This window comes from Mercenaria mercenaria, chromosome 5 (genome assembly GCF_021730395.1).
Source record: "Mercenaria mercenaria strain notata chromosome 5, MADL_Memer_1, whole genome shotgun sequence".
Lineage (NCBI taxonomy): Eukaryota > Metazoa > Mollusca > Bivalvia > Venerida > Veneridae > Mercenaria > Mercenaria mercenaria.
Window position 1 is genome coordinate 93,518,845 of NC_069365.1, and position 72,089 is coordinate 93,590,933.

The 72,089-nt window shown below is 34.9% G+C and overlaps 3 protein-coding genes across 3 annotated transcripts; 1 reads left to right on the forward strand and 2 right to left on the reverse strand.

Moving 5' to 3' along the window:
* The first annotated feature begins 19,033 nt into the window (after positions 1 to 19,033).
* Positions 19,034 to 23,988, forward strand: LOC123557974 (uncharacterized). The gene is made up of 7 exons (XM_053544352.1): positions 19,034 to 19,152; positions 19,691 to 19,865; positions 20,360 to 20,443; positions 20,990 to 21,061; positions 21,811 to 21,999; positions 22,303 to 22,407; positions 23,405 to 23,988. Exons 2-7 carry the CDS (start codon positions 19,857 to 19,859, stop codon positions 23,693 to 23,695), a joined length of 750 nt encoding a protein of 249 aa, XP_053400327.1. The 5' UTR covers positions 19,034 to 19,152; positions 19,691 to 19,856; the 3' UTR covers positions 23,696 to 23,988.
* Positions 23,989 to 30,407: 6,419 nt separating this feature from the next.
* On the reverse strand, positions 30,408 to 33,800 carry LOC123557970 (collagen alpha-1(XII) chain-like). The gene is made up of 5 exons (XM_045349807.2): positions 33,652 to 33,800; positions 33,073 to 33,219; positions 32,130 to 32,190; positions 31,250 to 31,343; positions 30,408 to 30,514 (listed from the first exon to the last, which is right to left on the reverse strand). Exons 1-5 carry the CDS (start codon positions 33,798 to 33,800, stop codon positions 30,408 to 30,410), a joined length of 558 nt encoding a protein of 185 aa, XP_045205742.2.
* Positions 33,745 to 59,535, reverse strand: LOC123557972 (collagen alpha-1(XII) chain-like). Its single transcript, XM_053544779.1, has 14 exons — positions 59,499 to 59,535; positions 57,189 to 57,323; positions 55,362 to 55,605; positions 54,494 to 54,640; positions 53,756 to 53,816; positions 53,104 to 53,197; positions 49,888 to 49,959; positions 49,494 to 49,580; positions 48,752 to 49,205; positions 37,625 to 37,707; positions 36,075 to 36,341; positions 35,690 to 35,820; positions 35,282 to 35,441; positions 33,745 to 33,895 (listed from the first exon to the last, which is right to left on the reverse strand). Exons 1-14 carry the CDS (start codon positions 59,533 to 59,535, stop codon positions 33,816 to 33,818), a joined length of 2,052 nt encoding a protein of 683 aa, XP_053400754.1. The 3' UTR covers positions 33,745 to 33,815.
* Positions 59,536 to 72,089: the final 12,554 nt, after the last annotated feature.

A 72,089-nucleotide genomic window follows, 5' to 3' on the forward strand; every position in this document is an offset into this window, starting at 1 on the left:
GGTGCAATTCGGACCAGTACTTGCAGACGAGATTATGCTTAAGTAGCTAGTAGACCATGATTGTCCTAGCTCGTTCACCTGAGTTTCACAGCCTGCTTGAACATTTTTGTTAGAGGGTCATGGAAAGAACATGTGTGCGGAATTATTTTGAAATAGGGCATTGATTTCCGACAGAAAGATTTAAAAATTTTCCCCTTTAATATGGTAATGACACTGTATGATTTTTTGGGGGAGAGTGGAGATTGAAGTGGGCGAATAATTATTTAGGAATCTAAGACACAATATCAAGAAATAATATTTTTCTTCTTTTTGAGGGGATGGGATGGAGTGGGTGGGTAATGTGGGGTGGGGTTATGGAATGAGGGGGCATTGTCAAAAAACACAAAAAACTAAAAGTAATAAAGATATTGGGTGGATTGAGTTGGGGTGTGTTTGCGGGTTGAAGCAATTTGGTAGAGGGTCACCCAAGGAACATTTGTGTGAGAATAGCGGTTTCAGAGAAGATTTACCAATATTTCTATAATGCCATATATGGACAACTATCCCCGACTACTGGAGGTCATGCTTTTAAACGAAACAGAATGATTTGAAGAATTTTTTTTATAACCGTCAATGAAAGAAGATTCGGCGCGATGTCCTGACTTTACGACTATAATGAAAAATTATGTTACTTTTTAATTCTATTGGACCTATTGGCTTTGACAAGTCATACTTCTATAGCTTGGCTGTTTCTGGTAGGATGGCAGTAATTGAATTTGTTGTCAATGTTTTTAATTACCTTCAAGCTAGTAAATAGGCAGACCTAATAATTATGGACTTTAGCAAAGCGTTTGACAAAGTCGATCACAATCGTTTGGTCTGCAAGCTATTTCAATTAGGTAAAAAACATCCATTTGGATTAAATCTTTCCTTTAAATACGAACACCAAAGGACTTCAATCAGATTGCCACCTGTGGTATCAGGGGTACCCCAAGGTTATGTCCTTAGGCCTTGCCTTTTCTTAACATAGCAGTCACCTGCCAGACGTACTTAAACGCACCGTAAGACTCGTTGTTGATGATAAAGTAATTTATATCACTATAAATATCATTCATGATTGTGAGACTCACTAGCAGTACCTCCATAAATTAGAGCTTTGGAAAAAGGCCCGGTCAATGGATTTTAATTCTGATAATGCGAAGTGATTAGGGTTTATAAAAAAGAAATAATAAACATTGCTTTTCGCTATAAGCTACATATCCATGAATTTAAGCTATAAAAATGTTTAATATTTAGGCGAACCAGCAGTGTGAGATCACAAACAAGGCAAACAAGACCCTAGAATACATGAAAAGAAATGATTAAATATTAAATGTACAAATTAAGAAACTCCGTATAAAACATATGTTCATCCATAATTGGAATATTGCTCAACTGTTTGGTATTCATGGCAACAATCTCTAACATATGAAATTGAAAGAGTACGAAAGGCTGCCGCCAGATATGTTCAAATAAACTATGACTGTAGATGAAGCATCACAATAATGTTAATTGCACTTAACGTTAGAAACAAGGAGAAATTTCACACTCCTAATTTTTTATATAAAATCTATCATTCCATTGTTGTTCTTTTGTAGATCACCAGTACCGGCTGGACTCTAAGGACCATCACTTTTATATTCCCTCCCCTCGCACCCATTATCACAAGAACTCATTTTTTCCAAAAACCATTAGACTCTGGAACAACCTACCACATCATGTTAAAACTATTGCTACTCTTAATGAGTCCAGGAGTGGCCTAGATTACTGATGTTCAAACCTGAAATATTTGTTTTATCATCTTTTAACCTGTAACTTGTAATATAATAGTACATGACTTTAATATTGCACACTAATTTGTGTTTTCAATAAAGGCTTAATCATCAAAGTGTCGACCATACAGTCGCCTCCTAGTCACATCTAGTCAGTCATTGACTGTGGGGACTATGTAGTTCTGGCTACCATAACTTAACTGACGCTGTTTTTATTTTCTGATAGTCGCTTCCGTTAAGTTATGACGAAACCCCATTTGTATAACTAACCAGTATCAAACCGCAACATCTCGCACAGTCTCTCGTGAGAAACTAATTATTTCATGCAACAGTCCAGAGCACGTGGTTATTTTTGAAAATCAGTGCCAATATTTTATCTATTTATGAATTTAATTTAATCATAATCATAAGCATTTTTAATAAAATCCATAAAACAACATACAAGTTCTCAGAAAATTTCAATAAATAATTCTATACCGCCTATTGGTTTTTCGAAATGAAGAGTACCCTGATCAGGTGACAACTGCAATGACGGACAAAATATTGCAGACAAGGGTACGGATTATGTGTTCAAATTATGTTGCATGGATTATTTATGCCAGGAAAATGGATTAGAAATATTGTAAAGTAAAAGGTGAATCCATTGAATTTGATGAAATTATAGCGTGACAGACTTCTGGTACGATTCCTGGTAAGGTTTCAGTACGTTCGGGATTCGTTTGAGCTCAGAGATCCGTAACAGCATATAAACATCTCTGAGCTGATTTCCTTTAGCTAGGGACTACTGTGCAGATGTAGACAAATTAATTGTTCGTACGTGACCGTAAAACGAGCCACGCTTAATGATTGTTCGTACGGGACCGTACAAAGAGCCACGCTAAATCTATTTTAAGAAACAAAACAACAACATGTCTAGCACATTCGTATCGCATTTTCTTGTAAACTGCCTTTCCTTTTATTGAACAACAGGCTTAATTTGATAACATTAATGTTTTGTTTGTAGAAATGGCATAGAAAAGCAAAATAATTGACGTAAATTTCTGCATTTATCCGCCGTCTTTACACAAAATCCTATCACGGCCAATCAGCCATTATTGTTTTCGACGTATTTAAATTTTTGTCACGTGACACTGTCTTCGTTGGTTTGCGGAATTTGGTGAAGCCTGGCGAGTTAATTACTGACCAGCTGGTCATTAAATATTCCATGGTTCTATATCCATTCCTATCTCAACAATATTTGGCCATCCAAGTCTAACTAACGGGCGAATTGTTCTACAAATCTACAAAGTTATTTGCTTTATTTTAACGGTGATTTTAAACAGGATTATAACTTTAATCATTTGCTACTTCCATTGCAGGACATTCTACAAGCCATAAACAAGGATCATCAAATTCAAGAAAATGTTCTACAGAATGCCGAGGTTCAGAAATACATCGAGAAATGTTTTCACTTATGCTGGCTGGCACAATATCCGCCGATGGTAATAGATTTTGAAGCGAAGGAATGAAAAGCATTTGACTTCGAGGCGTTTTGAGACATACACTAACAGGGGGCCTAAAATTGTCCGCGTTGTCTGGGCAAAGGGGATGCTGAAGGCACAAAACAACATTGCGTCATTGTCTTAGAGTAAAAATAACATGCAGATACATAGCATCTTCTACAAAAATAAATATTATTACAAACCGGAATAGTATATCTAGCCATTGGATGCTTTAACCATGCAACCTGTATGTGTACCTCTGAGACTTTTTAAGTAAATAGGATACACATGTATATCACGGCTTCTGTAGCATGTTTGTATTAACATATCATGTTGTTATTTGGTCAGTATATCTTGCCCTTTTTGCATTTTGTATATGTCACTGTGGAAAACAGAAGCAAGTTTTCAAGGGAGCAAAAATTACTGATTGCATAATACATTTTATACTGAATTTTATGAACAAAGCGTAGATATTATTACTCTTTAAGATGTTTTGTATATAGTTACACAATTTGTTTTACAGAACAAAAAATATGAACATAGCATATTTGAAAAAGATATTGAAATACTACAAAATCCTACCCAATACTTGAGGGGATGGGATGGAGTGGGTGGGTAATGTGGGGTGGGGTTATGGAATGAGGGGGCATTGTAAAAAAACACAAGAAACTAAAAGTAATAAAGATACTATAGGAATATGTAAGTAACAAACGGAAATATAGACTCGGACTTGAATACACTGATGACTGCTAAACTGGGGTTTAAAGGACATAATAAACTTTTCTTGCTTATACCGAATGGTTCGAATTCGAACACTTTCAATGCCGGGTTGATAATCAAATATTTAGTAATGATACCCAGTTAATTTCTGGTTCCCACCGTTCATTTTCTCAGCTTTTGTTTTAAAATTGTTTATGTATGATTTATGTTTTTATATTAACATATACAATGTATATGAATCTTCATACAGAACCTTTGAATGGTCTCCGTCTTTGGAACGGGAGTTGAAGGTTGAAACCCCACTGGAAACCGTTCTGCTGTGGCCGGTTGTTGAGTCTCCAACTAATTAAAGAATGATTGCCAGTTGCCTTCTTTCCTCGTGCCTGGCACAAAAGGTTATAATCGAGAAGAGCAAAGTGTCTCATAATTCTTTTTAGACGAGGTGACACTAAAACAGACAAACGCAAAATAAGTTTTATCACTATAATACGTATTGTTTTGCCGCAATAAAGAAGATTTTGATCGCACAATTTTCACCTACTTTAGTTTAGAAAGGCCACACATGAATGAGCGCGAAACTATTGTCACTGGATATATATAGGCCTAGATAATGCATTTTTATTCTATATTGTTTTATACTAATCATGTATGTATACCAGATTTTAATAAACAAATGAATACTGAAATATTATATTATAGTTTGTACTCACACTATCGTGTAATAATCAATTAATGACGCGTAACAAATCAAATAATATTGATGGCGTATAGGTAGTTATGATTGTCAGGATACTGGTTATATGACCCAGGGTAAGTGCCTGCGCCTTTAGTATCTTGAAAAATGGTTTGGGTCCAATCGCAAAGGTGACTATGTCTTAGACTAGCTGACAAATTATGTAGAATGTCCTTTGTTAAAACGTAGAGCTGGTGAGACCAAATATCTCGTATATAGAATTTTCCTTTGGCTATCTTGCCTAAATGATTCGTGTACCAATGATTCCTAAATGATTTCTTATTATGAGCTAGACAATTTCAGGGATCAGGCAAATCACTAAATGTTTCAAACTAACAATCTTCAATTGAAAATGATTAGCTCAAACTCCTATAGGCTGGGGACTCTATACTTGACTGGTCTTTTTGTTGAAGTTCCCGTCAGACAATGTCTTTGAATCAACAACATACGAGTCCTATCGCATAGATGCTCGGCCTCTGTCCTCTCAAACTCTATATGATTGCCCTGACTCCTGGATGCTCAGCGCCTATATGCTATCATATATAGCATTCAACTACCATATAGGTATATCCCCGATTCCTTGGCTGTACTTCGCCAGTAATGCTGAACCGTCTATAAGCTGGAACTCTCTTACTATCTCAGTAGATTACCAAACTCTGGATCTCTGTCTCAGCTTCCCGATGCTCAGCCTATCGTCTATACTATTCAACTACCCTTAAGGTAAAACCTTTATGCGCTGGCCCTATAGCTCGAAACCGGGTTGAAATTCTACAACACTTCTTTAGTCTACAAACTTCCAAAGTCTTCTTTTTAATAATTTATCCGCCCTGACATGGTAACTGCAATAGTCTCCTTATCAAGTTACTGGGATAAATTATTAGTTGAATCCTCGATGTGTCTTCGACCGCTTGATGCCGAATGAGCTTTCTGTCATCCATCTTCCTATTTATACCCCAGCAGACGTGCTATTTTTAGAACTTGTTTCTGATTGGTCCAAATTTAAACATAACGTTTTACAACGAGTACTTGCTCTATCAAATATCTGGTTCCCTTTAACGTTTGTATATGACATAATGTGCGAAGCCGGGACCCAGCCATCCACATAATAAACCCGAATCAGCCACAAATGACCCAAATTCTATTATTTACAGCAATTCAACCATAATTATAGCAATCATAAAATGGAAAGGGAGTCAAGCACTATCTGTGCTTAATGTGTTACGATTGATTTCAACTCATATATATTTGAAGATTGAATACTGCTTAAGCCGGTGCTAGGGGGCGTGGGCAGTGTTGCATTTTCCATTACTGCTCATGAACAGACTCAATCAAACCGAGTCTGCAATTTTCACTGTTTGCCTTGATCTCGATGCTTCCGAGGGATCTACTTTCCAGATTTTATTTACGTTATCAATATATTAAACATACAAATTATTCTGACAATGATACACATCCTGAAAGCAGAGAAATAGTACAAAGAACTGTGCTTTAGCAATAAAAAAATGCTAGACTAGCATTTAAAATGCTTCGCTACTGCAGAAAGAAATGATCATGTAAGGGAAAAATATGTTTATATATATCTGTTCCCAGAGTTATTACTTACAAAATTGGTATGACCTACATATTAGTGGATAAGAAGAAAGACATACAAACTAAGCCAAATTTACTATGTCTTTTTCTGTTACAATATATCTGGCAAAACATTATGTACGAAAGGCCATTGGTGAAAAAGAAAATAAACAGAACTTTGACCAAAAGGCATACAAGGCATACAGACACTAAATAGAAAAATGGCGCGAAAAAAAAATGGTAGTCGCATAATGGCGGATACAAATAATCCTCAGTTTTTTTGCTCTGTAGAGCTATTTTCCTTATTTTCTTTGCATTTTTTGTTTGCTAAAATCACATGACAGATCTATGCTTGAAATGTAGGTAGTATTTCATAATGAAATAACAAGAAGACAAAATTGTTCATGGAAACTTAGATTATACACCACCAGTATAATTTGGTGTCTCATTTTTTAGCTGATTTTGCAGTTTGTGTGTTGGACTCAAATTAATTTTCTTGCATCAAACATGACCCCCACTTTTCTTTTGATTTTTAGTTAGCACTGACAATATTCTTCAAGAAAATATAAGTTACAGACATTTAAAATGGGTCCTGATGTGTGTTGCGGTCATTGGAAATAGGTCAATTTTATACAGAATAAAGAACAAGAACTATTTAGTGTGTTATAACCACAACCATCTTAGAGAAAATTGCTAGCTGTTCAAAGCTGTATATTGTATTCACTGCGTTCCATATTACACCTCCGTCGCGTTAACCTCAAAAGATTAAATCAGTCAATTTTGGTCTCGCAGGTACGTTTTTGTTATCAAAGCCAGATTTAGTTTCTCAAGGTGTATAAGATATTAATGATTTTACAATCTATGGGATATTGACACGCACGACTTAAACACTTCTAAAAATCAATCAAGTTGAACACCATCTTATAAGATCTAATTTTAGTAATTCTGTTTCAGATATAAGCCTAAAAGAAATTTATACTTATGGTAGCATAACTCTTTGTCCAAAAAAAAAATAGCAGGAATACTATTATTATGAAAATGAAATCCTGAGTAACTCCACCAGCGAAAATCTAAACTATATTAAGCGCTTAGTGAACACAAATAAGAGTAAATTATGGCATGTGATAGTTTTTGACAAATCCGTTTCTTTAGCAAAATAATATTAACTACTTTTAAATGGAAATTGAGAAACTTCTATTTTCATATCTTGTGTTTTATAAATAAGTTTGTCTTTTGCAACAGCCAATAGACATTTTTTATTCATTACATAATAAAGTTTTTTTCCTTCTACGTCGTCATGTTTAAGTAAATTATTATACGGTAATTGAAATAGAATTTTTTTTTTTGATTTGAACAGTATTAATAAACTAGTGTGGATTTTTTTCTTAATCTTTATTATAAATAGAAAAATGATATATCGGTTGAAATAATACATGAGTTTTGAATTTAAACTTGTCTTGGTAATTAGTATTTTCGTTTTTACGACTTATCAATGGTTATTTGTTTTAAATTTCATCATTAATCAAGTCACAATCATGGCCTTGTATAACACGAGTACATAAAATGAAAAATATTAGCCCAACTTGAAAAAAAAATCAAAATAGAGTTAGTTATACATCTGTTCAATAAAACAAAAATAAAAAGAACTACATGTTTGTAGTTTTATATGACAGATAAGTAGTGTGTAAATCACGTTATGTATATTATATTTTGTAAATTTAATTAAAATCAAATGTCGATGGTTATTATATATTCTGTTGCAAAAGAAAGTGTGCACTTAGGTTTCGTCAGTTTATGTATATTGTTTCGTCCAAAAGTATTTTATTTTTGGTACCTAAATTTAGGGAATTTATGACCAATTTGATATGCATCGGTTGTTCTCAAAATTTTGTCATTTAAGGGGATTCTTAGCTATTCAAAGACCACAAGGGTTAAAAACAAAAGTTGCAAATCTCTCTCTTATCAGATTATCTAAAAATGTCTGCCTGTATTTCGAATTAGTTTTCATTTCTAAAAGACATTTTTGTTTCAATATCGTGTGTGACCACCTCTACTATTGATGCAAGCATTGATACGTTCGCGCGTGGACCTAACGTAACGTTTAATGACGACACGAGTAATGTTATTCCATTCTTGGGTATGAGCGTTTTGAAGATCATTCAGGTTGTTTATACCGCCTCTCGACCTGACCCTGCGACCAATCTCGTCCCGAATATGCTCAATAGGGTTCATATCTGGTGAGAGGACAGGCCTGGAAAACATGTTGACGTAAGTGACGGTGTCACCCCGAGGAAGCATTGTTAATGCTTCAATTCGCTGACTTTCACTTAGTCGTGACAATTTATTACAGCACAGAATTGAAATCTAATATGTTTTTCCTTTCACCAAAGGCATAAGGAAAGTGACAAAACATGTTTTTATAGACATGTACATTTTCCATTGGCAGCACATGCAAATCGTACAAAAGGACGCTATCGCTTGTAACCTTAAATACACCATGTTTTTATCATACGATTTTCAGAAAAATGATAGTACATGCTTCGAGCATAGTATGTTGAAAATTTGAGATCGATACGTTTTTTAAAACTGGAGATATTCAAATTTAAAAAGTGCACACATGTTTTTGCAACAGAGTGTACTTTTCATGGAAAACCCTGCCTTTTCACTTCCTTGTTTAGATTTAGACTGTGTAAAAAAAGGTAAGATTATTATTAAGTCAACATGTTTTTAATTGTTTTGACATAACACAACATACATAGATACTAAATCTACTTAAAGGAAGTCCTATACCAACGAAGACGTTTTTCGTGTTTTAAATCCGTGAGATATATATTACACAGAAGAGATATGATTGCGTTGTCGTTCAAACACCACTTGATATACATACTTAAATATACCGGTGAATAATAGGTCAGATATGGCCTTCTTGTGTATGTTTCACTCAGACTTTGAAATGATCAAATTTCGTATGGGAAATTAAGATTTAATAAAATATGTTTCGTACCACGTCTCAAGAAAGAAAGTATGAGTTAAACTGTTAATTACAACATTATCCTAATGTATATGGAAAAAAGGGACCACTTTCACAATCTTGTTAATTGTATTTAGAGATATTGGCGAATAGGCTGTCCAGAATTATCACAAGCATTTTAATAGATATACTTAGATGACTTCATCTTTGCCAGCAATGTTTGAATTACAACAAAAGTCTATTTTTGAATCGCCCTGCCTAGCAAACGTGTAGGCGAAAACTATGACTAGCCTATTGGTTTTTACTTTTCAATGAATTCATATGTGCTAATTCATCCCATGTTTGATTCCTGGTAAAATGGTGATTTACTTTCTGTTTTTCTACCCGCGAAGATGTGTATAAAAATCAAGTTCTCTAAAAACCCTGTTTCAACATTGTAGTCTCCCCTTGGTGAACTGTTGAGACATTGAAATATTCCTGCGCTTTTGCTGACTTAGCCTTGAACAGGCTCAAACAAACTGAGCCTGCAACATTTTCGTTTTGTCATGTTGAGCGACCTGTGGAGTTTCCACTTTTGCTATTTTAGTGCTTACCAGTTTTCTTCAGCAATAGAAAAAGAAATAAAAATAGCTTGGACCAAGATTAGGAATATCAAGTTGCATGACTCTCTTCTAGCAACAAATACTGCAAACGGCATTGTCTCAGATAAGCTAGATGACATTAAAGCCTTTATCTTAGCGTTTTGCCTATAAACACTTCGTCCATCTTTGCAAGAAATTTTTACCACTGTGCCAAAGTAATTATAAGAAAAAATAGCATATAAAACACTTTGGCGCTCTTTGTTCATTACCGAACCATTAGTAACAGAATTTTTAAATGCCCCTCGTAATTCTTTTTATACGGCCGTTTTGAAACAAAGAACAGGCGTATTATGTGTCTGTCCGTCCGTCCTTCATACTTGTGTCCGGAGCATTATTCAAAAACCATTCACGGTATTGACTTTAAACTTAGCGTATTGGTAGATGACGATGAGACAATATGTAAAGCATATGAATCTGGTCGGCAGGTCAAAGGTCAAGGTCACAAATATAACTCATAGGTCATATTTGACCCTTATATTTCATGAGTCCGGGGTACAACTTAATAACGATTCATGATATTGACTTTAAACTTGGCATACAGGTAGGTGGTGATAAGTCAATGTGCAAAAACATAAACTAGGTCGGTAGGTCAAAAGTCAATGTCACAAATGGAGCTGAAAGTTCAAATATGTCCTTCATATGCCTGGGGCATCACATAATAAACATTCAATGTATTGACTTCAGTCTTGGCATATATGTTAGTGGCAATGGAACAATTAGCAGAGTGCATGGACAAAGACTGTAGTCACAGCAATGTCAAATTTGTCCGTCAAATTTTGTATCCATTACCATTCAAGGTATTGACTTCAAACGTGATATACAGGTAGGTAGTAATGACACATGAACTTGGTCTGTATGTCATAGGTTATGGTCACAACTTGAGTTCGGATCTGTCCTTTGTTGCTGTTAGCTCACCTGTCACGTAGTGACAAGGTGAGCTTTGTGATCGCCCGTTCGTCCATAATTTCTTGTGAACACGATAGAGACCGCATTTTGCAATTAATTTTCATCAAACTTGCACACAACTTAAATTGGCATAATATCTCGGGCCCTTTTAAAAACTGACCAGATCCCATCATGGGTTTAGAGCTATGGCCCCTTAAATGGTCACAATTTGCTAGTTTGGCTTGTGAACACGATAGAGACCACAGTTTGCAATCGATTTTTATCAAACTTGCACACAACTTGTATTGGCAAAATATCTCGCTTCCTTTTTAAAACTGGTCAGATCCCATCATTGGGTTCTAGAGTTTTGGCCCAATAAAAGGCCAAATTTTGCAATTTTGGCGTTTGCAGCCATATAGAGACTTCATTTATGGTTTGATTTGATTTAAAGTTGCAAAATATCTTTACCATCAATATATCTTAGATTTCATGATAAATTCGTCAGATCCAATCATAGGTTCCGGAGTTACGGCCCCTGATTGACCTCTAAAAGAGCCAAAATTTGTTAATGTTTACCTTCTTAACACAATAGATGTTTATCTTGGTGATCTCTAGGTCAAGTTTGAAACCGGGCTATGTAGGGTCAAAAACTAGGTCAGCAGGTCAAATAAACGGAAAAGCTTGTTAACACCCTAGAGGCCACATTTATGATCCTTTCTTCAGGAAACTTTGTCAGAATGATTATCTTGATAATTTCTATGCCAGGTTTAAAAACTGGATTATATGGGTTCAACCACTAGGTCTAAGCTTATTTACAATCTAGAGGCCACATTTATAATCCTATCTTCGTGAAGCTTGGTCAGAATGTTTATCTTGATGATTCATAGACCAAGTTTGTCACTAGGTTATGTTGGGTCAAAACCTGGGTCATCCGCTCAAATCAAAGGAAAAGCTTGTTAACACTCTAGAGGTCATATGTTTGACCCTATCCTCATGAAACCTAATCAGAATGTTTATCTTGATGATTCATAGGTCAAGTTCGAAACTGGGTCATGTAGGGTCAAAAACTATTCATGAAAATTTGTCAAAGTGTTTATCTTGATGATCTCAAGGCCAAGTTTAACAGATGAGCGATATAGGATCGTCATGACCCTCTTGTTTTTATTGTGTCCAGAGCACAACTTAAGAACTACTCAAGATGTTGACTAAACTTGGAATACAGTTGGGTGGTGATAAGATGATTTCAGGAGTGCAGCAATCCACATTTCTCCCCCACTCACGACTTCCTCCTCGTACCCCCCCCCCCCCCCCCCCCCCCCCAAAGAAAAAAAAGCTTTAGAATTCGAGCACATGAACTAAGGTGATAGGTCACAGGTTACAGCAATGTCAAATGTTTCCAAAGCATAGCCATTCAAGGCATTGCCTTTGAACTTAGCATGTAGGTAGGTGGCAATGAGACGATGTGTAGAGCGCATGAACTTGATCATAACGTCAACAGTTAACCATATTATAACTATGAAGTGAAGTAATTTAACATGAAATATAAGAATAGAATATGATTGGCAAATGCAAGAACTGTCACCAGTCTAAAAGCGAATCTACACGAATAAAATTCATGAGTTACGGATAAGGTAACACACCAAAATGAAATACATTTGCAGCAAACTTTTGCCTGTTCTCTTTCATCTGTTCTGGTATAGATCACATATAAGACATCAACTATGACGCGATGTCAGCTTCTATTTGAGAATATTTTAAAGCCGCGCCGTAAGATTCACTTACGGTAATTATTTTTTTGGCGATAGAAATTGCATAGCTTACCAGAGCAAGGGAAAGTTCGACAGTCTCATGACGGCATCTTGCTTATTGCTATAAAAGTTCAAAAGAAGATACATTTTTTGTAGGGATAATACACGTTTTTTTGTAATACACAAAACAAACGTGTATTGTCGCTATTCTTGCATAAAAATATATTTCACGGCGATTTATGTATTGTTTTCACACATGATGACTTGACGATTCCGGTACATTTTTTATTTACCATTCCAGTTGTTCTTGGAAACGGTAAACATGTTTTAAATATCCGTATCCAGGGCCCGGAAATAAACAACGCTATCAGAAGCACCTCCTGAAGGTTTTTAAGCGATTTTTTATCTCTCATTATTACAAACATAAAATTACCAATAATTGTTCATATCATTTCACAATTTGGTGGACTCGATCACAATTTCAAGAATAATAACTTTGCATTCGAGTTATACTGAGTACAGACACGCAGTTGGAGTACGGATAAGTACGAACGTAGTGTCAAGTTTCCAAGCTGTTTATATAAATTCTTCGAGAAATTAGATAAAAACATACCGACTGATACTTAACAAAATCATAAATATAATACCTAAAAACGAACAATAGCACAAGTTACACGCGATACTTATTTATTCACAGTTATTTACAATAGCTGAACAGACGCTTTGTAAAGGGAGTGAACTCTAAGAGAAGCTAGGGCGTACATTGATGGGGGCAGTACGTTTGGGGTTGGAAACAGATACAGCTAAACACACTATGGATTACATTGTATTTATAATGCTACAAGATGAGGTTGTTAAGGAAGAAACAAGACGCAGATGCCAAATATCAGTGTGCGTAAAAATACATACATATATCCCTGGCAAAGCATTTCAAAAATAAAAATCGGGTATTAACAGCACGTGAATTGCCTTGTTTGCACACGATTTTTCTCCCGTTAATACATGGGCGGATCCAGTGAAAAAAGTAGTTTTTATGCAAGAATGTATTATAAAACTCTGACGGGATACGGTGCACAGGGAATTTTGATCTTCTAAAATCACAGGGGTAATTAATGTTTATCAATGGTTTCAGTTTCAATCATTACCAAATTATTTTTACCCATTTCCCTGCCAAAAAAAAAAAAAAAAAAAAAAAAAAAAAAAAAAACAATCAAAAGTTTAGAGAGGCTTTCTCCTTTCTTTGGATATGCGATTATAAACCTTTTGGTGGTAAAAGTTATAAAAGGCAGATGTTTTGGCTGCTTTAAATGTCTGTATATTAACGATACTGACTACTCACTTAAGGCAATGCTGATATTTTAAACATCATTAATGAGAAGACGTAATAATCTGGGAAATCTAGATATCAGGCTTTTAGTGGTATTCGCTTTGAGACTGTATAGATTTGAAAGTGAAATGAGGACGTGAGAATGTGTTATGTAGTAGGTATATTTCAATCGGATAATCCTCAAAGGAATGCACTGTTAAAAAGGAATAACAACGTTTAATTTTCTCATATGTCATGTCTTTTCCATCGCTGCCTTGAGGTATATAAGTTAACTATCATCCATTTATAATTATATATATGAAACCAAAAAATACCATAAAACCTTCATCATATTTCCATTATTAGAGACTTACAAGAGACTGTTTCATTCCCTTATGTAAGCCACGACCCTAATAATATTCCATTTTTACTCTAATATATTTGTTTTCTTGGGTATATATGGTCTATAATGTGGTTAGATGACACAATGAGATGTAACACAATCAGTATGTGGAAGGTGATGAAGACCACGCATTTTCATGTATAAATTATATCATGTCTTATAAACACAAGTTCAAATTACATTTTATTCTGTATTTTCACTTTCCATATTTGAAATTACAGTTTGACCTTCAACCTGCTTGCGGCAAGTGTTTCTGCCTTTGCGACCATTGCAGACCAAGATCGGCCTGCACATCCGTGCAATCTGATCATGGTCTGCACTGTTCGCTATTCAGTCAGTAAATTTTCAGTGACCACCCCTTTGAATAATAGTTGGTACTGCCAAAATCGAATGACGGACCGGTCCATTTTAGAAATTTAGCAGGGTAAAGGTTAAAAATTAATATTTCAATCCAATCTATAGTGAGCTTCTTTGGGAGCATAAAAGTGTCCGTCCTTCTTAAAAGCGTTTGAATGTTGATTTTCCCATTTTGTTAGAAATCATTTTATTTTGTTTCCACATAGATCTAATCTTTGTCCAGGTGTTCAGTTACGAAACGATATTCATGACTGACCGTTGTGTTTTTTTTCTCACCAAATTATACACGAGCTTTCTCGGTCTCCCTCAGCATTGTGCGAATTATCCCACGTACTGGTTACCTCATACTCTTGCTTAAGGGAGTCTTCTTGTGAGTTTATTTTACCAGACTTTATCGAATGAAAAAACGTAAATGAGAAAGCTCATTACGGGGGTATATAAAGAGATTGTTATACAAATAGTCGCCAACTGATCTAAACATTATAGTTTAGAAAACCGTCTCCACCAAAAAAGCAGGTTTTCCTCCTCATTAGATACATTACGAATGTGACTGATAGCATACCTAAAGACAAGTAAAAATGAGAAAAAGTAAATAATTAAGATTGTGTCTGTATGATCCTAACTTAAACACATACAATCGTATTTTATTTACGATTACTAAAGGCATCTGAAAGGATAAAGCAATTCAGTAACCTTTTCCCCCATATTCACATGTTATTTATCGACAAAAAAATCTAACTGTCAACACTATAGCTAATCATATTTGTAATTATATGAAACAGTAGTACTAAATAGGTAATCAAGCAGCACTTCCGGACTAGTCGGATAACGGCGGAAGAAAAAATCCTTATTGTTTTTCCAATGAAAGTGGCATTTTTATGTTTATTGTTGACCAATACTTGACATTTTGGTAGCATTTTCAATTTTTTTTTCATTTATAGACATGCAAACAAACCTTATTACTCATATTATACATCGAGGGAGTCTTCTTATTTATTTTACAAGATTCAGGTATGAAGTATTTGTTATAGTAAAGATCTCCGAGAGGGGTAATTCGATCTTTACAAAAATACCTTTCAGAATGTAAATTTTAAAGTGAAAAGTGTGTTTTCCCATTGTAAAAATCGAGCAAAATCACAATTTCAAAAATATTTTATCAGACATTTTACAAAAGTTTTGAAAGGAAATATTGCTTTTATGTTATCTAAAATATCCTGAATGATTTATATCCATCAAGAAATTAAACCGAAATGTAACTTTTTTGATCCGTGTTCAATGGCAAATACCTCACAAAGTCGTTTTTTATGATAAAAAGTAGGTTGGTCTACGTTGAATTACACTAAACAAGCCATTTTCAAAGACTGGCCTTTTTATATAAACCCTCATCTTAGTATTGTTTATCATCATCAACCTTATAATTATATATCATGAAATTGTTTAACAAGCGTAACTCTGCTGGTCATAATGCAGTACAACAAGCCTATGACCAGTATGTTTACCTCCCTTTACCTAGTACTCCAGTTACTAAACTGGTCATTAGAGAATAATTTCAAATTGAAACATGTTCTTAAATGCCATATTTTATCTTCTTAAACTTCGCATAATTATTACACAAAAAAAAGAGGTTGTGTTTTTGTTTTTGTCTTTAATATTTGTTTTAAGCATTATAGCAAAAAGTAATTTTATTACTTTGAAGTAAATCCTTATTGAAGTTGCTATAGATTTTAATATACAGGTATTCCTCCAAGATTTCCATTTATTTCTAGATAACCTTTCAATGCAGATTTCAAGTAGAAGTATCATAGAAACAATAATTTGATAAACTTAGTCTGTAATATATACAAAACGTTCGGCATTCGGAAAGGTTGCTTACCGTCCTGTTTTATGCCCCATGCAAACAGTAAAGACAACAAAGTTTTTCTGAAATATTTAAAATATTAAATATTATATTATATTTGAAAATTCTTTTATGTGATTAATTTGATTAATATAATAATTAATCCAATTTCACATTTTCATTGTTAATGTAGATGGAGGATAAAGGCTCACATCAGTCATTAGACAATGTGACACAACTTTGTCGGGATTTAATATGGCTAGAAACCGAAGCCGTTGTAAAGACAGAGGCAACAAGGGTAAGAGACAAGCTTCATCAAGTAAGGGAGAACTATCGAAAGACTGTAAATATACCCAAAAATTTAAAGGAAAGTAATAAATCAATGATTGACTGGAATGAGGATCTGTTGTCCTTCTGCAAAGCCAACAGGGTCAGCAAATATGTTACATATCCATCTTCCAACTTTGTTGTGTTTTTTTTATCATGTGTTACAAATTAAACCCATATAGTGCGTGTCAGGCTTTTAATGGTCAAAGTAGATCCAAGGTGCCTCTCTGGGCATTATACAAGGTGGATTGTACAAACGAACTAGATTAAGTCCTCATATGACGATATGACAGGACTTTGAATAAAAGAGTTGAGGATCAAGTCACTTTGCATTGACACAAAAGACACGTGCACGTGTATGTTTTTATCAAATGTACACGATTCCTGCACTTAAATATCTTTTACCAGGAAGATCTAATACATATCAGTTGTTCCAGCTTTTACAAAGTATTGTTTCTGAAAATTAAAACGCTCACTTTATACCCAGGTCACAAGCACGCTACGAGCTCCGCACGAGTAGGTTTTCAGTCAAATTTTGGCTAACTCGTATGGCGTCCGTACGGACATCGTTGACTCATACGAGCGTCGTACAGATTTTGTGAGCTCGAAGAGGACTCGGAAACTCGGTGAAAATGTTTCACCGAGCTCCCGAGGTCTCTACGAGCTCGTAGAGATTTTCGAAGTCGGGCGCAGCTCGCAAGAGCCCCGCGCGGGAACCGTACGGGCCTCGGAAGAGCTCGTACGAGCATCGCACGATGTCCATGCGGATTTCGAAAACTGCGAGAGTTGCCGATGCTCGCACAGGTATCGCAGGGCGGTCGCACGATCACTATCTCCGTATTGGCTCTGTACGACTTCCTTGGTGATTCACTGTGGTATAAAAACAGGACCCTGTACGAGCGCCGTACGAGTCAACGGGAATCATACAAGGTAAGGCCGGGCTTCTTGCGATTTCCGTACGACTAGTCTGCGATGTCCGTACGAAAATCCTACGATTGAAAATGGAAATCTTACAGACGCCGCCGAACTGATTTGTTCTTGTCGCATGGACACCGTGTGGACATTGTGTGACACCGTACGATTGCCGTGTAAGCGCCGTACAAACCCACGAGCAGTCTGCGGGCTTCTTGCGAGTTCCACACGACTTGTCTGCGATGTCCATACGGATATCATACGATTGCATCGTCTAAAGATCGTATGGGGGCGTAGGTACTGTGACCAGACACTACAATTGTACTGAGACCGTAAGGATTCTAAAATTGGTGGACTCGAACGATTGTTTAAGCCGCAGGGACATCGTACGGTTTTGTGACCAAGGCATTACATAGCAGTTTAATAGTATTGTATAACTTTGTACGGATCCTGGAGTATGTGCATATGACTTTTGCGTGCAGATCGACTGAAATAAATATCGCCGCTACGATATATCGTGCATATATCTGTTATTACACTGGCTCATAAGCCATCAAATTGCGTACAGTTATATCGCATACTAATAATGTTTTGTCATGTATGACTGAAAAAAATATTGATGTACCAATCTCTTATCTATTACGAATACTTACCAAAACTGTTGTAGAGGAAATATCATATGGAAGACAGAACACTGAAGTTGGAAGGCAGAGACTGGAAGATCAAAGGATTATTGCACAATATGAAGACGAAGTGGAGAAACTTCGTAAGGAACTGAAAGAAGCAACTGAAGCAAAAGAGCACGCATTGAATAGGTCAATAGTCTGCTTACATTTATAGGACATTCGTTCTTAAATCAGAAGAATTAAACTACTTTTATGATATTTACTGTTTCCAATTAAAAATCATCATTCATATTGTATGGAAAGTCTTATACTTTATGCGTTATTAGTGTTTGAAATTATTTTTGTCCAATGTCATTACAGTATTTTATTTTGGTAAATCAAAATTTACTTCCAGCCGTTTATTAACCGTAAAAAAATTAAATTGGTCTGAGGAGGCGGCGAATGTTTACTAATAGACACTAACCTACACATAATTAAACTAAAGAATGTAACTTTTAACTATTTATATAAACATATGATATTCTACGAGTTTGATCTGAGCAATAATATGTTGTACCGGGCAAGGAACTATGGAACCGAAACTGTTTTCCTAAAAATATTTAAAAAAAATATATATATATAAAACTAAAGCCGATAACTATTTAAAGGTTGCATTTATCCACCGATATATTTAGCGCTTTATTTGAATAAACTTGAATTTGTAATTAAATTTACTAGATTACAATTACAGTTTGACAGTCAATATTTGCATTCAGTAAGGGGCCAAGCCTTCCATAATTATGATATACAAATTTAGTAGTCGGTTAGCTTTATATCATGAAATATCAACTAAAGTCATATAGCTAGGTATTGTTTAATGTCATTCGAAGTTTTCTACATTGTATTTAAAAACGATATTAAGATATACATTTCAAGATTGATGCCCCCTTAATTCAGCTCTGAGAAGTATTTTAAAGTGGTTTTTTCTTCACAAAGTCAAATTAGACCAATATCGAAGTTATTTGCCCCTCACTGCTGTAGGTTCGGAACCTCGCGTGGGATGTAGAGTTTATTCATGTGAGGAAGCTGCCTGGATGGTTCTACCCAGCTACCTGCCCATGCCTGCAATAATGTCCAAAGTAGCACCTGGAGTCATTCTCCACTATCAAAAACTGAAATATGACCATAAATTATGGCCTGTAATAGTAAAGGTGTAACGTTAAACCCAACCTCCCAAAAAATCTAGGAAATTTAATGTCTTCACAGCAACAGCCTCAAACATAATCTGGTTCCCTGCACTTCAAAAGTGGCAGGGGACCTTTCTGACACAAACATTAGTGTCTTATCTGATATTCCTGTCATTTAACAGACTGAGCGAACTTAAGTCCAATCTTTTGAAATTTAGAAACCCAGTTGTAACCGATTTGAGCGACGAGAACCGACCTACAAAACTTGGAGAGAATTTCAGAGAGCTGTTTGACAACGAATGGACAGATGCGTTTGAATTTTTGACTGAAGAGAACGACGGAACCCACCGCGAAGATGAAGAGGCAATTGATATACTATATGGAATGTTGAAGGTAGAATATATGCTAGTATTTTGTTTGAAAAAGCACAGAAACAGTTAAACAGTGACTTTGTAAAGTTTTAATGCAGAAATAAAATTAACCAGTTAAATAGCTTCCGAGTGTCCGAATAGACATTTGGATTCAGCTTTTAATATGAAATCTTTGGCCTTTGACTGCCTCTGAAATGAAAGGAAGAGGAAATCATCACACACCATGATATAATGCCATATTTTAATATTTAATTCCACTAAGTAAATTTTCTGTATTCAGTATCAAGCAGCTTGTCAATATTCCACCGCAGTGTGGCCCAGAAAGTTTTTGATGCTAGGGGCGTGTTGGTCGGTGTTGAGTCCGAGCGGTCAAAACCAAGTTCGCTATACGTTTGCTTGATTGCAATCTATTGTTACGAGGCATCGTACAGATTGATTATCAGTAGCTTTTTGGTGACTACAAGCTTATTTACTACAAGCATATTTATATAATTATTTAAAGGTCTTTATTTTCAGCGTTGCAATGAGTTATGTTCTGAAGCGCTTCGAGAGCAGCAAACGTCACTTGCGCAACTAGTGTCTAATCCTGCGTATTTTAAGGTAGACCTAAATCATGTTGTTTTCGAGGGTTGTCCCAATAAATCGTAGACACTGTGAATAAATCATTTTTCTTGACGTCCGATTACAATTATTTCACTCACACTGATTTATATAAAAACTGAGTTTTTATTACGGTTCGATACATGTACACATGTGGTGAAACCCATGCGTGGCAACAATGTAGTAGTTGTCAGTATTGTTGTATTGTCTGGTCCTTTGGGATCATAGAGTCCATTCAATAGATCTGTAATAGAGTTCCGCTTAAGACGGTGCTAGGGGGTGTGGGAGGTGTTGCACATTTTATAACCTCTCTTGAACAGACTCAATCAAACCCAGTCTGCTGTTATTCTTTTTTGGTTGCATTCTATGTTTCCAAGGGATCTTTTTACAGATTTTATTATTTTATTTGATTGTTGAACAAGTTCTATAACTTATTTTAATAATTCTTGATACAATATTCCTGATGGTAGCCGTCGCTGAGTTTTTACTATATTTTCATTGTCAGAAGACAACAATTTCCAATTCTTATTGAATTTCCATTTTCAGAAGAAACCTATTCTTAGCCTGTGCCGATCTAAACCTGCAGTGCCACTGACGAAAACCGTAAATGCTACACAGGTAACAGTACAATCTCTGTATGAAGAGAATCCATTGATTCAGCAAGTATGCATGCAGTTTGAATGTATAAGTACAGGGACTATCGGTATAAAATGCCCCAATTATTTTTGATGAGATATGTCTCAACTCCCTGAATACTTCATTCCAAACTTTGAATTGCTTCATTGCTTAGTTATATTTGCACTAATTCTTCTCAAAGAGTTATATTTGTTTTTAGTTTTTTTTATATCTATTTTGAATTAGTAGTAAAACAAATACATAACAAATTTACTTTTAAACACCGAACATGCAAAGTGAGCACATTTAAGTACATTAACCTTTAGCCTGCTAAATTTCTATAATGGACTGGTCCATCATATAATTTGGGCAGTACCATTTATCATTTGAAGGGGTGTTTACTGAAAATTTACTGACTGAATAGCGAACAGTGCAGACCATGATCAGACTGCACGGATGTGCAGGCTGATCTTGGTCTGCACTGGTCGCAAAGGCAGAATCAATTGCCGCCAGCAGGCTAAAGGTTAACATCCCTCCGAACAGTTACCCGGCTCTCCTCTTGCAATGAACATGGCCTGCTTAGACTTATGGCTGTGTCGATGACTAAATGTATTAAGTAAACAACCTAACCATTCAACAATGAAAAGCCTCCAGGTCATTCGTACCAAATTATCTATTTTGCTTTTTAAAAACTGTTGAATTGTCTTAAAAATAACATTCTTACCATGCCATTTACCTCCACACAATTCAAGGCCCAATTTGCCAAACCTTTACCAGCTGAGAGTCTAAGTACTTGTGATCAAGTACCTGGTCGCCGAAGACAGCTGGGTAAACAAGGAGAAAGTAAAGAGACAGCTGGTAATGGAAACAAACAACCTGGTAACCATAAGTCGGGAAAGATGTCAGACGTCGAACAAATGACTGACGCAACCAAACCAAACGTAAGACAATTTATCTAAACCTTTGTAAAACTTTCGTCGTTTGAGACAAAAGATAAAAAATGTTGTTTTTTTTAGACAAATGATTACAGTATAATGAAAACAGACTTCTGTTTTTATCTCTTTCATGAAATTGTCACTGGAAGACCTTTCCTTCAAGTTGATCGAACTTGTGGCCCTGGATTAACGGTTCAAAGCTTTGTCTTTTAAAATTGTGAGGTTCATATGCAACATCAATGTTAGATTATATAGTATGTGAGGCTCAGACTGGTTCAAAATTACTGTGACTTTTACTCTCACGTTCAGGCTGGTGAGACTGATGGCCCAGTCATTAGTGCAGAAGTTGAAGTACCAATCAAAGTGTTCTCCAAAAGCGTAGCGGCTGAAGTTCTCAAACATGTTGCAGTTTCGGTAAGTTTTAATAGTAGGGATAAGATGTTTTTAATTATTTCATTTTTAGCACTTCTTATTTTTAAATCTGTGAGAAATATTTATAATAAAAAGAATTTCATTACTTGAGGGAATTCGTTTTTATTTGATACAATAAAATTTCTTTAAAATGGAATTTTCAACAGGGGTGAACATTATTGATACACGAATGCCATGCAGGCCCGGTTCTAGGGCCGGGCCAAGGGGTGACGGTGCCCTCCCTCCTCCTTCCCCCACCCCCAGTTGGCTTAGAAGTGACCTGTACTCATTAAAGTTGCACTCAACTATTTTGGCAAAGGAATAATATTTTCTCAAAATTTAGATAAAAAAATGCACCAGAGTCCAACATTTCATACCTTTATTTCAAAGATTTCCAGACGGAGACCCACTGATCCTGAGCTCAAAAACATACATTTTCAATTTGATATTTTGCTATATCTGTCATGTTGCATAAAATGTGTACTGACAGTATATTTATGACATTTATAACACATTAGGAAAATAAATTGTTGGTGAATAACATATTTGAATTTGATCAAAATCGAGTAAAGTATATTTCATTTTATTCATTTTTGAATTCTACTACTGTTTTGTGTAAAATTCACAAAGATACAAATGAATATTATATATTTTAGGGTACAGAAATGTAGATATTGAGTTGTCATTGATAGATGGCCAATGATAAAACCACGTTTAGATTTATTTCTAATATATGGAAGGATAAATAAGTAATTTCAATTTTGACAATTTGACTTTTGAACCGGATTGAGGCCGTGAAAAATAAAACGCTCTGTTTTGTTGAACTATTAATTGATTCTATAGTATTTATGACAGTACTTTTCTAAACACTTGCGAAATTTCATGACTGTACTGGTACATGTAAATGGAAAGATATTGCCGAATTTAGACGTTGTGTTAGGTGTATTTTTAATGTGATATTAACTATCAATAATAACAGCTTATATTGTTTCAATTTCAGGATATTTTACCAGCTATAAGCAATGACAAACAATATCAAGATGTATTGCGAAATGCCGGGGTCCAGAAATACCTCGAGAAGTGCTTCCACTTGTGCTGGCTGATGCAGGCACAATACCCGCCAATGTTGATGGATTTTGAAACGAAGCCTGGAATGCCATTTAACACCAACGTGTTTGAGACGTACGCTAAGAGGGGCCCTAAAACCGTCCGCGTCGTCTGGCCCCCAGTTTACTTACACAAAGATGGGCCTCTTGTCTGTAAGGGTTATGCTGAAGGCACAAAACAATGATCTTGTCTGTTTTATACAGAAATTTAACAATACTGACAAAAACGGGAATATACTAAAGAATATATTTATCGTATTTAATCTATAAATCTGAGAACCTCACATAATATTATTAATTACTTTATTAGTCTCCCTTATGTGTGAGATATACTGACTTTGTCAATTCTGCTTGACTGTCTCAGTGTCGGTTTGTCGATATATCACAAATATTTATCTGTCCTTTTGGTGTGATTCCTTTTGCGCAACTGTGCATGTTGAGTAAATTAATGATTTAATTAATTAATCTGCATTACTTCTGCTATACTTATACGTTTTTGTTTTCACCATATTAACTGGAAAAGTCAGTAGTGAGCATTGTGGTGCATACTTTGTACTTCTCTTTAGTTTGTACTTAAGCTTCTACCATAATCTCAATTTGAATTTCTTTTTTATGTTTGAAAAAAACATTTTGTACCTAGTCTTATGTGCAAATTATTTGCATGTTTAGTTTTTATGAAGTGATATACATTAGAAATATTTCACAGATATAGGGCGTCTAGAGTACTTTCTTCTATACTGTTTATTTTTGACGATCCAAATATAAAATATCAATCATTCTAAGACGTCTTTAATAATGTAAATTTTATTAACCTAATATAGTATGTAAAAAATCGAATAAATTCACTATATCGAAAGGGTATTTTTACATGCAAATGTTGCTTTCATGCTACAAAGATTAAAGTCAAAATTAAATCTTCACATTCTTTGGAATAAACAAAATGGCTGAGTAGACCAAATCAAAATCGTTTTATGAAAAAAAATTCAAAACTAATCAAAATATATTAAAAATTTAAAAAGTTCCTATTATGCAACCCTCAGAGTTCTTTTGAACTAAAATTAACAGTACTGCCTTATGTCTAAAGAGCAATAAAAAAAAAACCTTGTTTGTGGATCAAACATTAATTCTCTTATCCTATATATTTTTAAATAAAGAGATTTCTGGCAGAGTCACAGGGAACTTAACAGTTTCTATTAAAATGAGGGTTCTGTCCGAAATAATATTTAAAAAAAAAAACGAAAATGAAAGATGTTGTTGGCAGGTGGTGGGGAAGGGGTGCATTTTTGCATTGTTATAAGCAGCGCAGTAGTAAATTAGGCATGTATTTTCCATTATAACCGCTTTGTTCTGACTTATATTTGATTGAACATAACATTCCCTTTCCAAATGTAGAACATGTGTACTAAGAATATTAGTATAATTATGTTTATTAGGGACGAAGAGTTCATGAAATATGCTGAGAAGTGGAGGTTAATATATGGGGAAGTTTATGTCGTCTGCTTTTATGCTGTCATAATAACAAAACATATGTTACTTTGTAGATTTTTGGTTCCATTTTATTCAATAAACCAGCAGTTTTGTCTTCCAGATTCTGACATTAAAATAATATGAATTAAGGCACCGCCTTGCATGGGGGTTTATCTTTTATATATCCACTTACAAAGAAATATTCAACACTCAAAAGAAAGTGAAACTTTGCTCTTACAGCGAAGTTTACATTCAGTGTCATCATACCTCTTACAGCGAATATCATACTTTGCAAAATTTACGGGAAGCTTTGACGATGACGTCATTCACCGCGTTCTCGCACTGGCTTTTGGATTTTTGTTTGTTTGTTTACACTCCACGCAGAAACATGAGGGCATTTACACTTCCTTACTGTTTTAAAAGTGTTTTTCAGTTGCATGTACAGTTTTCATTACGAAAATGAAGTAAAAGTATCATGTTGGCGCGGTTTACGAATTTCTGTGACTGATTTGGGGTGCTCGGATGTTTATGCAGACAACCAGTCTGCGACGTGTACATAAACCGGAACCGGAAAACTTCGAAGAAAATGCCTCAGTATATGCAAACAACAAAAACGAATAAATATATACGGAGTTACAGTCTCGGAGATTTTCATCCCCTATTATTTATTAATGATCCAATTCCTAGCCCTTATCATGCTGGACACGATGCATGTTTGCTTGCAGTACTGTACAAATGTTTGCGACTTTCGTTAAAGAGACTGTATGCCTGTTAGCAACTGACTTATTTATAGAATATCGGCTTTTCCAATGCTCCTGTAGTATTTCTTCATAATTATAAACCCGCAAACGAAGTTTGAAGGAGGGTGGTATATAGGAGTCACCATGCGGTCTGTCTGTTCGGTCCGTTTGTATGTGTGTCCTCATAAATTTGGTCGTGCAATTACTTGAATACTATTACACCTACGTCTCTAAAATAAAGCCTGGAGGAATTCTTTTTAGTTTATCGTTCGTTTCATTAAAAAGTGGCCTAGTATGTTCACTTTCGTGGCAATTTACAGGATCTACTGTACACGTTTTGTATTCAAACTCAAAACGCAAAAAGTAATGATCAGTCATCTTGCTACTATGGCTTATCAAAGAGTGGAGGTCATACTTATCGATAATTGATGAAGGGAAATAACTCATAATAAAACAATCGTGCAGAGTGCAAATATAGTCAGCTACTGATGTTCCTTTAGTAGAGACGGATGTAAAATTATCTGAGCATGGTGAAAATCGGTTATTTAGAACACACATTTTGGTTCAGTCAAGAATTCAGTAAATGTATATCCATATTGGTTAATCATCTTGTCAAGGACCGCTCTTGACGATAAATTATCTATATCGCCGATGACATCAGAAAGATTTCCTATTCGGGAATTGATATCCCCACACACATATATAGCGTCACAATCCGAAGATAAATGCATTTGGCCAAGTAAATGCGCAAAGTTAACCGTATATGCCTCTATCTATATATTCATGATACGCGTATACTTTGAAATATCTGCTGTCGTGACAACACAAATAACATTTATTTGTTAAATATGGTAGGATTTGATTTGCTCTAGATAACTGTATTACAATATACTTGCATGAACATAAGAAAAACAATGATTTTCCAGTGTTTTAAACAATTATTATGCAATAGTTAAATCGTGTCAATAATACAGTTTTTTCTCATGGAACGTTCAATATATAGTTAATATGTTGCATAATATTAAAATAAAATAGGACATAGGCAGGGATAAATATTTTAACAATTGAATATGCTATAGAAAAGTGTTTTATGTCTTACAATATAAACATATAAGTGAAATTAGGTCAGATCTGGTACCTATTGTGCACCATCATGAAGTAGCAAAAGTCTGAGTTTTGAAATAACCCTTTTCGTTTATAGATACCTTTGCAGCCGTTATTCTACCATCTCTTTTATCTTATATTATATTATATGATGTTGTGAGTTCGCTTAAAAAGGAATTACAGCTGTTAATTTACAATAAAGATAGACATCAGTCAGGAGAATGCCAGGATTGGAAAAGTTAACATCTTAATACTTGCTAGCTTGGCTAGCTAGGCTTCTGGACAAAGTAGGACTTATGTGTAAAAGCTGTAAAAAAACCTACAAACTGAAGGGGATATTCATTGATGAATCTTACCAGAATGATCTTGAATGTTTATTAGTAAGTTGTAATAAACATATTCTATAGACCAAAATCAATATCTATTTTTATACGCCCGTCTTGGCGTGCGGGAGGGCGGGCGGCGTCCACAAACGTTGTCCGGAGCATTTCTTCTTCATGTATGAAAGGATTTTGATGTTACTTGGCACAATTGTTTACCATAATGAGACGGGGGGGGGGGGGGGGGGGGGGGGGTGTCATGTCATGCGCAAGAACCAGATCCCTAGGTCTTGTCAAATTCAAGAATAACTTTGTCTGGAGCATTTCTTCTTTACGCATGAAGGGATTATGATGTAATTTGGCACAAATGCTCAACAATGAGATGGAGAGTCATGCACGAGAACCATATCCCTAGGTCTAAGGTCAAGGTCAAACTTAAGAGGCCAAAGGTCTAATTCAAGAATGACTTCGCCCGAAGCATTTTTTTTCATGCATTGAGGGATTTTGATGTAACTTAGCACAAGTATTCACCACCATAAGACGGAGTGTTATGCGCAAGAACCAGGTCCCTAGTTCTAAGGTCAATGTCACATTTAGAGGTCAAGGTCAAAGTCAAGAATGACTTTGTCCAGAGTATTTATATTTTCATGCATAGAGGGATTTTGACGTAACTTAGCACAAATGTTCACCATCATGAAACGGAGTGTTATGCGCAAGAACCTGATCCCTAGGTCTAAGGTCAAGGTTACATTTAGAGGCCAAAGGTCTGGTACAAGAATAACATTGTCCGGAGCATTTCTTCTATTTGCGTGGAGGGATTTTGATGTAACTTGGCAAAAATGTTTACCACCATGAGACGGAGAGTCATGCGCAGAACCAGAACCCTATAAGGTCAAGGTCACACTTAGAGGTCAAAGGTCAAATTTAAGAACGTCTTAGTCCGGAGCATTTCGTCTTCATGTATGGAGGGATTTTGGTGTAACTTGCCACAAATGTTCACCATCATGAGGCACCCTTGTTGTTAGAATGACTTCCCTTTGTTTTTACTATAAATAGCTTACATTGTAACTTTTTATTACTGGCTGTAGGGAAAATCGAGACAACTTTTCTGTGGTACAACATGCATGTTACATCTAATTTTAGGTGTATTTTTCACGTGTCTTCAAATAGGAAGGAGTTTTGTGTGGATTTATATTATATAGATTTTTTTAGGATTAACTTCCCTTTGTTGTCACTGTAAATAACTTATATTATAACTTTTTAATAACTGGCCAAAATCCATATGCAAATGACGGGCATATGTTATGTCATTCTGGCACTCTTGTTTATGTCATTATATTAATTCATTTAGCTTTATATTTGTAACCACACTTTTGAGTAGTCTAGCTTTGCTGTTCGCCTACAGCTCTTATTCTATTTTCTATTTTCTATTGTTAGTAATCACTTCTAACTGTTGTTTGTAAAATACATAAGAGCGAACATCTAATGCAAGGGTAATTTAGACATAAATAGTTTGTCGCTAGATGTCCATCTATTTACTATGTTTATACTGAAATTAATGAATTATAAATTATCAAAAAAAAAAAAAACATACGAAATTAACGACAGAAAAAAGACAACTAATCATTGTACGTAAATAGTCAAAGGATGCTAACATAATTAATTCTTGTTGATGGCAGCATACCTGGTCAAATCATGAGTGTCCTTTTAAGTAGAAGTGTAAATTCTTTATCATGAGAAATTGTCTCCCACAACTATATTGATTAAATAGATATATGATTCGAGGAAAAGATTTCAATAAATGAAAATAATCTTCAACACATATGTCAGCATATATGTGACACAGATGTGTCTTTAAAACGCATGCTACTGGTGTTCTAACTTATGCCAACTCTTTAAAATTATAATGTCCCCCTCTGCTATACATTAACAACATTTAGTACGATCGAGTATCAGCAGTTATTAAAGTTAACATATCGGTGAGTCGGCTTATCTATTCTGTCTAGTGCGTGCTTACAAGGTCAAGTGTCATGAATTTATGGTGTACTATTTTGGACGAAAGTATACTTTGCGTGCGCACACATTTCAAAATAAACGTTACCTATAAAAGTATGCGAACAGGCGGACTTGTATATTTGAACATATATGCTTTGTATTTGTACGCCTATATATGCAGCTACATGGGTACATACATGAAATATGTATATATAAAGCTTTTTCTTTTAATTGGTAAATCTGCAAGACCCGTTCGTTTCTTTCTAATTGACGTTTCCAGTCGGTATTCTACGTGTTAAAGTATGTTTGTTCACCGAGTAGACCCATCTCTTCCTTGAAGTTGGAACTAGATAAATAAACTTTCGATGACAAGATTTGTTCATGAATGTAAGGACAAAGACAACAACAAACAATGTCCTAAACTTTACTTTCTAGACATGTTTATTCATAACATTAACCCGACTCACAAGTCAAATCAGTTAATTGCCTTTTAATTGTTTTAAGCAACGCAAAACTGTTCACTGTTACAACATGATGATTCGAAGCGATGTTAGCCAACTCTGCCTTGTCGACGCTTGGTCCAATACCCACAGAAAGAACATTCGCCTGTCTGTGTAGAAGTTGAGCTTCATGTTTGGTTTGATCCTGGTCGTCGGATCGTCCGTCGGTGATGACTATAACAAACTTGGAAGAATTCGTCCTAGCGCCATTCGCAGGAAGAAGAGTTTCCGTCCGCACGAAATTCAAAGCACCGGATGTATTCGTCCCCTGTCCTATATACTGAATTTGACGTATTGCATGAAGAACGGCGTTTCTTGAATTATACTTGTTAAAGAAGAAATCGTTACGGACATCAGAAGAGAATGTGACAACGCTGAATTGGACGTTTTTGGTGCCGATAGAAAATTGTGCGGCAAAATCATATACGAACTCTACCTCTTTCTTGAAGTTGTCAGCACCTTCACTGTCGGATGAGTCCAAGACGAAGATAATGTCTGCTGGTTTTAGGCCGCAAGCTGAAATACACCATGGCACTTGATCATTTGCATTTGTTTTCTTATAACATAGTTTTTTATCTGATATGTTAAAACACAGCTTTTTAAACAGAAAAAAAACTTTCTCCATATTTTCAGTTTTGAAGAATGGTTGTTTTTCTTATCAAATACGATATAATATTTACTTCATTGCGGTTTCTGTATTGATATTTTGGAGTAGAACTAGCATTGTTTTACAAAATGTCTAAAGTATTGATTAATTTGCCAACTGATTAGTCAATGGTCAAACTGACCTGCTTTTGTTGTGGTAGGCGGCAGTGTAGTAGTTGTCGTCGTTGTTGTAGTGGTCGTGGTTGATGTTGTTGTTGTTACCCTGTTAGCAGCTGAATAAAGACATATATTATATATAGAACAGAACAAACATCTTACAATAGTACGGTTTTCATTCATGAGAAAAGATATGAGCCGTGCCATGAGAAAACCAATATAGTGGCTTTGCAACCAGCATGGATCCAGACCAGCCTGCGCATCCGCGCAGTCTGGTCAGGACCCATGCTGTTCGATAATGGTTTCTCTAATAACAATAGACTATGAAAGCGAACAGCATAGATCCTGGCCAGATAGTACTTGTCTTTCATTATAAGAAGATCTTAACTTTTCAGTAAACTCAAATATCTCCTTAACTGATGACAACACATTGCTATTCTGAGTTCGCAATGTTCTGCTTAAAATAGGAATGTCCACAGCAGGAATGCTCTTCCTTTCTTAAATCTTTCGAAATAGAAACAGCAAAAAGTATTTAATGAATATATATGAATTATATAATAAAGTAAGGAATGAATGATGGATAAATCAAGTATAACACTAGCCATTATTACATAATTTACCTCTATAGCTTATGTAATAAAGTCTCTCACACAAAAACACGTAGTTTGCAAATATAATACTACTTTCAACATGACCAAAATTTAGTGCGAAAGTGTATGAAAATTTCCTACGTAATACAATTTTGAAATTAGATATCACATTACTTTTGTTGCTCATAAATTCCTGTTGCTGATCAGATAAAAGCTATGTTCTAAGAATCTTGCGCTCTTACGCTATAATTCTGTACATACCTACGCAGATTTTGTCGACAACATTTCGATGGATCTGTGCCAGCTGGTCGAATGAGGCAACTTTGAACACATGGTCGTCATCAGAAGCAATGATCTAAAACATGAATGTACCAACTTTAAACATACTTTATGGTCGTTATCAGAAGTTATGAATCTAACCAGACGGCGTTCTCAGAAGCAATACTATGTAGCAACATTAAACCCATGGTCGTTATCAGAAGCTATGATCTTAAAACACGAACGCACCAGGTTTAAATATATCGTTTAAGCACATTGTCGTTATCAGGAGCTTTGGTCTTAAAACAAGAATGTTTCAAGTTTAAACACACGGTCGATATCAGAAGCTATGATCTAAAAATATGAACGTACCAACTTTAAACACATGGCCGCTATAAGAAGCTATGATCATAAAATACGAGAATGTAAAAACTTTAAACACATGGTCGATATAAGAAGCTATGATAATACATAAATGTACCAAAACATGGTCATTTTCAGAAGTTATGATCATACAACACGAGAATGTACAAACTTTAAACACATGGTCGTAATCAGAAGCTGTGATCTTTAACACTTAAATAACATGGTTTATATATGTAGTCGCTATTATGTCTATTGATGAAAAATTAAAATCAATTGTTTCTGATTGTCATTGATATCTATTGAACGGCTGATTTTAAAATTTGCATAATTTATATAACAACAATCAACACTTTGTGCTCTTGTACAAGAGTTAGAGCTTTCATGATACTTCGGGAATGTTTGTAAAGTCTTTACAATGTTCATAATAGAGTGAAACATCTATAAAGTTTGTTGTCTGCTTCTGGGTAGAGTATACGAGAAGCAACTGAAAAATACTTTCAACATTACTTTCTTTTACCTTTAATTCATTATTATCCACGTTGTTACCAATTCCTACGACAAAGGTCTCAACGCCGCCCCTAAATTATTTAAATACAAAATGTAAATATAAATTGTTTTAAACAAGAACTACACATTTTCTCAATTTTATAAAAGCCGTTTAAGTAGACAAACAAAAATGCATATAAAGACGACACGGAAGTATACAAACTTAATAACACATGTAAAATTGTTGAAACTGTCGAAATGGTTTTACAAATACTGAGCGTCCTTTTCGATACCAATTGTGAAAACGCTAACATGATACTGCTTTCGTTACTTTTGTCCGTGTACTTATGAATTCAGGGAAACTAATACGAATTCAGTGAAACTACTATGAATTCAGTGAAACTAATATCAATTCAAGGCAACTACTGTGGGATTTACATTGAAGTGGTACGAATAAGCTGTTATATAGACAAAAAAACAGTAACACAAAATAGTTTTGCTACCTTTCTTCTGATAAACACTGTCTTTCGTAAAGGATGAATGAATGTGTTTATTTATCCGTCGTTAAGCATATTGTGTTAATTTATTTTCCTGCACTTATTCTATTATCCTGCAAATGTTTTAAAAATAATGAAACAATATGATGTCCCTCACACCGAAATAATTGCTTGGTAAAGTGGGTATTACTCTCTATCACTGTACATAAAAGTAAAATTAAATTAAATTGAAGATATAGACAAGTTCTGCAAAGGATTCGCTCAAATAGGGAACACTGTATAAACATAATGGTACAGGGTTCAACCCTCGCTTTAAGTCCTGTTCAAATATTGATGAGGGACGTGACACTTTATTCCAATGAAAATGAAATGAAAACTATCCAAATTTGTATAGAAATGTATTCTAAAACTGTCATTTACTGTTCGAGTTACTGTTTCAGTACTTCCTACATTTGAATAAGTTTAAGACTGTCCAACCTGTGCAAACTATGTGCTGCGCTTTTTGTCCAGTCTGGTTCAGTCGACCGTCCATCTGTTAACACAATTGCTACATCATTTCCATGACCGCGACGAAGCTCAGCTCGAGCAGCATCTAGACCTTTGTTCGTCATCGTTTCACCGTTGCTAAAATATGATTACATTTACAGAAAAATGTCTATATCATATATTTTGTTACGACTTCTTTCGTGATCAAAAAATGTATAATCACAGTTTATTTAACAAATCGTTGACCCTGGAACGTTTAGTACATTTATCATGTTAGTTTTATGCTTTTAAAAACTTTTGGTACATTTTAACAGACACTTTTATTAATATTGTTTTCTATACAGTGTATCTTAAAATAAATCCTAAACTACACTTGAGTGAACCCTAGTACCAAACAGGGTAAACATAAGGTCGTCTAAAGTTAGTCAAGGTATAGAAGTTTATTTGTAGTAAATCAATTTTGTTTTTAAATCAAATGCGACCTTTGTATGAACACGTGTCGCATTTGCAATTTAAATGTGCATGTTCTTCTTTCTTTCATATATTAATTACCTAAAACGCAATACCTACCTCCATGGCACTTTTAGAACATTTGCCATAATAGTTTCCTTGTCACGGTTGTTTCTCAAATGCAATTCATATCGTGCATTATTAGCAAATGTGATAAGACAGACACGTGTCTGTGTGCCATCTTCGAACGAGAATTCATTCACAACCATATTTACAAACTCAAGCTATTTGTGGAAATTAACAGCACCTTCACTACCAGAGGAATCAAGGACGAAACAAACATCGGACTGAATGTTGTTACAAGCTGAAAATCAAAGTTTAGGAAAAGCTTGCGGTTGAAGAGATATCAAACGTTAAACTATGAAACTTTACAAGAATTAATCATGATTTTTATTTTACTTGAGGTCTCTTTAACCTGTTATTAAACTTTGACTAACGTTCATGTGAAGTAAAGGGGAAACTCTAGAGGCCTAATAAATTTTACTTTATAAGATCAGTGACTAAAATTTTGCCGGACTTCAGTTGATTCAAAACGACGCAACCTTGGTTTTGAGTACAGCTGCTTAATACATACGAATGCAATGTATATTGTAAATGAGCTTTCATATGGTACCTGAGACCTTTACTTTTGTATTTACAATTGCAAAAAAAAAAAAAAAAATCTTAAAAACGGAATCGTGCAAAGAAACGGAAGATTACTCATCCAAAGCGTTTGCGTAGATTTTAGATATCTGCACTTTAATCAGGGACTTTTGCATCTGGAAAGGAATGTAACTTATTGAATTAGGTCGTCGCTTAATTGATTTTCTATTTTTACTATCAAGTGGCGTTATGGGCTGTAAATTTACCCAAGCCTAACGTTTGCTTGGTGGGAATAAGTACTTACAGCTGAAATTTGATGGGAAATTGCACATATTTTATCATGTTAAGGTGTACACATACATAATATTAGTTAGAGTTATTCCTCTTTAATTTTGTTATGTTATGGCCGTTAAAGAGCTACTTCAATTTAACAGACCAAATAAAAGTATGAAGGCAGTACATATTGGCCACAAACCTTAGTGGCGGATTATCTTTAAACTATTGTTTAAGTCAGACACATACCTAGTTGAGGGGTAATTTTAGTCATAATGATTTTCAGTCAGAAAATATGATAAATAGAACATAAGTTTACTGTCTCTTTACACACTTAAATTTATAAGGCTCGTCTAAAAAATAATAGTCTCGAATAGTTGCCACTTTCATGTAAGATGAAGTGCAAGGTATTAATTTATCGTTGTTGGTTTTGATCTAAACTGCTATTTGATTCGGATTTTCCAACATGGAAAATTTTTTCTGTGGGATTTCTTTTTCCGGTAGTAAAAATTGGGAAGAGGATTCCTAGGGTTATAATCAGGCATTTATTTAGTTAGATAGCTCTAGGAAATATTTTTCAGAAATAACTTTCGCAATTGTTACAGTTTTAATATGAAAATTATACACTCTGTTACATAGTTTTCATACTCTGAAATTATGTATTTATACCAACTTAATAACAGGCATGGAGGGTAAGTCTGACTTATCATACATGACGTAAAATCATCATGTTCAATTTTCTACCCATTTCTGATTTAGTTTAATGCATTTAGTTTTTGTTTGTATTCAAACCGTTATAATAACAAAAAAAAAACAGGAAATGTAGATTATTTACCATTACATGCAGTGTCAGTAACTTCGTTTTGAATGGTGTCGAGGACATCAAACGAGCTGACTTGGAAAGTGTGGTTTGAATCACTGGCAATCATTCGTAGTTCTTTTGGATCTACTGAGCTTCCTATTCCAACGGCTATTGTAGTGACAAGTGGGTTTCCCTAAAATGAACATGTGTAATAGAGTTCCGTTTAAGCCGGTGCTACGGGGCGTGAGAGGTGTTGCACGTTTCTTTACCTCTCATGAACAGATTCAGTCAACTGGAATCTATATACCACTCATGAACATTTCAGACAAATCGAATCTGCTAATAAACTTCTTAGTTGCATTCTTTGCTTCCATTGGATCTTTTTAAAGATTTCATTACTTATTATCTCATAATATAAGCGTTTAAAATGTACATATATACCTTCAAATCACGGGCAGCACGTTCGATCGATTCTAACGACCGTCCGTCTGTCAACACGATGACAAGCTTTGTCACATTTCTTTCAGCACCTTTGTACCGATTTAATGTATGTACGCGCACATATTGAAGTGCTGAAAGAGTAACATACCTGTCAGACATACTTCATGAGAATGTAATCTTAATTCGACATAAACATAAGATATAACTTTATTGTCTTTATAAAGGTCAATTATCACAGCAAAAATATGAAACGTAAAAGAATGATATTTTAAAAATACTTGTACTTCCAGATGTATCAGTAACAGTTACTTACACACATGCTAAATTGAACAGATTTAGAACCATTTACCTTTGTACTCAAGGATTTTCCCCGTCTCTTACTTACCTAAATGTGTGTTTGTTTCCCCGTTATAATACCTTGCCTTTGCTATATGTGAGAGAAGCACTGTCTTATTGTAGTACCGGTTAAGGTCGAATTCGTTGTGAACTGCGGTAGAGAATGTGACCAACGCAACACGGGTATCATTCTCACCAATTTCAAATTGCTCGGTTATGTTCGAAACAAAGTCAAGCTGTTTGTCGAAATTTTTTTGACCCTCACTGCCTGAACCATCAAGAACGAAGATAATATCGACGGGCTTGAAAGGGCATGCTGAAATATGGTAAAAAGAAAAAGGATTGTTTAGCAAAACATTCTTTTGCCTGAAAGATGGATACTTAGAACAACCAGAACATAATTAGTATCGTTTCTGGATGTTTATGTGAAACTGATCGATTTTATTTCTCAGAAATTAAAACAAATTTAGTTAGATAATGGACATGAAACACGGCGGCAATGAATTGTTTTCAATGTAGTAGGATTTTTAAAGAAACACATACCGACACAGAGGTTAACGGATGCTACTATTTCTTCGAATGTTGAAGAGTTTAAGATATGTACATTATATTTGTACACATAAACAGTATACAGTCTAACCTGTGCTAACTGTCACCTCCGATCAGCGGTCACCTCCGTTCAGTGGTCATTCAATGACGCTCCTGACGGATTTTCCTCCGGCCACTTCCAATCCGCGGTCAGCGGCCACCGATATTGCCTCCCAGCCGCCGTATTTGACCCCCTTTTAGCGGCAATATTTCTTCCAAAACCAATTTTTAGGCTATACTCGCCGATAATACCCGATTTTGGGGATTAAAATGTGTAAGCTATATTTGTACACATCAACACTACACATGGATGTTATACAAATCTGCATATCATAGGTATTACATATAAATAGATGAAACAACAATCAATGTCTTTCTGTGTATTCAGTCATTACGATATCAGCAATGTTCCAAATAGTTCAAAAAAGTATGATGCACGGATTGCATACATGCATGCATTTATAGCTGCTTGTCAAAAACGTTTCCAAATTTGTATACTATCCTGTTTCATAAAATTTCTTATCCCTAAGTTTTAATATATGATCCTTAAGACAGTACTGAAATGCCACACAGAATAAAAGAAATTTATCAGGTATTTGGACATTTGGTAAAAAAGACACAATAACCAAATTTGGACAGAGACATAAAATATACTCGTAGCCATCTCATTGTATATTTTAATGGCGCGACTAAATTAATATATTTCGGTCAACATTTTTTTTCACACTTTCAAAAATGTTCAGCTTTTAAGGGCAAGTTAACTTTGTTGCAGTTCGATATATAGAACAAAGATGACCGTCACATGTGACAGACAATCAAAACATATACAAAGTAAACGATATGTATGTTTTTAATACGCCCGTTCTGATATAACCCTTCGGGCGTATATTTCTCCGAATGGCTGAGCTCTTGTTATAAATTTGTGTTTAATCGTTTGTTTTCTACTAGATACCTATTTACTTGAGAATTAGACATTCGGTTCACTAGAAAAAAGCAATAAACCGGACAAACCTTTATCAATAGCATTGACACTGTAGCAAACTGTACCAATGACTAGAAAACATAGAAATATTCCGTTCATTGTTATATTCATTCTCAAAGACAAAGACAAAGTGTTATCACATTTGCCGGCTCTCTTTTAAATACCAAGTTCTGCATGCTTTAACTGATAAGAAAAGCTCACAACTGATTCCTTATAAAGACGTCTCATTTTTAAAATATCACGGTGCAAAAACTACAAGTACAGTAATGGCATGCATGAGTTTGATATGTGATAGCGTCTCCATGTAATTTACCTCCGACATAAGTTTGAAAGTTTATCTGAAATGTCGCTGTCAAAAACATGCAAATATCTATTCATATAAAAGTTTGTTTAAAATGGTCTGCCTCAGTACTACTTTTTCTTCATAAAAATAAATACTGAAACTCTGTAGAATAGAGAAATTGATTAAATCTTACACTCAAATTTTAGATTTTTTTTTAACTTTTGGAAGAAGGGCACACCTGAAAAATCCATAACACCTTGAGCTAAGAAGACGAATTGTTTTCACCAATATTAGTGTGTCGCCGGTCCTTGAGAAAGTGATTACTAGGAACAACGTCTTTGTACAACATTTCATAAACAGACAATTTTTTTTATGTAAATATCACAGCGTAGAAGAGTATTTTTTCCGCGGGCCACTAGTGTAAATGAATACTTTTAGATACGTATATATACTGAACAAAATAAGTAGCGTCCGCTGTGTTTAATTGCAGATATATGTAGATAAGAAAACAAGGGTTAAAATATTTGTATTGCACGGGTCATTAAATATGAATTTGTGTTGAATATATTATCGCTCTACATTTATGGACAACTGTTGAAATGTTACATTAAATGTCATAGGGGTCTTACACCAAAATCATACATTAATACCGTGTTTAACCAACCTTAGCATTGAGGACTGCCTAACATTGTTGGCGGACAGAACCGAAAAGTGTGTAGATTTCGACCTATGGAAAGTTGTTTCACTTCTAACTTGAGACTTTTGTTAGCTCACCAACGTTCGACGATGGAATAAGGCAACGTCTAACACACTGGTTCATATTATCAGACAGGTGTTCGATGAGATTCAGATCTGGGTTTTTCACGGGGCAGTCTTTAATTAATGAAATGTTATTCGACCTGATGAAATTTACAGTATCTCCAGCTGAATCGCTTGTCGCATTGTCCTGTTGAAACAGAATGATATTGGCATTATTTTGAAACTGTCGGATGACGTGCCTTGGAAGAATGTCATCTCGGCCTCGTTTGGTATTCAAATTACCATCGAGTACGACGAAAGGTGTACGATAACCATGCTCAATGCCTGCACGGACCGAGACAAAACTTCCACATCCAAAACAATCTCGTTCAAGTACACAGCAGTCGGCATTACGTTAATTTCTTTTACGGTTTTCTCGAAGCCTGCCATAACTTCAATGAATGGAAAATTTCAACTCGTCGGAAAAGAGAAAGCTATTCCACTGTTGTATTATCGATGGCATGTACCTGCCCAGTAAACACGATTTAGGTGGTGACAACGCGTCATAACACAGCCAACGTAAGGACGACGTCCACGTAGATCACCCTCGCGCAGACGATTGCATACATTTCGGTCAGATATTCAGTTGTTATGCGTACCGGAGGTGTTAGCAACTTTGGCAGTATGGAAACGATTGCGTAGGTGAGGCTTCATGATATAGTGGTCCTGACCAGGCGTCGTGACGCATGAACATCTACTACATGCTAAATCTTCCGTACGCCCTGTTGCTTGCAAACGTTACCTAAGGTTTCAAATAGTGCAGTTAGAACTGCAAACAACCCTAGCAACCTCATTTGTCGTCATACCGCATTAAGCATGCCAATATCAAGTTCACGTACATTTCATGGATTTCTGGGGTTCAAAAAGAAAGAAAACTGAATTTTTGGCTCAACACCTTTTTTTCTGACAACAATGTCTTTAAACTCAGACAGAAAAGTCTGGTTTTACAAACATGGATTAAACTAGTCCATGTATATACGAGAAAATCGAGGTCAATGTCCATTTAAAATTTAATCTGATTTATATCTTATAAACGTATACAGCTATCTCTATTATCATGGAAGGTATTTCGCTTGGAAAATAGCCGCAGAAACAGATATCACTTCTAGAATATAGCTATAGTTCAAACTTTACTCGAGAATATCACTAAATATGTAAATCACAATTCACAAAGTGTACTACCACAAACCTGTTGTAATATATTATACTCATCCTTACAAAAAGGACACATGTCAAAGTTTGGACAGTTCCTATATTTGTTGTTTATTGACACAAAAGTTTCCAAGTTCTTAGTTCGATTGGTGTTTGAAAAACTTGGTACAGTGTGAAACTCGGTCGAAATCGTCATATGAGCAGTGCCATGAGAAAACCAACATAGTGGGTTTGCGACCAGCATGGATCCAGACCAGCCTGCGCATCCGCGCAGTCTGGTCAGGATCCATACTGTTCGCTAACGGCTTCTCTAATTGCAATAGGCTTTGAAAGCGAACAGCATGAGTCCTGACCAGACTGCGCGGATGCGCAGGCTGGTCTGGATCCATGCTGGCCGCAAAGCCACTATGTTGGTTTTCTCATGGCACGGCTCATATGAGTTATCTGTAGATAATTTTCACAATTGATATTAATTTCGTCATACCAGTTCTAAATTTGTTTTTGATATCCGTTCCCCAGTCTAAATATCAAACCAGCCAATTTTTTTCTAGCTTTAGCCGGGAAAACTAAGTTTAATTATAAGCTATATCTTATATAACAGAACCTATAGCTAATAAGTTTTGGACTTACTTGACTGCTGATGAGCAAGTACATTCATCGATTTTACCTTTTAAAGGGTTCTTGTCGAACATTTAAAATGTCTTAAATCCTGCAATTCCATTACTCATCGGACATGCTTTGGACAACTTTATCGATTACAACATACAGACGATTGCATGAAAATATGTAACAGTAGCGTGCAAAAAACAACCATGTCCGCAATAAATAATTGTTTTTCTGTGTTGCTTTATTTTCTGGTCTTTTAGGGTCATGGTGTCCATTCAATAGTCTTATTAAGCCGGTGCTAGGGGATGGGGCGTGAGGGGTGTTGCACCTTCCAAGGAACTTGTTGCAGGTTATAATGACTGAGTCTATCTGCAGCAGTAGTGTTTGTTCATGCAAACGTTTTTGTTTGAAATATATTTACAAAATATAAAGATACTTCTCTTTATGATGATTTCATATTATATGCCGGTCTACTAAGATAAGTTAAGTAGGTCAAAGTATTTATAAAGTATTTTCTGTATAAAAAAGACTTTAAATAAAGCATTTATTTTCTGTCTCTTTAAATTTCCAAAACATAATAATTTTGTCTCTAGGTCATATCATGTTGGTACATAATCATTTTGTTACCAATTCTGATATCACACATTCTAACATGGCTGGATTTGATTGCTAATTAAAAAAGAAGAAAGTCAAGCTCTGAATATTCTGCAATGAACATCGTTCGCTCGGTTGACGCGCGGACAGGTAAGAGAGTATTACGACGACAATAATGACGTATAATTGGCATATGTCGTCCGGTATATTACAACTTGGATAAATGAAACAATAGAAGCCTTCTTGTGGTTTGTCGTTCAGATGCATAGATATTCAACCACTTTAACTAACGCCCTCGTTGTTCAGCTGAACTCTGATCTGTGATGAAGTAGACGACAAACCACTCGAAGTCTTTGATTATGTGTTAAGTAAATAATCGGTCAAGGTAAGAAAAGGTTTGATAACACTACAAAGCTTCAGTCAGGTAACAGCTTAATTGGTGAGTTTGAATTCTTTTCTACAGAGTTCGTATAAAAGCTTGCAAGAATGGAAAAATAAAATCTTTCAACGAAGTTAGAACACTAGTAAGCATTAGTAAATATCTCCTATTGCACATATTCCAATGTCTTAATATCAAACAAGCAACCAGTGGGTATATGACTCACATTTAGCATTAGCTGAAGTAAGTCTAAGGAACCGTTGGCTCTCAAAGGATCAAAGTCTTTAAGAAGAGATTATATGAGCCGTGCCATGAGAAAACCAACATAGTGGGTTTGCGACCAGCATGGATCCAGACCAGCCTGCGCATCCGCGCAGTCTGGTCAGGATCCATGCTGTTCGCTAAAGGTTTCTTTAATTGCAATAGGCTTTGAAAGCGAACAGCATGGATCCTGGCCAGACTGCGCGGATGCGCAGGCTGGTCTGGATCCATGCTGGTCGCAAACCCACTATGTTGGTTTTCTCATGGCGTGGCTCATATTATAATCATACAAATACATCATCACTCACGCCCTCTTGCGCCGGCTTACGAGGCATATCACATTTTAATTTAATCAGCTTCATTATTCCAAAGGACCAGTAAGTACAAAAATACTAAAATCATGTACTTGTACTGTGACAGGAAAGGCCGTACCGGCGACAGTAACCATCAGAACAAATCAACACCCTTTACAATATTTACAAATTTATTTACATAAGATGATTATTAACAATGAATAGATATGAAAAGAAAAAAAAACTGATTATAAGAAAGAAAAAAAAGAAAGTTCAGTATCTCTAGATACAAAAGTTCTTATAGTCCATTCTAATCTGACGTGAAACAGGTCTTTAATGTAATTGTGAACTTTAAGTAGCACAAACAAAACATAGCTTCTAAATTCAAAATACAGTCCCTTTAAACCGTGAATACGTTGATTCCGTATTGGCTCCCTATGGTGGTAGGTGATTGCATCCCTGAGCTGACTTCAGAGGATAACAAAAATCATCGTCTTTGCGGTTTACGGCACAACCATGGGACGAAAGCTCTGCGCTGGGAATATCACATCCAGGCGAGTGAAGACAAGTGAACCTCGGGCATTGTACTTCCGGGTTATGACATCACCAGTAAAAATCGTCTGGCGGAAGAAGCTAAAATATATAACATATGGTAAGCACCATAGCAAAACAAATAAGTCAGGGCATAAAACTGCTCCTTTGGGTACACCATACCTCCGTAGGCTCCCATAAATAATACGTGCTACTTATACAAAACATATGTGCTACTAAGTTCAAACGTCACATGATTAAAATACGTCACTTATTACTTCCATTATTACAAAGATTACTTACTTAAAAGACTAAAGTTAAAGTATGAATTGATATGAAAAGTATATGAGGAAACATTATAGATACGGACATGATAAACTGCAGCCATTATTTACAACTACAAATTAACAAAATTCAATGTAAATCAAACGTTATATGATAGTTGGCATCCATATAATATCTAATGCCATACACTAAAACGGACATTGTATGTGTATGCAATAGACTGTCACACAATTTCATATTACAATAATATATTACAAACATGGCACTAGACTTGCCATATAGATTTATACATAACCATACAATGCAGTAATGGCGTTCCATAATAACGAAATGTTTGACATAAGTTTTTGAAACAAAGTACTTTATAAATATCATGTTACAAATTTCAGTACAAATTTTACATCTTAGATAAACGAAACATTTTAGATTCCTCTTTCCAAATAATTTACAAAAGTCTGAAAAATTTAATAAATCATCCTGACATACCGAAACTAGCTAAAATCATATGCCGAAAAGTAAATGTTACAGAATTCTGTAGAATGAACAAAAATTTATCCAAAAAAAATCGTTATGCAAAAATCATACAAAAATCTAACAAATAAATTTCTTACCTCGATCGAGCATAAATTTCTAGCAAGAAAATAATTCAGACATAGATTCGTCTATAATGTCGGAAGGTGGTGTGCGCAAGGCATATCTAGTCCAGTCTATTTAAAGGATAATGTCCCGCCAAATACTAAATTTCATGGGATTCACGGCTAAGCCGTGAGCTATGACTATTGTCATTTTCACGGGATTCACGATATAGCCGGGAAATCTAACTACTTTGGCGCGAATTTAAATTGACAATTTGAGGCCCATTATAGTGGTTTTGGGGATAAAAACATAAATTACTGAAGTTTATAAAATATCAACTTTCTTATTACTGAACAGAATTTAATGAAATTTACATGGAAATTTATGTTATGAAATACAGAAAAATATAAGAGGTATTTCATGCGTGAAATCTGACATTTACCTCAATAACTCAAAAATTTACAAACAGATGATGCAATACCTGCATTTACAATACATATAAAATAAGGCCCGTATGTCAATTTGTGACATGTACTTGGTAATCATGTACTTGTACTTGGTAACATTTTACGGCCTCGAGACAGCACCTATAGACTGTTGTTGTGATACTTAATAAAGTCTATTGTTACAGTAACAAAACTAGTACAAACTAAGTTTGATTACTAAAGTTACTTCAGTTCAGAATACAAGCTGGGTTCGTTGAGCGTTTTCCCACTAAAGACGTTCCCACATTCATATGTCTTATTCTCACAATCATAAGTGAAAATAATACATTGTGCTGTGGGTTTGTCTAATTCATATGCCCTCCAGTACACTATTTAAGTGTAAAACTTTAAGATGTTCTAAATATGTAATTTTATTTAAAATTTAGGCCTATACTTAGTTATTGAACTATTCCATTTCTGTGTCAGACCAAAATGTCGGATTTATGATAAGAGTAAAGTTACCGAGTGTTCAACCACTCCTAAACAAGGTACTTTTGTCGTCTTATTGCTGATTTTTCAATACATCTTTCTGTTGCCGTTTTATAATCTAGTCATGTTAAAAAATGCAAGAGAAAAGAGAACAATCCGATTAAATGAAACATTGAAAACGTTTTTGATAAAATAAATCAAATATGTTATAGAAAAATAATCCCTTAGAAGCAAAAATGCAGCTGATTCGGTTTGATTAATTTCATAGTAATTATGATAACGGAATGATCATTTGTAAAATTATTTTCTTCTATTTTATGATCAGACAGAAATTAGCTATTATAATGCTCTTTTGATTGTCATAACATTAATCAAATGCACCGCGTCATGAGAAAACTAACATAGTGGGTTTGCGACCAGCATGGATCCAGACTAGCCTGCGCATTCGCGCAGTCTGGTCAGGATCCATGCTGTTCGCTTTCAAAGCCTATACCAATTAGAGAAACCATTAGCGAACAGGATGGATCCTGACCAGACTGCGCAAAGCCACCATGTTGGTTTTCCCATGGCACGGCTCAAATATCTTTTTGAATAGCTCTTAGTGTAATCAATTATTGTTTATTTTTTATTTTTTGCACATTTTTGATAAAGACATCACAGATCGCATTTCAATTTAGTACTTGCTTCGAATCAGATCTGAAATTTATGATACATGTATCTAAGAGCCGAATTTTGACCTGGTGTTGAATTAACAGCCTGTTCAGAGATTAAAACTCTAATTTTTTAAATCGAATATCCAGCTAGCATTCGTTACTGAGCTAGCTCGAAAATTGTATTTTAGATTTTGAAAAATTTAATTTTGATCAAGTACTGAAAATTGGATCTGCATAAGATGATATTTCAAACGCCAGATGAATATATCAAAATAAAGTTTTAATATAGGTCATGGTATTATATTTCGAGCCTTCTTGAATGGTCAAAACAAAGAATTGAACATGCTGAATGTGAAACTAGTTTTTGAAACAGCTATATCACGATCGTTTTAAACTCGATGGACGTTTAGAAAATTTAGCTCTGCATGTCGAACCAGCTCATACATCAAAAATTTAAAATTTTAAGTTGAATATTGAGGATTGATAATTTCATCCTAGCTCGAAATATTTGAGCTTCGTTCATCCAGATAGCTGTAAGTATAGTTCGAAATTCCATGTTTTCTTTTGATTTTAATTCCTATATCTTACAACCAGCTTTTATTTTTGCTGTTAGTTCACACAAGTCATAGTTAAGTACTCTATCTTTTAACAGACAAACCATGTCACCGACAAGCTTATCAGTCCAATTCTATGTTTTAAGTAATATACATATAAACAGTAAAACCTCTCCAGAACGGTCCTCTCTTAAGCAAAAAAAACCTACCTTTTACAACATCATCAAAATTTTATATATACTATCAAATTTACCTCTCCAGAACAGCAACCTCTGCATAACAGTTAATATTTGCATCTCCCTATGAGTGTTGCTGTATAGAGGTTTTACTGTAGACTCTCAAGACAATTGAACATAATTCTAGAGATAAGGCCAAACCTTTCCTAATTTTTATTATCAATATAAATTAAGTGTATTTTCAATTAGTGTAATGTAGCTCAGTATAATATGAACTTTTGTAACATAGAAACTGTACTGAACATTTGACCGTTTTCGTCTGATGTTTAAAGGACCAGTAAAATAAACATCTAAAATCTCAAGATTTTAGAGTAGTGAAGCAATGACTACACTGGGTGTTTACTTTATGCATTTTATAGAACTTCCTAAGCCGGTTTGAAATGATTTTTATGTAATGTTTGTCTCTAAAACAATGCTTCCGCCTTTATTGTTTATAAATTATAACACATCAGTTAAAATACGTGCCAGGTCTTTCTTCGCATAGCTTAGGAAAACTAGGTTGAGCCAGTTTACAATTTTCAGCCAGCCGCAAAGGAATTCAAAATTATTTTACATAAAATGAAATAAAATGTTAATACTAATACGTCAGTTTTTATATTGAATATCCTGTGGTATTATGTTTTGTCGGGTCAGAAATCAAAACTTCAAACAATTGAGAGAGAGAGAGAGAGAGAGAGAGAGAGAGAGAGAGAGCAATATAGCTTTGGGTCAGTGACGTAAAAGTCAAGAGATTATGGCTTTAATATCTCTTGTATTTCTTTTTTTTCTGACAGAAAGAATTACACTTAATATATTATTACTAAGTATTACTTAGGGATTTCTAATAACTGACTTACTCTTTATAAGTTTTTTTTATTTTATCCCGTTGTCGAAAGCCTTTTACCTATACTGGTTCAGTGCCTAAATCCAGACAGCGCTTAATAATTCGGACATCTGCATGTAGGAAAGAATAGTTGTAAACATAAATTTCCTGCTTAGATAGTTGTTATTTCATATTGTTGTTATATTTTGTAGTTATATATTAAAGTAGAAACTAGACCACATGATCACGTGACAGCAATCGAACGGATATTTCTGTATACACTTCCAGGACTGAATCAAACAAAGTCGCGTTTATTGTTATTCTGGACTGCTCTTATTCATTGCATTTTTACCCAAATAGTGTCCGAATATTCAAGCACTCTGAAGGTCGATTTTGACAGCTTTTACTGGTCCACTTCGGATTGTTTTTTTTTTTATAATGAAATCAGCAATATACCATCTTGTTGTTTTGCATAGAAATTTATAAAGAACCTAAAATTATACACTTGACACGTTATGCACATGTGGTTGCAGAATGCAAAGTTATTGTCAAAATAACAACACCAAAAGCGTCCGGATTTAGGCACATGACCTGTAGCATTCACAAATCATTAAGCCACACTTACAAAAATAAAAAAAGCACCCCCCCCCCCTCCAAAAAAAAGGCCCAAAAAATAAATCTTTTGACTTCGGAGTCAATATCTAACAGATAAAAGTCACATGGTTTCACCTTGCGTTTAGTTTTTGCTTTCCGTTCTGGTTGCCTGTCACAGCAACACGTCTGTTTGATGGCAGATAAAGACCCATGCTGCTCTCAAAATTATGACAGGCACAGCTCATGCAGGCACCTAGTAAGTAGAACCACCAGGCTTTCATAAGACAGCTGAATAGCATTCTAAAGCGAAGGAATTCTATATCCAGAGGGAGGTTCTACATCCAGAGCAAGGTTCTACATCCAGAACGAGGTTCTACACCGAGAGCGAGGTTCTACACGCAGAACGAGTTTCTACACCAAGAGCGAGGTTCTACATCCAGAGCAAGGTTCTACACCCAGAGCGAGGTTCTACACGCAGAACAAGGTTCTACATCCAGAGCGAGGTTCTACACCCAGTGAAAGGTTTCCTACAAACAGCGGCAAGGGTCAAGTTATTCAAATTCATCAGCCTGAAGTAACCGGTCATTGAGGACCCTGGCTTAACTTAAATAATTGTTTTTGAATCTGCACTCTGAAGGTACTAGCTACGGCTTTCTAACATAACAGAATAGGTCCGTCCTGTCCATTTTCGGGTCGTATTCTCAAAAGGCAAGGTTACGGGGAATCGGTTATATTGTAATTATACCTGCAGCTTTACAAACTTGAAATAAATATCTGTTGTACTCTCTTTAAAATTCTTTTTTGCAGACTAAATTACAAATACAGACTCTTATGTCATATACAGGCTATTTTGTTTCTTATAAAATGCTTTATCTTCTACCTTTATAAAAATACGACCTTATGACAACATTTATTTCTGCAATATGTTCTTTATTCGCTTAGTAGTGGACACCAAATTGCGATTGACAAAATACGTGTTTTTCGCTATTTTTGTTTTGTAAGACAAGAAAAAAAAAATGAACGCATTCAGTTATATCACCGATACTTACAATGTGTTTCAGTATCCTTAATAAGCATATTTCTGCCACAATTTTGACCGATGTCTTTCATAGTTTCGGTATGGTTCCAGCAATTTAGAAAAACTAATTCTTGCAATCTGTAAAACGTTTCAACGTTTAAAATACTTAATTAATAGGTATATTATTATCACACACACATTAGTCAAAGAGAAGGTTTAAGTACCACAGTTTCTACGTTTTTATGGAGAAAGCTTTTAATTGAACATTTCACGGGGATTCATAACAAAAAGCTTTTTCCTTATTATATCATGTAAGTATTGTTTTCCTTATCAGTCAATGAAAAAATATGCCTAAATACTTGATAAGACTCAAGGTGCTTAGAACACGCACAATTCTGTTTCTTATTTTATTTGCTATATTCATCTATGAACTTTGTGGACCGATTGTTTTTAAGTCATGCGCGATCGCTAAGCTTTGTTTTAGATTTTGCATTTTTGACTTCCTATTAGGGAATGTTCCTTTACTTTCTTATAAAAGAAGGACTAGCAATAAGAAAAACAAAACATTAATCAGAGTTCTGAGGTTTACTTGCTACGCTTATGTACCATCTCTTACAAGGAATTCACTCCAATGCATATACTGGATTAGATAATCGTGTTTTAATGATTTTAATTAATGCGTCACTGTTTCCTGTTTCAACGAGGTGGTTCGAAGCGATGCTGGCTAGTTCTGCCCGGTCATCAACCGGTTTAATACCCACAGAGATTACTTCCGCTTGTTTCTGTAGTAGTTGCGCCTCGTGTTTGGTTAGGGCTTGATTGTCAGATCGTCCGTTGGTGATGACTACAACAAACTTGGAAGAAGTACTCCTGGCGCCATTTGCCGGAAGTAGTGTTTGCGTGCCTACGAAATTCAGAGCACCGGATGTATTGGTCCCTTGTCCAATATACTGAATATTATGTATAGCGTGAAGAACGCTTTGCCTGGAATTGTACTTGTTAAAGAAGAACTCGTTTCGGACACCGGAAGAGAAGGACACAACGCTAAAGCGGACGTCATTGGTATCGATGGAAAACTTGGCTGCAAAATCATAAACAAAATCTGCAGCTCTTTTGACGTTGTCAACACCTTGGTTTTCGGACGAGTCAACGACAAAAACAATGTCCGCTGGCTTGAGATAGAAATAGAAGAGAAAGATACAGGATGAAACTGTAATTTAATTCATCTGTCTAGAATAAAGTCGTTGCTGGCTACATGAGGCTGGTCTGAACATTATACGTCTCCTAATTATGTTAATTAACATTAAAATAAATCTCACTATTACAAATTAAATTAAATGTGTATGGTAAAAAAAAAATAAAAACCTACCACGTTTTGATGCGGCAGGAGGCACTGTAGTAGCTGTTGCGGGGGCGAGAGTTGTCGCAGTCGATGCTTTTGACGGCCCTTCAGTAGCTAAATTAAAATATAGATTTTAACCTTTTGTTCATATGCAATTTTCAATAAAGTTGTATCATACATATTCGTGTATAAAATAGAAGGTTATGCGGCAAAATAAAAATTAACTTCACAGCTGTTTTAAAGACGTTAAGGTACAAATGTACAAACAGAAAGTAGTGTCTGGTGCTTAGAAAAAGACATACACGATGAAGCTGAAATTTCTGCTAGACATTAAACAGACTGTTCATCAAAGTCGAAATTACACTGACTTTTTCAATCAATTAAACGAAGTAATATATAGTTCACAAAGACGAAAACTGACCATGTTTTCTAGTGGTATGAGGTCTTTTAGTGGTGAGTGTTGTAGTTGTCTTGGTCTGTTGTCTTCTGGCAGCTTAAATCGGAAAATATGGGTCACATCCAATGACTATACAGCATATGTTTCAAAGATCAAGTGGTATAATTCTGGACTTAGAGTTTGTTATAGCATCGAATCCGACGTAGTCGAGACCTTAAGACCGTATGAGTATGTGAACAAATGAACGTACATGTATTAGGGTGTTAGCATGGTAAAATATGGTATGTCTTTGAAAATCAAGGGTCATCATTCTGATCTAATATTATTTGTAAGTTATAATCATTTAATCAATAACATAAAGCATAAACCTGAAGGCCAGCTGCCTGAAGACAAGATACATTTAGTACTACAGGTTTGGTACATGCCGAGTAAGCATACTACAGACAAGCTTTCTCGAGAGACAACGTTTATAAAGAATGGCTTTTAGGTGGTCTGCTAAACCGGCAGTTAAGGTAGATGTTCCTTAATTTCTCGTTCACCCTCGTATGACGGATATTGATTTGTTTGTCTTGGGTTTAACACCGTTTGTCATCAGTATTTCAGTCATGTAACGGTGCGCAGTTAACCTAACCAGTGTACCTGGATTCTATACCAGTACAAACCCTGTTCTCCTTAAGTAGCTGTCAACTTCCACACATGAATCAGAGCTGGGGACGAATGATTTCAGACACAATGTCTTTTATCAAATCACCACGGAGAACTTCCGTAGACCGACGCTCTCCATATCGAACAAATTTTGTCAGAAGCTATCGTAAAAGAATTTCATTCGTTTTTACTGTAATAGAATTTCGCTAAAGCTGGTGCTAGGAGGCGTGAGGGGTGTTGCACATTTCATTATCTCACATAGACAAATTAAATCAAACTGAGTCTGATATCATGTTGCTCGGTTGCGTTCCATGCTTTCAAGGGGATCCTTTCACAAATTATATTTTTTACTTATGAAAACAAGAACAGGGATCCTGTAGGAATAACAACCACACCTAGAAAACACAGCCAATATAATTAAAGCAATATTAAAGTTAATTTATGGATGTGCAAAATTTCAAAATGTGCACTAAAACAAACAAACAAACAAACAAACAAACAAGAAAAAAAAACAGTATGTTGACAGAAGGAAAACATAAAAATGGAGCACAGTTGGACATCGCCTTGAATAGTTCCTTCCTGGATAAAATCACCACTGCATGCGTTTAAACCGTTTTATTTTGCATTTAATCCTCACCATGTTTTAAAAGTAGAGGACAATATAGACAGGAGATATTGTCGTCAGATGAGTCCCTTACATACACAATGGTAACAGAAGGCATAGACTGATTTAACATTTAGCCTGCTGGCGGCAAGAGAGACTGCCTTTGCAACCAGTGCAGACTGATCCTGGTAAATTTAAATAAGAAGTGGCACTGCTGAAATTGAATGATGGACCAGTTATTTCAGAAATTTAGCAGGGTAAAAGGATTTTCTAAAGTAGTTTTGTACGCCTGGTTACAATATGGTTATATACCTAAAGTAAAATGAATACTAGTGGACAACAAGGAAAATCTAAACATTAAAAAACATAACGCTAAATGCCGTAACTCTATTTCTATTAATGTAGCAGATAATGTAGTCGTACATTTCTGTGCTAGGAGTAAGAAAGCTGCCATTTGTCTCTAAATACCTGAAAAGGAGACTATATGGTCTGTGTAAGAGACATTGCCATAAAACGGATTTTACGATGACCATTTGAAGACGATAATGCAGATTCATTACAATTAAGTAAAGCATACTTGGTACACTCAACTTGTTATTATGTTATAAGAGGCAGGGAATGTGAATGAAAGTAAAAGTAACACACTTTGTATATTAAGCGAGAGTCTGATATTTGTTATTCACTATTGTTTCATGGGTGCTACGTTTATCTGATGATAAAAAATTAACAAAACATCATTAACATATATTACTATAATAACAGTGATTTAGTGATATTTTAGGTTAGCTAGACAAACATCTATAAAGAAAACGATCTCCTTTGACTAAAAATAATTGGTTTGAAATACATGACTCGATATTAAATTAACATAGAATAGTCAATGTCAGCAATTCTTAAAGCCCATCGAAACTGACTTGATTTATATTTATTTGGACTGTTTTGGTGTTTCTCTAGTTGCCGTGTATGTAAGAACATTGGGCACATACGTATATGGTCATTGAACTTTTTTGTTTTTTCGTATGAAAGATAGGGTAATGTCCGGTAATAATATTTATAAAAACATGTTTTGAAGCACAGAACGCAACCAAGCAAGATTATACAAGTTTGATTGATACTGCTTTTTAGTGCTTATGATATATGCAACGCCCATCAGATCCCTAAGAGAGGATACAATTTACAGCCGCAACACGGTATTTAATGTCACTGCTACTGTAGCCCTTTACAAAACGATCTTTCATTCTTTACCACGTTGACAAAGCAGTTTTATTCAATAGTAATGTAATGTAAATGACGTGCTTGCCTTTGCCAACAAAAGCGCTTTATTGTACTTATATAATAAATAGAATTAGAACTTTGTTTAAAAGTTTTCATTCACAACATTTGTATAATTTCATCAAATGTATAGTATCAAATATATGGTATATTGTTTTTGAAACTGTTTACAGGTCATGTATATTGCTTTATCTAAAAAATATCTCTATTTGTATCCGTCTTACGAGCAGTTATCAAGACCAATAATATCGAGGCGTTCGGAGGTAGTACCTCACTCTGTGTCCAATACTTGTTTGTTTTGTTTCGCTGTCTAATATGCTTAACATTGTCTTTGTATAATTGTGTACACATCATGTACATGAGTTGCATTGCAGGAATGTGGCTTTTGATCTTTGTTTCCGTTTTAATGCATAACATTGTACAAAAGATCGATACAAGGAAATTCATATTGGATCATTTCCTTAAAGGTAAATGATTAATTGTCAAATTACTTTTAATTATCTTAGATTCCAGAAAATGATCAGATATAAACATAATGTTCTGTGTTCCGATTTTATTATCAATGGCTAAATATAATATTTATTTTTTTTTGAAATTTCTATTGCTTTTTCAATCTTGTAACTGTTTATATTTAATGTAATAGGAAATTTTCTTAATTTCGTTTAAATTCGTAGATACTACTACATTTCTGTGATTTAAGTTTCTATTTCTGTACGTACTTGCGCAGATTCTGTTGACAAGACGTTGATTGATTTGTGCAAGCTGGTCGAATGTACCAACTTTAAACACATGTCTCTTATTAGAAGCAATAACCTGGAAAAGTATTTCAAACAGGATGTTTGTATCGTCAATGTGGTACAATTAAAGAATTTCTCACAAGTTTGACGTAGTATAAGTGAAATAAAGCCATTGCATAATATTTGTATAAGCATGTGTAATAATGCTTTGGCATTCACGTCATTTTAAGTAAAAGAGACGCTGGTCCAACTGACTTGGACTATGTTATGTAAAAAAGAAAACATATTGATGTTTCAGTAAGAAGTGCTAACAAATGATAAAAAAGATTTTTTATTTGTGTCCTTCCACATTTTATTTAATAAACTCGTTGAATACTATTTATTAAATGCTCGACATAGCCTGGCATTTTTGATATTTTAGTCAACTCATTTAATAGATTCAGTACGAACACGCTTATGTAATATCCTCTTTTTCTTGATAAGTTTATGAATTTTGATATTTTCTTTAAAAATGCATTGATATATAAAGTGGTTAGCGAAAGTTTATTTGGAAGTTGTGTTTTGAATTTTAATTTTTTATCTCTGGATAGAGTAGGAATGCCATAAAGAAATGTATTTATAAGTATTTTATTACCTCCAATTCATGATCATTGACTCGTCGTCCTATTCCTACTGCAAAGGTCTCGATGCCAAGCCTGAATAGCAATAATGTATTCTCTTGCTACTACCGGAGTGGAGATAAACACATTTCATATTACAGAATGACATATATTTTTTTTTGTCATTTTAAATCATTTCTCTTAGATATTGAGGACCTATCTTTCTTGGCTTTTGAGAAGAAAATGAACATAATCATACAATTGGAATATCCTCAGGATTTATCGCCTGTGAGGAAAACATAGCGTCTGAACTTAGACTAGTTTCAAACCATATAGTCGGTTTTTATGACATGTTTTAAAAAATCCTATGATTCTATCCTCATTCTCAAAATGCATTACAATAGTAAAAATATTTCATAAACACGTGAACTTCTAAGTTTATAGGCAGGAATTTAGGTTGCATCGACATAATTATTACTGTTTTACGGACATCAACAATAGAAATATTAACAATTGGATTTTATTGCATTTAGCCTCTATTTAATGGACAATACTATGGATAGGAAAACCACTTTGTTTTAACGTTATAAATACACGAAAAGGGGTTATACGTCCGCGAAATGACAATAATTTGACGGTACCACTATTTAAAAATATCTACAAAACATTATTTTTCTATAATTTTATCGTTGAACAGTTTTTTTGGCAGCCTTTCGTTCGATTTGGATAAGTCAACCCACTGATAGAATGTTTAAAATAATAGCTTGCCAAACCTGTGTAAGCTGTTTGCTGCCTGTATTGTCAATGCTGGTTTATTTGACAGTCCGTCTGTTAGCACTATTGCCACTTTATTTCCTTGACTGTGGCTAAGCTCTTGTTTGGCAGCATTAAGACCTGCGTTCGTCATTGTTTCACCATTCCTATACATTGAAATTAACCAACATCTAAAATAAGAAATCTAACTTATTTGATATATTGTTCAATGACTTTTTTCATGATCTGTAAAATGTAGTTCACATATCTAAGCCGTGGAAAATAGGTGTATTTAGTTAAGGCGGTGGATCAATAAGGACAATTGAAAAGTTCCGTAAAATTTCGTTTTCTCGTTTTTTATTTCGGCACTCTTCGACAGTAAATGTATACCATAAGAGCAATGGCTTCCATTGCAACAGGACTTCTTGTATAGTTTTCTGTATGCTAGGCACATCTCTAGCTACTATCGAAAGCACGGATTATTCTCTTTTAAGCCTTAAAATTTTATTTAAAGTGAACAAAGCGGGAAGGTAAAAGGTTGTCAAAGAAGATATTAAGGACTTTAATTATTTTCTTATCAAACAGGCATTAAAAAATTAAACCATAAAACGATTTCATATAGTAGATCAGCTTACACCCTATATCACGTTTTGAAATAACTATATGATTTAAACAATTGTGTTGAAGGAAGTTAACATATGCCAGAACAAAGTCTTACTTATCTTTCAAGCCTTACCTCCATGGTACTTTAAACCATAAAACGATTTAATATAGTAGATCAGCTTACACCCTATATCACGTTTTGAAATAACTATATGATTTAAACAATTGTGTTGAAGAAAGTTAACATATGCCAGAACAAAGCCTTACTTATCTTTCAAGCCTTACCTCCATGGTACTTTAAGAACGTTTGTCATAATAGAATTCTTGTCATGGTATTGTCTGAGATGTATCTCGTGAAAGGCACCAGAAGCAAATGTGATAAGACAGACATGTGTCTTGGCACCATGTTCGAACGAGAATTCGTTCACAACCATATTTACAAACTCGAGTTGCTTGTGAAAATTGACAGCTCTTTCACTACCAGAGGAGTGAAGGACGAAACAAACATTGGATATCATTGTGTTACAGGCTGAAAAAAGGACATAACGTTGTTACAGACAGAAAACAAACCTCAGACAAAATGTTGTTACAAGCTAAACACAAACATCGGAAAAAATGTTAATGCAAGCAATCTGGAAACAAGCACCGGAAATAATATAATATAAAAGAAGAAAAATTATGAAAAAAAAAACACGATAAAACAAATGTTTTTAAAAGATGAAAACAAAACATTGGATTGAATGTTGTGACAAGATGAAGAAAAGGACATCGGGTAGAAGGTTGTTACAAAATATAAAATCTTGTGTTACAAAATGAACATTATATTCTAACACAGTGTTTTACAACTGAAGTATTAGGCATAATATCATTACACTAAGAAAATACACATTGGACGGCATATTGTACCAAGCTGAAAGCTTGAAAACATCGGATAGAATGTTGCTTCAAGCTGAAAACAGAGAACAACTACGGTAAGAATGTTGTTACAAGCTGAAAACAACATCGTAAAATATTTTACAACCTTGGGGACAGAATGTTTTTATAACGTGGAAAGAAACATCGTACAGAAAATTTTAAACGTGAAATAAACGGGTAGAAAGTACAGCCATGAAGACAGAATATTACTACAAGCTGAAACTGGAAATAAGATTCCGATATATCGTTGTTACAAGCTGAAAAATAAACATCCGATCAATGTTGTAACAATATGAAAACAAATACAGGATAAAAAGCACTGGTTAACCCTTATCATGCTGGACACGATTGATTCTGCCTTTGCGAACAGTGTAGATCATGAAGACCGTGTACATATGTGCAGTCTGATCATGATCTACACTGTTCGCCATTCAGTCAAAATCTTTTTGGTAAGCACCCCTTTAAACAGTTAACAGGTACTTCTCAAATTGAAAGATGGACACGTTCATTATAGAAATTTAGCAGGGTAAGTGTAATAGGCTAAGATTCCCTAGTAAATAAAACACATACATTGTTTTGGGAGTGGGTAGGGGCCGTAGGGGGTATCATTTTTGTCCAAATTTACTGTGCTGGTGGAAGTATGTTTACTTTTTCTGGTGAATATGTTTTTATGAAGAAAAAATTAAAGTAAACGATTTTAATGTTTTATTTTGTAGAAAAAATTAAACTAATTAAAATTTCAGTTGATTGACACTGAGAATTAGCATATGCTTTCTAAAGGTCGATAATTGGGAGTCATGTTGCTCAATCGACCGCATACCATACGGTCAGGGTTCGAATAAAAGCCTGACATTCCGGCTAGTGTTCAGTGCCTGGCCAATGCTAAGACCTGTTTCTAGCAATATCGTAGAAGACTGAAAGCGAAACGTGTACTTGGTTGACTACCAGCATTGGATTATCAACATTTTTCACAAAACTTTACTTTCCCTTTCCTTTTCCCTATCACACTGTATCTATTCTTTACTACAAGAATAAGCATATACATTCAGATTACACGGCAGATTATATAAGTACTTTGTTGACATAGACAGAGTTATTTTAGAACTCTCGACGACAGTTTGTGGGTTAAACTATTTACACTAACATAAAGCGTAATTGTGAAAATGACTAAATTATGTAAACATGCAGATAATTTACCTTTACATGCAGTGCTAGTGAGTTTATTTTGAATGGTGTTTAGGGCATCAAACGAGCTGACTTGGAAAGTGTGGTTTGAATCACTGGCAATCATTCGTAGTTCTTTTGGATCTACTGAGCTTCCTATTCCAACAGCTGAAAGAACAGCAACAGTGAAAACACAGTTTTCATTAACTCTATGTAATTCCCCTATGTCAGATGAAAGAATAACGGAAGTTATTTTGAATAAAATATAATTAAAATAGACACAATTTTGAACGGAAATATTTGTAATAAATATTTATTTATAATGAATATTTATTTGTAATGGGTATTTATTTATAATGAATATTTATTTGTAATGGGTATTTATTTGTAATGAATATTGAATACAATTTATATGACTATCTATTAAAAAGTGGAAGGAAAGAGTTAACAAACATAGATACCTTTAAGTCAGAGATTGTGTTCCGAAGTAACACTGGATTTGATGATTGTCCGTCTGTCAATACAATGACAAGCTTTGTCACATTTCTTTCAGCGCCGTGTTGCGGAGACAGTGTTTTATGAGATACAAAATGAATTGCTGAAAAATGACATGACAGTTTTGGGAACTGTTGAAAGTTTTTATTTTTCAACGGTGAAGAACCCTAACCTGCTCAATTGAAATTGACTGTTTGACCTTGAATAAATATAATTTTTATTATTATTACAAACTGAATTATAAATGGTATCAAATGTGTTTAGCATAAAGAAGTGGCCTCTAAAAGGGGTCAAATTCCACAACTTGAACAAGTTTGGGAAAAGACCATACAGTGATGTTGAAGTCCAAGTTTCGTGAAGATCTATCAGGCACTGAGAAGAAGTCGTAAAAAGATATTGTTATTTTTAGCTCTAGCTAAAAGAGGTCAGGTAAAGTGGGAGAGGGCCTTATAATAATGCTACAGACCAAAATTCATGAAGATCTGCGAAGCCTTTCATGAGAAGAAGTCATTTAAAGGTTTTCCCTTTTTAGCTTCAGCGGCGCATGAAAGGGCCGATCCACCCCATTTGGATTATTTTTTAGAAGATCTTATAATGCTACAAATCAATTTTGATGATTCGTAATAGGTTCTTGAGAAGAAGTCGTTAAAAAAAGTTATACTTTAGATCTAGCGGCTATTAAAGGGGCTTAGTGCCCCACATTTCAACATAATTGGAAGAGTTCCTTAGAATAATGCTGCAGACAAGTTAGATGAAGATCCATTAAGCCGTTCGTGAGAAAGTCATTTGAATGTATTTCTTTTTTCATTTAAGCGGCTTCTTAAAGGGACCAAGTGCGCCCTTTTGCACGTAATTCAGAGAGGACCCTATAGTTCAAGTTTGATGGAAATCCATAAAGCCATCATGAGAATAAGCCGATTAAATATTTGCATTGTTAGACTCTAGTTGCTCTCATAAGTGGCAAATCGTCAGATTTTCAACAAACTTGGGGAAGACCGTATAATGATCCTACAAACCAAGTTTGATAAAGATCCATTAAGTAGGTTATGAGAGAAGTTTTCAGTTTTTGTCTATTTAAAGTTCTAGCGATCCCGTTAAAGTACGAATTACTTCCATTTCGAAAAAGGTTGGAGAGGCCATATGATGATGCTACAGCCCAAGTTTAATAAAGATTCATACAGCCGTTAATAGGAATAATTCATTTAAAGGTTTTCCTATTTCTATTTCTAGCTGTACTGGCACTTAGAATGGACCAAACCCCCTTTGTTAAATTAAATTGGGATAAGACCTGACATAAATGCTACAATTCACGTTTGATGAAGATCCACGAAGTGGTTCATGAGAAATTGTTTTAAGGTTATTTCTAGTTTTATCTCTAGCGGCCCCTCAAAGAGGCAATGCAAAACTATTAGAATATATGTTAGGGAGAAGTGTGCCAGAATGCTACGGACCAAATATGGTGTAATTTTGAAGAGTTGTTTTGGAGAAGAAGTAGAAATGTTGACGCAGGACCACGAAAGACGAACGAAGGACGTCGGACCATAAACCTATACTAATAGCTCACTCTGAACAAAGTTCTGGTGAGTTGAAAGGTAGTCCCACGCTCTCAACAAAATATACACATGCACGATTATAAACTAAATTGGTCTTTCTTTACAGACAAAAAGTTTATAAGCTTTATATCTGTCTTTTCTTCGTGATCTTAATGCAGTCTTACAAAGGGAAGCAACTCAGTCAGAAAGCATGTATCATTAATTACAGCTTTTATCTCCCTTCAGTTATCCTGTTCTGTCTATAAGCAAGGAAGTCTACAATATTAGATCGTATTTTGCTGGCAATAAAATTTACGACTATTGTCCTTGTTATTCACTGACTTTTTCACCATGTATTATATACAGTTATCTGTTTGTAATTCAACATATCATGCTATTGATACACTGTTGAAGTATTCATGTAATAATATGTGAATATGTAAAAGAAGGTCTTTGGAAATAAAATATAAATTACAAAAAAATGTTAATAAAGTTTCAATTACTTTAAAAGCTTTCTCAAAAGATGCTAACTTTAAAGAAGATAGTTATGTATGTTCAGTTTAAAATTCTTTTACAATGTAGAATTTGATTTAACCATGCTTTTTCAAGACATGAAGAAAAATTCAGGGATCTTTTTGTAGATTTCATTGTCTTAAATTTACAATACGGCTGGCATTTCCGTATGGTAGATCCAGGAGTTATCCCATGTTACGTGGATAAATGACGTTACGACGTAAGTATACCTTCAATCTGATTAAAAATCATCTCCTCAGTAACACTATTTCCTACACGAGAAGATCGAGATTTTAATCATATTGAAATACCTTAAGAATGTTCTATTAAGTTATCCAATACTACCTATAGAAATATTTATTTATTCTTTAATTCGCAAACTGACCACCAGCTAAACATATGGCAAATTCCTCCATTACACTTTTTAGCAGAAATATGGGTGCAGTTTTACTTACCGCTGTGTGTGTTTGTTTCGCCTTTCGGATACGCTGTATGTGCTATATGTGACAGTAGCCTTGTCTTATTGTAATACTTGTTCAGGAAGAACCCATTGTGAACTCTGGTAGAGTACGTGACCAACGCGACACGGGTATTATTCTCACCTATTTCAAATTGCTTCGTTACGTTTGAAACAAACTGGAGTTGTTTGTTGAAATTTGCACGACCTTCACTTCCTGAACCATCAAGAACAAAAGTGATGTCGACGGGTTTGAAAGGGCACGCTGAAATGTGGAAAAATAGAAAAGAGCCTGCGTTTTTGTCAGTAATGTACATGTCTGAAAGTCAAATGCGTTGGAGTAGCAGCGATTTCAAAGTTGGGGTCTTGGGTTGGGGGAGCAAATTGGAAGAGTGAGAGTGGGGGTCAGAACACATGTGTCCTGAAAATATTTTAGTCAACAAAAAGTTCTCCCCCTCGTTGACAATAAACATCACATCACATCATTATTAGTACATCAATTTGGCTATTTTCCCATTTATCTATCTGTTACTTATAAGGAAAATCAGTTTGTATGGTCAAAACACAAGACGTAAGGACGTGAGAGACGAAGCATATGATCAAATCAATATTTGAAAACAAATAAATAAAACTGTGGGTAACACTTTTTACTCTAAAATTTAACTGCATCTTAACATTTTTCTCCTTATTTGTCATTGCTTTTGGGAATCGTGACACAAATATTTGATCTTTGTTTTCAATTTAATCATCTTCCTTTTTATGGATGAGTGGAATAAACGCTCTGTCATAATTATTCTTAAAAGGACATTGATTAATTTGAATATATATCATGATTATATGGCATTGTTCCATCTAGCTGATAAGTCTTTATTAAATGTATTAAAACATTTGGGTTTTACGGTGTGGCCGTACTTTAACTCAGTGATGTTTTTCAGTCCTGATGTATGATTGAGAATCGCTTGCATCAGTGCTGAGAGGTGTTAGGGAGCATATTTATATTTATGAACAGATTCAATCAAATTGAAATATTGTATCAACTGCCGCAACGACTGACTTCAAGTGTCACTGGGCAGTGTAAATTATCCCAGCTGGCTGACAAAGTGTTTTTACTTAGTACCATGGATTTCATTCCATTTATATTTATAAAATAGTTCCGTTTGAACTGGTTTTGCGGGTGTGTACCTCTTATGAACCATGTATATTGCTCGGTTGTGTTCCTTAAGTTTATATTAGAGATTCAAACACGTTTCCAAAACCGCAGTGGTTGATATAAATATAATTAAAAAAGATAAACCTTAAACTAGATTTATTTTGAAATCATAAGTTTCCATTAAATTAACGCTACAGCGATAAGATAAAGATTCTATTTTAGAATGAACATTATAGTTAAAAAAAGAAGTACTTGGTAATATATATCTAAACAACTTAAATATTGCAATACTTTGAATTAAGGCTGAATTTAACAGCCAAATGCGTACAGACAGAAATATGTATTCAAATTTTAGTTGTCTGCCAATCTAGTTTAGGTCTATTGCGAATCAAGTTTTTTTTACTCTCGACATTTCATTCCATTGCAACGAGGGTATGAAAAAAGAGAAGCAAATTTCTATGAAATAGTTGAGCGCAATGAACCTACTCATACTGGTACAATTTCTCACATCACCTCGATCTCTCGTGCCCAAAAGCGGACGCCCTACCACTACTCGTTTACAATATACATTGGTTAAATCTCTTATTACGAATGAAATACAATTTTGTGCTCAGTAATTTAGCTGACAAATTCTTTCTTGTTCTCAAACATTTTTATACCAAGAACGTGGGTTATTGGTGAATAAAAACAAAGAAAAATAACTATTCAGACTAAGAAACACATGAGAAATCTTTAAATGGTAAAGTGCCACCGACATATCGAGGCTTGAACGCAATAATGAAATACGCCATACTTTATAAAGTAAAAGTTTAGACAAAAAAAAAAAAACAAAAAAAAAAAAACCGCACCAAACCTTTGTCGATAGCCTTTGCACTTTAGATTACAGCTACTAGAGCTATTATTCGACGAAATAGTCCATTCATTTTTGTAATGCTCGCCCTTCGAATCCGTTTTAAACCTTTCGACATTCGTTTATATAGATTTAGTTCAACTCTCAAAGGACGTGACTGATAACAAAAAATCCTACGACCTATATATCTTTTCAAAACACTTACAAGTACTGAATAGTTGGCCTTACGTAATGAAAGAAAATGCGTGCTATACCTAAGTGAACTAATCGACTATAATGCTTGGATAGTAGAATAGTTTGCACATCACAGAAGGGATTCCATGACTAGCTGACATTGAATCTCTTATATTTAATCTAAGTAAGACCACCGGTGACCTGTGAATCAACTCTTTGGTCTGCCCATGTCTGTAATGAGCCTTGGAGAAATTATTGAGGTTCATTTTTTTTTTTTGAAAATTCGAAAAATGGCAGTAGTTTCAACCATTTGCGTTCAAATCACTTGTAATGTCCTATGTATTAGTTTTGTTCTATACTTGACTAGAAAAGTACAAACACTTTATCATTTTACAACTTTAAGGCAAAGACAAATGAGAATATACGGTGAATATATGTTTAGGACATGCAACTACTTTTTTAAGATTAAATCATCTCGAGCGCACGACATCCTATCTTGAGCGATCAAAATCTTATCTCGTGTGCACGAAATTTAATCTTAAGCGATCCACATCCTATCTCGAGCGATCAACATATTACCTTGAGCGATCAATATCTTATCTCGAGCGATCAACATCTTATCTCGTGGGCACAACATCTTATCTTGAGCGATCAACATCTTATCTCGAGCGATCAACATATTATCTTGAGCGGTCAACATATTATCCTGAGCGATCAACATCTTATCTTGAGCGATCAACATCTTATCTCGAACGATCAACATATTTTCTTGAGCGATCAACATAATATCTCGAGCGATCAACATCTTATTTTGTGCGCACGACATCTTACATCGAGCGATCAACATATTATCTTGAGCGATCAACATCTTATCTTGAGCGATCAACATCTTATCTCGAGCGATCAACACATTATCTTGAGCGATCAACATCTTATCTCGAGCGATCAACATATTATCTTGAACGATCAAGATATTATCTCGAGCGATCAACATCTTATCTTGAGCGATCAACATCTTATCTCGAACGATCAACATATTTTCTTGAGCGATCAACATAATATCTCGAGCGATCAACATCTTATTTTGTGCGCACGACATCTTACATCGAGCGATCAACATATTATCTTGAGCGATCAACATCTTATCTTGAGCGATCAACATCTTATCTCGAGCGATCAACACATTATCTTGAGCGATCAACATCTTATCTCGAGCGATCAACATATTATCTTGAACGATCAAGATATTATCTCGAGCGATCAACATCTTATCTTGAGCGATCAGCATCTTATCTCGAGCGCACGACATCTAATTTGTATATATTTAGGCCCTTTGTGTGTGTGTATTTAAGTCATCAGTAAAACATACGGACAAGTTGTTAATTAAGGTCCCGAATATTTCAGTGTTATCTAAACTTCCCACAAGTACATGTACAATTTTATCACATCATTTAGGAGAGCAGTGCGCATAATTGGTTATCCTATCTTCAAAATTAAATGAACATAACCAATGATTCATTCTGCATGTAAGAATAGCAACACATTTCTGTTCGACTGATAAATTGGGACAGAAAAGTTGCATGCATGAATTAAGGGAAAACAAGGAAATTCTTTAATATATGGGCGATGCCTATATACTAATTTTTTTTATCAAGGACTTAAATTTATTTCTTTGCATCATCAGTGAATTTTGGCTGCCTTTTTGATTAGTTTGCGTATTTAAATTTATGACCCTGCAAACATGTGAAACGGTTATAAGTATAATCGAAACGAAAACAAAAACGGTGGCAGCCGTATGCGTTTACTAATGAGCTGAATTCCCACCAAGGTCCTCAATATATATTGATAAGATGACCGTGACGTGCGTTCGAGAAAAAATGTTGATCGCTCGAGATAATATGTTGATCGCTCAAGATAATATGATAATCGCTCCAGATAAGATGCTGATCGCTCAAGATAATATGATGATCGCTCGAGATAAGATGTTGATCGCTCAAGATAAGATCTTGATCGAACAAGATGATATGTTGATCGCTCGAGATAAGATGTTGATCGCTCAAGATAATATGCTGTCTGAGGACCGGGTAGAACCTACAAAATGTACTTGTTAAAAACTTTCCTGTATTTCTTAATAACAAAATACTACCAGTTAGTATTTTACACAATCTTTGAAGACCGGATTTATATTCTTTGGACATTCTAACTTTAATTTGGATTTGTTAACAATTTGTATGGATTTCAATTTTAGCATGAAAGAAATTTGACATTTATTGCATATAAGATTGAACTTTGTGTGATGTATTTGAATTGCCTTTTTTTATAAATAAATTTGTTAATGTTCGTAGATGTTGGTTTTCTGTTACTTTTAATTACTGTAACAGTCAGTTGTTACCCTCTGACGTAACAATATCTAAAGAGTAGCCAATGGAAAGCCTGGTTACAGAAAGCAGTTTAGACACCATGATAAATGTTGGAACTACTACGTTTCAAGTCAAAACTACGATAAGGAAAGTCGAAAGTCGAAAGCATGAGGATGAGAATATTCAATGAAATCGCGTTTTCATGATCGTGGTTTCGACTTTCACCATCGAGATTTCGAGTTTTCACCATCGTGATTTCGGATTTCTCCATCGTGTTTTCGACTTTCATCATCGTCGTTTCCTTACTTCTACTTTCGAGATATGGAGTTCAGAAATAGAAATATTGATGGTCAAAACGGAGCACCGTAGACACGCTCCATCCAAAGCGTTGAACGCTTTGATTAACAATGACTTTAACCAGCTAGGAGTCAGTTAGTGCGTGCCCTTAAAAGGTTGTCTCATCCTTCGACTCGATGGTATTATTTTGGTCGTTTTGGGACCAAGGATTACAATCAAAGTTTGTGCGGATATTCCGGTTAAGGGATGTAATTCCATTACCCGTATTAAACATGCTCAATCAAGCAAATTTGCTATCAACGTGCTTAGATGCGTTCTATGCTTCCAAAAGGTCTTATTACAGATTGATTATAGGTAGTGAACCTGACTGACAATTGGTGTTTTCTGTTGTGACATTTTACGAATGTCAGTGCAACCATTGCTCGTATGAGGTATACCTACGGTCGTAAATGCCGACAAAACAGAGAAGGAAACAATATCACACGGACATGTTTGAATGCCATTACGAGTCCATTACATTGATAACAATATTTGTGTGAATTTACAATTTTAATGTCTTGTAGACATTTGAATATTGTTCTTCAATTTTATGCAAATATGTCGACTTTATTTTTCAAATTAAGCAAGACGGTGTATATTCATATGATAAGAATATAGTTTATATAACACAGTAGTCAAAGGCCTATCTTTTACACACCTACACCATGAGTGCAGTAATAGATGTCAAATTCTATATTGTCCCTTATCAATAGAGCACGTTGACAGAATAGAAATTTTTAACTTACTTCGACGCGACCTGTGTACGTACAGTAGAGTTTTTTCTCAAAATATTTAAAGTTTCGCAAGAAAGAAAACATATTTATGGTATATATGTATCTTTTACCTATATCATTATGTAGAGAAACTTTAACTTTCATCTAAAAGTCAGTGTATTGTGAAATAATCCGTTTAAATAAAATATATCTGCTATTATAATGCATATGTTTGAAAATATATGAATAGTGTGCAGGCTACATTAAAAAGACGTTATCGTAATTTCCAAATGCTCCGATTATTTTTGTGTTTTTATTTTTGTGTTTTTTTTTTTGTGTTTTTTTTTTTTTGTAGAAACCAGTTCTTGACATATTTTAACAAATCGGCTCCACAAATTCTACATGCATGATGCTCCTAGATACAGCTAAATGCTCTGTTTTACTCGCCCTTTTATATTTTTACTTTTCAAATATCCGCATGATATAACATTTTGTTTTGATATTGAAATAGAAAAGTGGAAAACCACAGGTCGCACAACTCGACATAAAGATACATGAAATTCTCATACATGAATTTCCCATCCCTTCCGGAATGAGCTCCGATATATTAACATAGTTTTGCGAAAATATCCTGAAGTTATTATTATTATTATTATACCAGATTTATATAGCGCCCTTTTCATGATCAATTTCACGTTCAAAAGCGCTTTACATAGTTCAAATGCAGCAACACAGGGCGCATAATTCATCCTCTACTAGTACAGACACTGAGCGATCTGACCAGAGGGACAGAGTGAGACAAAGCCCCCACGACAGAGAGATCAGAAATCAGATACAGGCTTGTCCGGCTAACTTAGCCTAGCTCGTTGCGAACAAACAGCCTGGTTCTTTAACGTGCCCAGTGTATAGCATTGATACACGCAAGGATTGCCTGGGTTCCTGACCAGTACACCTCTAGTTGGGTGGGAAACACTGAAAAGCGTTTCTGAAAATTCCCGAGTAGCTGCCGGGGATCGAACCCCCGACCTCAGGATTGGAAGGCCAGTGTGCAAAAAAAGTTGATATGTATATGAAAAAAGAACAATGATGCAAAAGGAAAAGCCACTTCGTACTTTTATAATCTGATATCAGATTTTGAAAAATGATCAATAGTTGGAAAAGGCAAGCTCAGTCTTGAGGACAGATGCTTTCGCTGTTTACGGATCTAGATCTAGAATTCTAGAATTTTATCTACAAAGTATACTGTAATAAATTGGACCTGGAAGTAATTCAAGTGAAAACTAAAATAGTTGTTTTTCGTTAAAGAGGTTATCCAAAAGCAAATGAAAAATGAACTTAAGAAGAAAATGTTATAGAAGAATTTAAATGACCCGCGCCATGAGAAAACCAACATAATGACTTTGCGACCAGCATGGATCCAGACCAGCCTGCGTACCCGCGCAGTCTGGTCAGGATCCATGCTGTTCGCTAACGGTTTCTCTAATTACAATAGGCTTTGAAAGCGAAAACTATGGATCCTGACCAGACTGCGCGGATGCGCAGGCTGGTCTGGATCCATGCTGGCCGCAAAGCCACTATGTTGGTTTTCTCATGGCGCGGCTCAAATGGCATTACAATTATTTATTGATATTTATCACCGGTACATCACAACAGCTATTTGCACATGATGTATAGCAATGACAATGTCCGGAGTACTTACTGTGTACAACATATTTACAATAGTATAATTTTACCAAATGCTTCTGTTGGAACACTAATATACATAACACATTACATGAGTATAACCATGCGCATCATGCCAACGCTAGTGTATAATCTTCTGCTAAAGAAAACTCAGTGAAAGCAACATTTTAAATCTTAAGGTGACATGCACAAATAGAGATTGCATGTAGATATCCCGCTTCGAGTGCGGGAGGCCGTGGGTCATACCAAAGACGTGAAAAATGGTACCAGAAGCTCCCTTGCTTGGCGCTCAGCATTAAAAGGGAAACTGACCTCTTCTCTCATACCCTCATGGCGATGTATTCCATCAGGAATGAGATGTCGAGAGTGATTAATTTAAGTTGTAGAACTTCCTTTTCAATCGACCTAAAATAAATCATGTATAAACTTAATATTCAAAAATGCATGTACTTTTTATACTATGAAGAGTAGTCAATGATTTTAATTATTATTTTGGTTTTACACTTTATTATACAGGGAATTTAACTTAAATACACAGACCTTGTATGGCAAAGAATTTAAGACTCTTAGTATCCTCATAGCTATTTTAGAGAATCATGATACAAAACTGAAACTGGATTTACATTAGTGGCTTCGACAGTTATGTACTGTAGCGAAATATGGGGATTTTCTAAGTCGGAAAAATAGGAAATACATGTATTAGATTTTGTAAATTTGTTCTTGATTTGAGGCAATCTAGTAGTAATGTAATTGTACATAATGAACTTGGAAGATATCCGCTATATAAACAAATACATCCACATCATTTAATATTGGTTCAAAATAACGAACACGAATACGCTTTGGGTATTCAAGTGAACCCAGCCAGATGTGAATATACAGCTAGCGTTGAGTTGGGTATCCACTGCACATAATAAAACCTGATACACAGCCGGGATCGTATCCCACACCAACTCTGGATATTCATAGTTAACAATATATAAGCATTACTCCGTGTGCTATGTGCTCATATTGTTCTGAGTGACCTTGGTGACCTTGTAAATTCAAGAAGGGCCAACATACTTACACTGAAAGACACCTGTGTCCACCCTTTATTAAAATTACAGCATTATCAGCATAATGCCTTTGATCAAAGGATTTAACAGGCATAGAGCCTGTTTGACTCCTTCTGCAAGTCTGCGAGTGTTACTTTAAGCATCGTAGACCACTGCAAATGGATTGGAATTTGCTGGTGATCTCCACATAAGGAAGAACTTGTTTAGCACCACCTTCAGAAAGTCTGCGAGTGTTCCTGCAGGTGTTGCAGCGCATGTGTGCGACGAGACCAAATATACTTTTAAATGTATAATATTTTTGTATGTAATTAAATGTTAATCCGTCCATTTAAATCCTGAAATATCTAATATACATATTACTTTTAATGTCAAAATCCTTTACACGTGTCATTTGTATTTTCATGCCATGTCACTTTGCTTGTAAATGTGTTTATCACTAGTAACTTTTAAATCAAACGGATAAAGGTTCTGTTTTGCTATGTTCTATTCCGTTTGTTAAGAAAAGTTCTAGGTTAAACTTGCGAAAACGTGTGGCAAATTTAAGGGAACCATGTGTTTGCTTTTGAAAACTAAAAGTTCTTATAGGAACATGAAAAGAGAGATATGTGAACTGAAATAAAACAGTGCCTTATGCTCTATAACAAGTATTCGTAATAACATTAAGTTAAAAGGCAGTTAGTATTTGTCAAATAAAGCAAACTCAAAAACAAATTAACGACTATTAACAAAACTACATAATAAATAATAATTATATTAATTCCATTGATCTCAAATGTTGAAATGAATCTACAGACAAAACTTATTTTTTGTTGGGATTAACGTCGCACCGACACAATTATAGGTCATATGGCGACTTTCAAGCTTTGATGGTGGAGGATTTCATCACGAGAGGACACCTGGGTAGAACTATCGACCTTCCGTAAGCCAGCTGGATGGCTTTCTCACATTCAGAATTCAATGCCCCGAGTGAGGCCCGAACCAGCATCTATGAGGGGCAAGTGATTTGAAGTTACGAATTTTAACCACTTGGCCACGTAAGCCCCCTCTGTCGACATATAGACGTATGTCAACCAGCTGGGAACTTTCAATTGCGTTTCTAGTAAAATTAGAAAATGTTCGAGGAAATAGCAAGGTTTTACAGCTATACATTGAACAAATCAACAAGGTTGTTCAGAAAAAATACAATCTGATTCAGAAAAGGAAACACAGGTTCATGTGATTAGGCTAATACATCAGTTAGTAGAGGAGATTGTGATTCCTGTGAGTCGCACTGATACTATGAAATCTAAGATCTTTTAAAGTGATTCATTTGCTACATGATTAATTGCTATGGTCCCGTTTAAATGCGATATATGGCCTTTTTGTGTCGATTTGCCGTGAAATCCAACTCACTCATTCACTCAGACACTCAGTCACCCATCCCGATTCAAGGCTATACTAATATTCAAAATGTCAGGAAATGAACTAAAACCAGCTCATCAGAAAAGATAAAAGGTAAGCGTAGATTTCCCGGAAGCAAACAACACCTCTAACACAGCCATAGAACCATGCATCGTTAAGTAGGCCCGTAACGAAAACATGCTCTTACGAAAAGATATAGGTCTACTTTTCTTCTAACGCAACACAGTTTTTGTTGTTGTTTTCTGCCAATATATTTTGAATCATTTTTCAACGTATTTAAGTTTCACACACATTTTTAAAGATCGGTTTGTCAAAACATTTCAAAGTCAAAACAAAACTGAATAATGAAATTACATCATTATATAATTATACTTATCTTAATACCTCAACTTATCTCGAGTCAAACTAATAATTATTTTTCCAGTGCATTTATTTAGGTAACTTGCTCACACTTTATGGTTCGGAAAATTTCAAAACATTATTTATGTACTTTTTTATTTCTCTTAAAAATGGCTTATGTAGTAAAATGAGTCAAATTATAAGATAACTTAAATATGTTGTGTTGAATTTGCAAGATATTGGTTTAAATAAATGCAGTGTTCTATAGAGGATAAAGGTGGGTTTAAGATTACTTGAAAAAATATGCCCTGGAAGATTTTTTAGATGTATATAGAAAATGGTGTAAACGTTTCTAAACACTTTGATGTATTTCTGTCTGTTTACAAATCCTAAAGACAGGACTACAGATACACACCATAAAGACTGTAGATTGATCTGAAGGTCATATTAAAACCCTGGATCAAAAATCTATTAATACAACTTTGCCGTCCAAATTTACTCGAGAATGATTTATTACTGTAACGGAATTCAAAAAGAACATTTGTTACAATGAAATACAGATCACTGAACATATAAACTTGTTTGTATTCAAATATAAGTTGAACACCTCTGGTGATATTACATCTGCAATATGGTCAGCATTTGCTGTTTTGTCGCGTATCAACAGTTCTGTCATGGTTTATGTATTCATAAAAGAGCAATTTCATTCGATGGTTGTTGTTTCATGACCGGTAGACAGATGTGATATAGTACACGCCATTCTTTCAAATACCTATATATTTTTTTTTATATTAATTAAGAAGGTCAGATACAATCTAAACACAACATCACACAAGTTAGTATGGTACCATTTCAGTTACACATAATAAGGTTTTAATAAAACTGACAGTATGATAACGGAACGTACTCAATTGATCTCCATTCGTTAGATAGTGCAATCATTTTAGATGTAACAGTTTAAATATAAGACGGCGGTTTTCCACAAGGTATTGAACATTTACATTGACGGCGTTTCATTACATACAATATATAGCAACAGTAACCTTACCCAGCAAATGGACATATTTTCGGGGCAACATTTGAGTGCAATCGTTTTACATGCAGTTAATACCCAAGGAACAATTTGTTTAATCTGTAGTGACATTAAGTTTGGGTTTTAAGCTGAGTTAATCCACTTTTATGTTCTATGTTTTACAAATAATTGTATTTTCTGATCGTACTTTTATTCTGCACATCTGCGACCGATCTATATTGATACAGTGTATTCTAAGATAAAATGGAAAAGATCTCCGTATATAAAAATACAGCTAAACTACTATAATTTATTGTTGTAATCTCTATGCCAACCAACTGATGCATTAAATTTCAAATCGTCACCCAGATTCACACGCTAAATCTGTCAACTGCTTCTTGATTGTGTTTAGTAGAGCGAAACTATTCACTTTTACGACACGGTGATTTGATGCGATATTTGAGAGTTCTGTGTTGTCAACACCTGGTCCGATACCAATACATATCACCGCTGCTTTCGTGTGCAGGAGTTGGGCTTCTTTCTTTGTCAAGTCCTGGTCGTTGGAGCGTCCATCTGTTATGACGATAACGAACTTAGTGTAATTCTTCCTGTCTCCATTCGCCGAAAGTAGAGTGTGCGTGCGCACAAAATTCAAAGCGGCGAAAGTATTGGTTCCCTGTCCCATGTATATCTTGGATATTACGGATAGCGTAGCGTTAGGACAGCGTTTCTTGAATTGTTTTTGTTAAAGAAGAAGGTCGTTATGGACCTCAGAAGAGTTGGTGACCACGCTGAACTTGATTTTACTGGTGCCGATTGAAAACTGGGAAGCAAAGTTGTAGACAAACTCAACCTGTTTTTTTT

Bases quoted from the DNA above. Each gene is read 5' to 3' on its own strand.
- LOC123557974 (XM_053544352.1), top strand. The intron at 22,000-22,302 runs GTAAGACAATTT...TCTCACGTTCAG, and splicing joins CTGACGCAACCAAACCAAAC to GCTGGTGAGACTGATGGCCC. The intron at 22,408-23,404 runs GTAAGTTTTAAT...TTTCAATTTCAG, and splicing joins TCAAACATGTTGCAGTTTCG to GATATTTTACCAGCTATAAG.
- LOC123557970 (XM_045349807.2), bottom strand. From the start codon at position 33,800: ATGGTTGTGAATGAATTCTCGTTCGAAGATGGCACACAGACACGTGTC. The intron at 33,220-33,651 runs GTAGGTATTGCG...ATCATATTTTAG, and splicing joins GTTCTAAAAGTGCCATGGAG to CAACGGTGAAACGATGACGA. The intron at 30,515-31,249 runs GTATGTACAGAA...GTCTTTATTCAG, and splicing joins TGTCGACAAAATCTGCGTAG to CTGCTAACAGGGTAACAACA.
- LOC123557972 (XM_053544779.1), bottom strand. From the start codon at position 59,535: ATGGTGAAAAAGTCAGTGAATAACAAGGACAATAGTC. The intron at 53,198-53,755 runs GTAATAAAATAC...ATACTTTTCCAG, and splicing joins TCAATGATCATGAATTGGAG to GTTATTGCTTCTAATAAGAG. The intron at 36,342-37,624 runs GTTTGTCCGGTT...ACCATATTTCAG, and splicing joins TGTCAATGCTATTGATAAAG to CATGCCCTTTCAAGCCCGTC.